Source organism: Pseudochaenichthys georgianus, chromosome 7 (genome assembly GCF_902827115.2).
Source record: "Pseudochaenichthys georgianus chromosome 7, fPseGeo1.2, whole genome shotgun sequence".
Classification (NCBI taxonomy): domain Eukaryota; kingdom Metazoa; phylum Chordata; class Actinopteri; order Perciformes; family Channichthyidae; genus Pseudochaenichthys; species Pseudochaenichthys georgianus.
In genome coordinates this window covers 21,612,077-21,684,165 of record NC_047509.1, presented here as the reverse complement: position 1 = coordinate 21,684,165, position 72,089 = coordinate 21,612,077, and the positions used below count along the sequence as shown (strand labels likewise).

General features: G+C 42.9%; 2 protein-coding genes and 3 long non-coding RNA genes across 6 annotated transcripts; 3 read left to right on the top strand and 2 right to left on the bottom strand.

The window, feature by feature from the left end:
- Window positions 1–21,143: 21,143 nt before the first annotated feature.
- Window positions 21,144–22,242, bottom strand: LOC117449774 (uncharacterized). Its single transcript, XR_004552500.2, has 3 exons — window positions 22,153–22,242; window positions 21,629–21,729; window positions 21,144–21,223 (listed from the first exon to the last, which is right to left on the bottom strand). It is a non-coding gene; the product is annotated as an uncharacterized lncRNA (long non-coding RNA).
- LOC117449772 (5' exonuclease Apollo-like) lies at window positions 21,737–27,150 on the top strand. 2 transcript variants are annotated; one of them, XR_004552498.2, is made up of 5 exons: window positions 21,737–22,393; window positions 22,643–22,808; window positions 22,982–23,164; window positions 23,512–25,279; window positions 25,365–27,150. XR_004552498.2 is itself a non-coding variant. In XM_034087646.2 (4 exons), the coding sequence occupies exons 1-4, from the start codon at window positions 22,196–22,198 to the stop codon at window positions 24,531–24,533; spliced, it is 1,569 nt and encodes a 522-aa protein (XP_033943537.1). In that variant the 5' UTR covers window positions 21,737–22,195; the 3' UTR covers window positions 24,534–27,150. The 2 variants fall into 2 exon arrangements, 1 of the variants encoding a protein (XP_033943537.1); XM_034087646.2 differs by having other exon boundaries at window positions 23,512–27,150.
- A 97-nt stretch (window positions 27,151–27,247) lies between these two features.
- Window positions 27,248–28,421, bottom strand: LOC117450165 (uncharacterized). Its single transcript, XR_004552555.2, has 3 exons — window positions 28,332–28,421; window positions 27,802–27,902; window positions 27,248–27,413 (listed from the first exon to the last, which is right to left on the bottom strand). It is a non-coding gene; the product is annotated as an uncharacterized lncRNA (long non-coding RNA).
- LOC117450164 (5' exonuclease Apollo-like) lies at window positions 27,929–31,016 on the top strand. The gene is made up of 4 exons (XM_034088240.2): window positions 27,929–28,572; window positions 28,826–28,991; window positions 29,165–29,347; window positions 29,701–31,016. Exons 1-4 carry the CDS (start codon window positions 28,375–28,377, stop codon window positions 30,840–30,842), a joined length of 1,689 nt encoding a protein of 562 aa, XP_033944131.1. The 5' UTR covers window positions 27,929–28,374; the 3' UTR covers window positions 30,843–31,016.
- Window positions 31,017–49,433: 18,417 nt separating this feature from the next.
- Window positions 49,434–50,113, top strand: LOC117449080 (uncharacterized). Its single transcript, XR_004552443.2, has 3 exons — window positions 49,434–49,691; window positions 49,785–49,864; window positions 50,078–50,113. It is a non-coding gene; the product is annotated as an uncharacterized lncRNA (long non-coding RNA).
- Window positions 50,114–72,089: the final 21,976 nt, after the last annotated feature.

Here is a 72,089-nt window from a genome sequence, read left to right as displayed (position 1 = left end):
GTTGGTTCAACCAATTTCCCAAAAAATTTAATTTCTCCTGAACATTTGGTTGTATCTAATTAGCATATTTGGGTTTTATTTTCCCATTTGAAATATTCAAATTTAAAATTGTTGTTAAGGATAATTATTTAAGAACAATACATGTTATATGATTGCCAAACAAGGTTGTAGGCACAATCAACCAACCGTGCAAAATGAATGACTTTCCCCATCAGCCTCAGCTGTACTTTGTGTTTAGTGCCAACTATCAAATATTAGAATGCTAATGGAATAGCTAAGATCTTAAACATGGCAAACCTTACCTGCTAAACATCAGCAGGTTAGCATTGTTACTTTGATACCGTTTTACATAGCTGCTAGTGTAACCATAATAACAGTCATTCCCAAACTAAGTTGTGTTGTTGCCTTTACACAACCCTCATCCAGAGCAGTGTCAGAAAACTGTCAGGGAACAGTCAGTTAAAGGCAGTAACAAATATATGAGATTGAAAAAAGCTTTTATGTGTCATCCTGAAGGGAAATTAAAAAACAATGTGTTTTGTCATTTCATTTGGAGGAGTTGTTGGATAAGTGGCAGTAGCCAGGGCAGAGCAGAGTTAATTGCTAATGAGCCAGATGTCAAGTCACTCTGCAGATAATAGGCTGTGTTCACCCTTCCACACCAACGCCAAGCATTTAACATCTAACCCTTGTTTAACTGCATCACACAGCTGTGAATCCAGGACTGTTAACCTGCATTGACCCATTTACATCTCAGGTGAGATTTATATTTGGTTGTTGCTTTAAAGTGCAAAGTGCAAAATATTTACCTGCCTCTTTAATTATTTATAAATTGCAGATAAACTTGTTTTTACTTCTGCCTTATGTTTGGAGCATTGCTTGAGAACGTCCGTAGAAATGTACATGATGGGTCTTGGACATTCTAAGACCCAAATGCTCGTCTGTTTAACATGGAAGTGTTACCTTTATACCCAAAGGTCAAATTGAGTTAATTAAACACAGCACCACAGAGCACTTGAGGGAACACCTGATGTAAAACCAAATCAACAGCAGGACCACTTATGGCTGTACTACAGACAAAGAGACCGGAAAAAGCACACAAATGCTTCAAGGTAAGCAACGCCACGGGACAAACCTGCTAAATTATGGATGACCTGGACAAGTGAGAGTGCAAGTTCTCTAAATGGAAAACTTTTTAAGGAACACTGTGAGTTACTGAGAGAGAGAGAGAGAGGAGGAAGGAGAGAGAGAGCTCTCTTTAAAAGAGGAATATCTGTTTCTCAGTTGAGGGCTATGGGTTCTGAATTAATATTTGATCCCTCTCAGGTCTCCATCTTCACCCATTCTATATTTCTCTATCACTGTGTTTCTGACAAGAAGAGTTCCGCTCTAACAGAGTCTCTGCCTCTAGCTGAGGCGTTTCACAGCCTTGGCCACAGCCTCAATCTCAGCCCCTCATTCCCAGCTAGACCAATCACAGGTCACACCTGCCTTTCCCATGGCAGCCCTGCGGCTGACAGCCAGCCAGTTGAATGTATGATGTAGCGTGTTGGGGATTTCTCCTGCCATCAAGATGTATACCAGGTATTTTTATCACACTATTGCATTCCCCATCCTCTTTCCTTTTCTCTCTGCCGTCTCTAACATCCACAGTACAACGTCTTTTACGTCTTAACCTGTCCATTTGTTTGATGTTCCTGCACCAGATCTCCACTTCACTGTCCCTTCTTTTTTCTATCTTCTCATCTCTGCACCAATACTACATACAGTTCTCCAACTCCCACACCAGCCACCCACAAACACACGTTTTCGCTCTCTTTTAATCCTGTTTTTTATTTCACCAGCTGCTGCCACGCAGTGTTAGCATTATGCTCACGCTGGCATAAGGGCATTGTCAATTAGAAGAGGGCTGTAATGTAAAATCTCCAAGGTGCTCACAACAGGAGGCTGAGCACAATCTCAATCAAAACACAATCTAGGATGACATTTAGCTAAACCAGGAATCTGACGGCTTATCCCTGACATGCCATCATAGAAATGCCAATTTAATGGTGACGGTGTAATTCATTTCCCACATCCTCTGGGATTTTACACTTCAAGTTGCCACATTATTAGTGTGAGCGAGAATGCTGTGTGTGAATGTGAATGTGTGCGTGTTTGTGTGCGTGTGTGTGTTTTAATTTCCTACTTGCCAATATATGCCAATCATGTCACTTGGTATAGCTGTTAAAGAGCACACAGTGACAGGGTGGCTGGTGAAACAGCCAGCACTATTCCTCAGAGAGCGTTCCCTGTCTCTGCCCCATCACTAACAGCTCTGAGCGCCACCTGGCCTGCCTCACTCACGGACGAAGCTTGTGTTACAAATCGCTATCGCTATGTATGAAGAGGGAGGGATACATCAGGGCTGACAGCATGTCATCACCTCGTTCTGTGGCTCTTTTCACCTGAACAGGTTGAGGTGATCAGCCGCTGCACAGAAGGTTTGACACGTTTCTTCTTAACAGTAGGTGAAACAAATTAAACATGTGCTGCAAGAGGACCAAAGTAAGAAGTGGTTCAAGTGTGAACACAAATACTCCAACACATGCTGCATAACTACAAACAGGAAACATCTATAAAATGCATACATACAGCAAGTGGTCATGATCACATGAATAATGAATGCCCACTCATGCTGCTCTCAAAATAGTTTGCAACATGGCAGCCTGGCATGACAGTGGGAGGATACTGAATATTGGATTGCATCTCACATTGCTGCGATCAATCGTTGGCAGCTCAACGATTCTTCAGTTTAAGAATCTGACGCACCATAATCAAAAGGAGATTCAAGGTTAGAGAGAGACTGGAGTGCACCTGTGGACTTTTCCCACCTCTGAGTTAAACTGTCAACTACGGGGTTATACATTTAAGTTTTCTAAATTTTGATGGAAGAAATCGCCGCTATAGTGAGAAAGGGAACACACAAAGGAATTTAAAGAAAACCCAGTTTAGTCAGTTTTTTGCAGACCTTAGTGTTTCTATCTAACTGCTGCCCTCCAGCTCTTACTCACAATGAGAACATCTGGCCTTAAGGGAAACATTAAAGCAAAGGCAGATTTTTGATTAAGTACAATCCCTTGTGGGCTAGCCTTTTTATGACATGGAATGCAAAAGCACTCCTTAATAAGTAAAATGGGGCAAGCGGAGGTATGAGAATACGGGGAGTTTAATAAAGAAAGTATCCTCTTTCAGGTGCTTTTCGATTACAATTCAGAGAACATGAGAGGAATATTTTGTCTGCGAGAGATTATGTTGGTCAAGATCTGCTCCACACTTGACATCAGGTCATATTTGAAAATGTTGGCTTGGCAGGACATTGCATTTCAACCTTTCTCCAAAAAAAATCTCATTTCCTATTACTCATGTTCACACACATCTCTGTCTGTCTGCATAATAACAGGTTCAGTGAATGTCAACAATCCACTGACATTCTTGAGCAGAGAGATAAGGTTAATAACCCTTTAAAAGTGCTGCAGTGCCGAGTTCTCCAGCAATAACCCCCCCCTCCCGGTCTTTCTCTCTCTGTTCAGTGGGCTTATCTTCCCTGCAAGATGAACAAGTACACCTCCCAGTAAATTATAGACTGAAAGCTTCAGATGATTTGTAAAGAATATCTTTGGCACGAGTTGTCTCATTGGTGTGAGTAATTCCTCAGAGTAAACATGATGATAAAGACTCCCAGCTACAACCCGATACTGAACAAGATTACATAAGCTGCATCATCACAACATACCAGGAGTTGTAAATGTTGCCTGATTTAGTTTAACAAAGAACACACGCTCAGCTGATGCATTTAAAAGGGCTCAGCTTCACACATAATTGATTTTTTACGGCTGCAATCAATACTAACTTTGAATGTCTTTTTGCGTTGATGATATCCTGCTAGCGAAACAGTTGTGAATGTAGAATTGGAAGGCTTGACTGATAAACCTGAGAGGAGAGAAGTGCAGTTAAGGTAAAGTCAAATGATCTACAGACCCCCACTTCTTGATCCCAAGCCTTTATCACCTCTGTAGAAAAGGTCGCAGCACAGATTTTGCCTTTACTGTCTGAGCTCTGAACATGCAGTCCCTGCAGTGGCAGCCTGAGAAGATACTACAAATATCTAGGGCAAATGTTTGAATTCTGCTTTAAGTTAATTCACTCCAACAGAGTTTGAGGCGTACAGCACTCTGCCAACATGGCCTCATAAAATGATAATGAGTACGTTGCTGTCTGCTGACAATAAGATAGATGTAGCTAACGCAGAATCATTTGCAGTAGATTGAGATTGGCTGCTTATTTCACAGTTTTAAAAACGTTCTAGATCATGGTAGATTTATTTTCTCTGAATCTCTGGCTCAGTGATTACACATGAAGAAAAACACATGAGCGGTTTCTTCTGCTGACACTCCACAGCCAGTCTGGAAAATGATAGAGTCGCATCCCCAACCTCGACAGTCATACTTGAAATGAGCAAAAATCAAAGCAGCAAATTCATGTATCATAACCTGTCTATTTGGGGATATCGCTTTGAAAACTCAAGAGCAAGTGCTCATAACTCCAATGAAGCGAGATCCAACGCGTGCTGGCTGCTATTTCTGTAATCTAGCAGCTCTTTGCTGCAGTCCCCAGTGAATAGCAAACACCTTTTGTTAACACTTTGAGCCCTGTGTAAGACCTCAACCCTCCGGGGGCTTCTGAAGGTATTATTATTTCACTCCCTGTACATAAGATGAATCTTAAAAGACCATCAAAATGACAGAGTGTGTTTATCTAAAGGGTCAGCTGACACAGCAAATGGAGAGAGATGAACGTGGATCCAAATTATTTTCTCAATCTCAGTGGAGGGGAATATGGAAATCTGCTTGTTTCCTTGTGAAGAAGAATGAGGTGCCTTCCACTGTGTAAAGGCTTATCAGGATGCCGGTCTGTCTGAGCAGAGGGTAGGTTAGAGCAGGGGTTCCCAAGGTGGGGGTTGCGAGATGATTACAAAATTAAAATTATTATTAATAATAACGTGTGCATAGACATTTTACTCCAAGTAGGGAATGAGTCCTTACCCCAAGTGAAGGAGTTCAAGTATCTCGGGGTCTTGTTCTCGAGTGAGGGAACAATGGAGCGTGAGATGGGCCGGAGAATCGGAGCAGCGGGAGCGGTACTGCAGTCGCTTTACCGCACCGTTGTGACGAAAAGGGAGCTGAGTCAGAAGGCAAAGCTCTCTGTCTACCGGGCCATTTTCGTTCCTACCCTCACCTATGGTCATGAAGGATGGGTCATGACCGAAAGAACGAGATCGCGGATACAAGCGGCCGAGATGGGTTTCCTCCGCCGGGTGGCTGGTGTCTCCCTTAGAGATAAGGTGAGAAGTTCGGTCATCAGGGAGGGACTCGGAGTTGAGCCGCTCCTCCTTCGCGTCGAAAGAAGCCAGTTGAGGTGGTTCGGGCACCTAGTTAGGATGCCACCTGGGCGCCTCCCTAGGGAGGTGTTCCAGGCACGTCCAGCTGGGAAGAGACCAAGGGGTAGACCTAGGACCAGGTGGAGGGATTATATCTCTTCACTGGCCTGGGAGCGCCTTGGGATCCCCCAGTCAGAGCTGGTTGATGTCGCCAGGGAAAAGAAAGTTTGGGGCTCTCTGCTGGAACTGCTACCCCCGCGACCCGACCATGGATAAGCGGGAGAAGATGGATGGATGGATAGACATTTTTCAGGGGCGGACTAGCTATCTGTATAATTTCCCCGAAGCGAGGCTCCCCCCGTTGACAATCCACTAGCGCAGTGTTTCTCAAACTTTTTCATACTAAGGACCACAAAAAAACACTCACAGATTTTACTCCACAAATATCCAAAAACAATAGGCCAAAATACAGTAAAACTATGGTCGCAGGCCCAAGTTTAATTCTCTGAGGCCTGCATGGTCTGCCTACAACTAATAAAAAAAACGTTTATGCAGCCCCAACAACAGCCTCTGATCATCAACAGACTTCATGCAATACTCTTTTGAATAATTATGTGGCCCTTCAGCTGAAATGCTCCTCTCGAGCTCTGTTCCTAAATATCTATAGACCACCCAAATACTGTGCAAGCTTTTTTGATGACTTTACTGAACTGCTGTATATAGTGTGTATTGACTTTGACCGTCTAGTCCAGTGACCACCAACTGGCGGCCCGCGGGCCACATCCGGCCCGCCAGACATTCTCATCCGGCCCGCACAACGGGGGTGACTGTGGCGTTGGCGGAGTGGTTACTGCGTTCGCCCCCCACCCATTTCTTTGTTTACAACGTCTCGTGAGTAAGGTGCAGTACCGGAGTCCAACAGAGAGGCAGCAGCTGCGGGACAGTAGACTGCGTACTGCGAAACCTTCCCTCCCCTGAAGAAGAAGTGGTCCTTCGTTGTGAAGAGTCTGGTTAATGCGCTCCGCACCACAGCAGTAGCCCCGCTGCGACAGAGTCCAACAGAGAGGCTGGAGCTGCGGGACAGTAGCCTAGAAGCAGGGTTGGGTTGTAACGGAATACATAACGGAGTTACGTAATCAGAATACAAAAATCAAGTAGACTAACTGTATTCAGCTGGCGTTACATTTGAAAAACGAGTAATCTGATTACAGTTACTTTCGTAAACCTGAAGTGAATACATTTTGGAATACTTATTGGAGAAAAAGTTTCCTCACAAAATGTAATATTCATTACCGGCAGAACTGTGTGCACACTGCACAAGCACAGCGCTGCAGCATGTCTGTGAGCGAGAGAGATGCAGCGTGTCTGTGAGGCCCCGCCCCCGCACGCAGATGAGAGAGAGAGATCTCTTTTAAAATATATTGAAAGTTAGAAACGGAGATGGTTGGATAAAATGTGCAAGATAACGTTTATGTAGCATTTCTTTATTGTCGAAATGATGACATTTCATAACGGGATGAAATCAAAGTGAAAGGCCTGCTGCTGCTGAATGCATGGGGCAAGTGACTTGAACACGTTTTAAAAGTTATTACATCGTTTCAGATAATAAATAATAATGATAATTCATTCAATTTAGGGGCGCCTTTCAAAGCACCCAAGGACACCTTACAATTCATAACATATTCCAAGGAAAGGTTTTAAGACAGTACAAAGAATGCAGTCCGGGTGATGTTTTTTATGTGTGGTGCAGATGAGAGAGCTGTCACCAAGATGTTGTGTTTGAGTTCTTGATAAGCCATGAAAACAGTAAAATACGTGTCTCCTGTTCACCAAAACATACCCATCTGTTATGGAAAAAGAAAGTATTCCAAAAGTATTCTAAAAGTAATCTGAATACTATTTATAAAATTATGGGCTATATAAAAATCGCTGGCCCGCGATAGTGTCTATTGGTTACATTTCGGCCCTTGGACAAATGTAGTTGGTGATCCCTGGTCTAGTCATTGTTGGTGATTTTAACATCCATGTTGACAACCCTCAGGACAGAGGGGCTAAAGAACTGTTTTGTGCTCTTGATAACTATGGACTGACTCAGCATGTGACGGAGCCCACGCACAATAAGGGGCACACTCTGGACTTAATCATCTCAAAGGGTCTGAATATCTCTGAGGTTGTGATGACTGATGTTGCACTCTCTGATCATTCCTGTGTTTTCTTTGAGAGCTCTATTTCTGTTCATAAAAATGTTCAAAAAGAGGTAACCACAAAGCAAACTGAAAATACTAGGGAAATGTTTACTCAGAATTTTTCTTCCACACTTGCCCCTACTAACATCTCAGTAAATGAGCTAGTAGATCATTTTAATTCAAAAATGAAAAATGTTATAGATGCCATTGCCCCAACTAAGATAAAGGAAGTGACTGGCAAGAAAATATATCCATGGAGAAAGGCCATGACCGTGAAAACAGAAAAAAGAGAGTGTCGAAAAGCTGAACGCAGGTGGCGAAAAACAAATCTCCAGGTTCATTTTGAAATCTGGCCTGCAATGACTTTGCCTCCTTCTTCACTGACACAATTCAGAAAATTAGACAAGCAGTCAGTGCCTCTGCATCAGGTACAGCAAATGTTTTGTCCCCGTGTCCACTTAAAATCAATTCAAACACCATGACACAATTCCATCAGATTAATGATAAAAACCTAGAGGACATTATTCAAGTTCTGAAATCCTCCTCCTGCTGCCTTGATATTATTCCAACAGGATTTTTCAAAAATGTTTTTTATTGCATGGCCTCAGATCTACTTCATATAGTAAACAAGTCTCTTCACTCAGGTCTTTTTCCACAGGCCCTAAAAACGGCAGTCATTAAACCACTCTTAAAAAAGAATAATCTAGATGCTTCAGTAATGAACAATTACAGGCCCATATCAAACCTGCCATTTCTAGGTAAAATCATTGAAAAAGTAGTTTTTCAACAGTTGAGTAATTTCTTGCATTTAAATAACTGTCCAAACCACAGCACTGAGACTGCTCTTGTAAAGGTCTTCAATGACATTCACTTAAACACAGACAGTGGCAGAACTTCAGTGTTAGTATTATTAGATCTCAGTGCTGCGTTTGACACTGTTGACCACAACATATTACTAGACCGACTGGAAAACTGGGTGGGACTTTCTGCAACAGTTCTAAATTGGTTTGAATCCTACTTAAAGGACAGAAACAACTTTGTTTCTATATGTAAATATACATCCAAGTTGACAAATATGACATGTGGGGTTCCTCAAGGCTCCATCTTGTGGCCTCTTCTCTTTAACATCTACATGCTACCACTGGCTCAGATAATGAAAAACTACAAAATAATTTCCATAGCTATGCGGATGACATCCACAGCTATGCGGATGACACCCACATTTACATAACCATTCCACCAGGAGACTATGCTCCGATTCAAACACTGAGTAAGTGCATTGAACGAATCAATGACTGGATGTGTCAGAACTTTCTCCAATTAAACAAAGATAAAACTGAGGTAATGGTTTTTGGAGCCAAGGCAGAACGTATAAAAGTTGGCGCTGAGCTTCAGTCTGCAATGTTCAAAACAACAGATAAAGCCAGAAATCTAGGTGTAGTCATGGACTCTGACCTGAGTTTCAACAGTCACATTAAAACAGTTACTAAATCAGCCTACTATCACCTAAAGAATATATCTAGGATTAAAAGACTAATGTCACAGCAGGATTTGGAAAAACTTGTCCATGCTTTTATCTTCAGTAGATTCGACTACTGCAATGGTGTCTTCACAGGTCTCACTAAACAATCAATTAGAAAGCTGCAGCTAATTCAGAACGCTGCTGCTCGAGTCCTCACTAACAATAAGAAAGTGGATCACATCACTCCTGTTCTGAAGTCTTTACACTGGCTTCCTGTGTGTCAAATAATTGATTTCAAAATACTGCTGCTGGTTTATAAAGCTGGTTTAGGCCCAAAATACATTTCTGACCTCCTGCTAAATTATGAACTATCCAGAACTCTCAGGTCTTCAGCTTTCTGTCCCTAGAATCAGTACTAAACATGGTAAAGCAGCGTTCAGTTATTATGCTCCAAATATCTGGAACAAACTCCCAGAAACCTGCAGGTCCGCTGCAACTCTTACTACTTTTAAATCCAGGCTGAAGACTTTTCTTTTTGCCGCTGCTTTTAATTGATATATTCATATCTTAAACTGCACTGTAACTTTTATTATCTTTGCTTTTAAATTAGTGTTTTTAAATGTCATTTATTTTATATCATTGCTTTTAAATTAGTGTTTCTAGATATCATTTTATAATGTCTTTCTTAATGCTCTTAATGTGTTTCATTTTTGTAAAGCACTTTGAATTGCCTTGTGTTGAAAGGAGCTATAAATAGTCTTGCAATGCTTCATCGGATGCATATATTACATAATATAATCTCTATCTCACTCCTAACACATCTAAATCTACTTTAAGTATGGATAAATGTTCATAAAATACATCCATTGTTTGTTTTATATATGCTTCTTGAAATCTGTTATTTTGGGGGTCGCGGGCTGAAAAGTTTGAGAACCCCTGGGTTAGAACAGTATTATAACACACCTTTTAATTAATTCCTGTATTTCTTAAATAATAAAGAGGCTGTAATCAATATTTTTTTAACCCCGATATAATGCATCACATGTGTGACGTGCGTCTACTGGATGTATAACTGCAAGCTAACAGGTTTGCCAATTTAAAGGTGACAACTCCAGATTTGTGTTTACAGCATGTTCCCACTGCCCGCAAGAGGCACAAAACAAACAGTTCTCATTCATAACACTCCGTTTGATGTCTCACTATGGGATGCGCCTCATCGCGGAGCAAACAGAAGCATCAATCTCATTACGCCAATCCTGATTGGCTGGTGATCTTGACGTCAGCGTCAGGGGAAATCACCCCCTATAAGTAGCTTGCGCCACGACGCATGCGTCATTCAAACACCTCTTCTCGCTTCAGAGCACATCTCTACAGTAGCCGGGCAAGCTTCACTGTCCACAGACTGAACTCAAATAGCCATTTCGGTCGACGGGCGCTCGCCGGCTACTCCTTCTGCTTCGCAGGAAGATGGTAGTACTAACACTGTTAGTATTTAAAATCGACCTCGCCCTTCTCTTACCCGAGAAAGTAAGGTAGGTCTGATTTTTCAAGCTAGCAGCACACCTGTTGCTAGCTCACTCCCTCTCTACCGACACCACGGTAGCGAGGACGTTTTTTCTTTTCTCTTCTCCACGGAGGAAGAAAGGATTAGAAGAGCATACTGCCACACCAGTCAGTATTCTCCGGGAATAAAAGACCCACACCGTCCTTTTCTCCGGATTAAGGACAAGGTGGTAATATATTTTCTCCCGTCCCACCTGTCGAGAGCGGGCCCTCTCCACGCCACGAGGCGAACAAGATGGACGCCCCTCTCCCTCACACCAGAGGAGTCAGGGACTCGGTGGCTCGACTCTGCGGCTGCGGGTTGAAGATCTCGGGCACAGACACACACCAGGTCTGTTCGTCCTGCCTCGGGCTGGAACACGCCCGAGGCACTATCGACAACCCCGGCTCATGCGGACATTGTGTCCGCTTCACTGTCAAGAGCCTCCGCCGACGGTTAGCACGACAAACTAGCCTGTCGGAACAGGACCCCCCCCATGTCCACGGACCCGAATGCCCGAATGCCCTGTTGAGACAACGGGGCATTCGCCTGGCGACCTACCTGGACGACTGGCTGCTTCTCGCACAGTCGGAGCAGGAGGCTGTTACACAGACAAATGTCCTCGTTAAGCACCTGCTCAACCTGGGTTTCATAATAAATACAGAGAAGAGCATGTTGTGCCCCGCGCAGACTATACTCTTCCTGGGTTTACGCCTGAACTCGGTATCCTTTACAGCCCGACTGTCAGCGGAAAGAGTGAAAGCTTTCAGAGCTTGTCTTGCTCTTTTCCAGCTGCGCAAACATGTTCTCTTCAGATCATGCTTGCGATTGCTGGGGCTCATGGCGTCAGCCATCCTGGTCGTACGACTGGGACGCTTACACATGAGGGAGTTTCAGCGCTGGGTGGCCGCCCTAAAACTAAACCCCGCGCGTCATTACTGTGAAATGCGTAATGGCACTGCGCCACTGGCTGCACCCGACTTTTCTAGTACGGGGTGTGCCCATGGGTGCTGTCCTTTCACGGAAAGTGGTCACCACGGACGCATGCCTGACAGGTTGGGGAGGTATTTATGAAGGTCGCCCGGTGAGGGGTCTCTGGAGCAGAGACCTCCAGCGGGCGCACATAAATTACCTGGAGCTTTTAGCGGTGTTTCTCACCCTAAGACGCTTTCTGCCTTTCCTCAGGGGACATCACGTCCTTGTGAGGACAGACAATACGACCACAATATCGTATATTAACCGCCAAGGGGGTTGGCGTTACGGCAGAGCCGCGGTGGATCTGTTCGCTTCGAAAGACAACGCTCAGTGTCAGCTGTTCTTTTGATGCGGGATCTGAATGCACCGTTAGGCGTGGATGCACTCGCGCACGATTGGCCCCCGGGCCTTCTGTACGCGTTTCCACCCCTGGCTCTGATACCTCCAACTCTGGCCAGAGTGAGAGAGCAATGCCACACACTTATTCTGATAGCTCCACACTGGCCAGCTATGTACTGGCTAGCGGAGATATATCAGCTGCTGTGCGGGCAGCCATGGCAGCTCCCACTACGCAGGGACATACTGTCCCAAGCGGGGGGGGCGATCTTTCACCCACACCCAGAGCGATTGGCTCTATGGGCCTGGCCCGTGAGTGTTACCATAATCGGGGGTGCTTTGTCATAATGACCAAGCCCCCTGTGTCCTGGGCTATCCCTTACAAGGGCAAGCCTGTTACTAAGCAACGGCTCTCCCACTGTTTGTGGAAGCAATTGCTGTGGGGCCCATACGAGTCAGAGCTCGCAGGCACCTTCGGGTTCGCGAGCTCTCTTGACTCAGGGTCTGGCTCCGTCCAGGTCCTCGCCGCTCACTTTTGTCCGCCTTTTAACAGTCTGGACGTTCTACTCCCAGTTTTGACTCAAGCAGTGCTGGGCACCTGGTTGAGTCGGAGCCCTACCTGTTAAAGTTTTGGTCGGTTTGGTGATTTTCGAGATAAGCTCGTCTGGCAATACGGGAGCTACAATTTCCCATAGTGAGACATCGAACGGAGTGTTATGAATGAGAACTATAGGTTACTTACGTAACCCCAGGCCTCAGAGTAACATGAAGTGAGATGTCTCACCAGACGGCCCTCCTTGCTATGGTGAAGCGAGAAGAGGTGCTTATTTTGAATGACGCATGCGTCGTGGCGCAAGCTATAGGGGGTGAATTCCCTGACGCTGACGTCAAGATCACCAGCCAATCAGGATTGGCGTAATGAGATTGATGCTTCCATTTGCTCCGCGATGAGGCGCATCCCATAGTGAGACATCTCACTTCATGTTACTCTATAGTTATTGCAGTTAGCAAATTGTTGTTGTTCTTAATTTTATTTTGTAAATTGTGCAACTTCTACTTATATCTTTAATATTTATATGCATGCTTCTCATTACTTGCTTTAACAATCTACATTTCCCCTCCGTGGGACAAATAAAGGTATTGTGATTCTGATTTGTTTGTTGGGTAGTTTATCTACAGTATACACAGTGTTTGTACACTAGGTGCAATAATCTGCCTTAAACTTAATTAACTGAGTACTTAAAGGTGGGGTAGGTAAGTTTGAGAAACCGGCTCGAGATACACTTTTTGTTATATTCCATGGAATGCTCTTAACATCCCGATAGCAATGAATATCTTAAGTGCTTTGACAAAAAAAAAACATATGCACAAATGTATCTTGTGCCCTCATTGGGCGTGCCGTCATTGGGCGTGCCGTCATTGGGCGTGCATTGCAGCAGTACTTCAATGACTCGCCAGCAACAGGCGGCCACTTTCACCAGTCTGCTGACGTCATGTGCGCGTTCATGTGTGTTGGAGGAGGTGCTCTGTAAGGAAGTCTGAAGGAAGGGGCAGATTCTTTTCGGCTGTGGACTGTGTACTTACTCAAATTTTAGTGCACTCGAGCCGGTTTCTGAAACTAACCTACCCCACCTTTAATTGTAAGTGGATATGACCTTTGATTTTCCATTTTAAAACCCGGAGTATAAAAGAGAGCCTTGGGAAAACATTGGCTTCTTATCCTTATAAATGCATTTACAAGTGTGTGAGGCTTCACCTTTTCTACAACCTGTGTAATCTGTTGCCGTTAGAAACCCACTGCCTCAGTGGATTTCTAACTCCGCTCAATCCTTGAAGTCTATTAAACCATACGGGCGATAATGGAGACAAATGAATGCTTGCTGTTATTGTCTCATTATTGGAAATCACTCTGCTGAATAAATGTGTGGTTCTGTGCATTTAAACTTCAGAGGGAACATCTGCCTGCTGTGTTCTTATTCTTCCAAGAAGCAATTTGCTTCACGATTGAGTCATATTGGTAATTTCACTCATCTGAATGGCACACTCAACGGCTTATAATTGACACAGTCCAATGTCATAATAAAAACAGTAAGACCTCATTTAGAAAATTGTGAGGTTTATAATACTCAGTTTGTGTTGACAACAGTCAGATGATTCACCATGTTGGGGTGTTTTATTGAACTGTATTATGTTCCATTCCTTATGTTTTGTCTACTTCTGTTTTCATTGGGCTGGATTAAGGCCACAGAGCAGCAGACAGGCGTTGCAAACCAGCTTAGCCTAGTAATGTTGTGGTACAGTATTTGGCATTGGTCAATGCCAATAAACATTTCATAAATTGGAAACACCTTTCCACTTTCCAATACAGTACAGTCCAGAACAACAGCAGCATACTGTATAGCATTATCAGGTGCAGCATCATGTTTTTGCACAGTGTCAGCACAGACTGAATATTAAAACCTACTCAATGATTGAACATAATGCAGAGCTATTGTATTGGATTGCATTTGTTATACTGATGCACCCCAGAAACGGGTCAGTATACATGTGATTCAGTAGGTTAAATGTAGAGCTGGGGGATCTGGCCAATATCTTCTATCATTATATATTGTATTTTCTGATAACTCAACAAATAAATAAACAGTCTATATGAAATAAATCACATGCTCCTGTGTAAATACAATTACAAGATTATGTTTTCTTCTGATTAAAACGTTAAACTTAAAAGTTTCAAGTTAAATTATATATGCAATATAGATGTACTGTTTGTTTATCCATGAAATGATACAGAGAGAGAGAGAGAGCTTTTCAGAGGTATTGGTTGTTAGTATGTGCTTGTGATGATCAATTTAGAGGACATAAAAGGTGAATCACAGTATATGATTTCATAACGATAGGATTCCACTAAGAAACAATACATTGTCATAATGAATTATTGCTTAGCCTTAATTTAAGGTGAACAGGATGCTGCAGTATCCTTCTACACATGAGCTACAGTCCTCTGTAATTGACCTTCCCTCAACTGATCTGTGTCAGATGCATACCCCTCTGCATGACCTTTAAAACTGTTGTGTCAGCTGTCTCAGTCCTTACATGTGCACTGATTCACTTCAGTATATACACTGGCTGTAATTGATGCTGAGCAGGCCATCCATAAGCATTACATATTGGCATCTGGGTGGGGGTGTAGGAACAGGGACAGAAATTAGATAAAAGATCATATTTCATTCACTTCCTTCTCTGTGGTGAAAGCACTCTCACATGTTTACCTGAACATTTCCCTTTTCCCCTTTAAACAAAAGTATGCAAAACTATGGGCAGCTCACTTTGAGTTTTACCAATGTCCGCCTAAACAGATTTGAAAGGCAATGCAACAATACAAATTCAACAGCTAATCAAATATGGAAAATAATTCAGCATGCTTAAATCTAATACTTGGAATAAGACATTGTATATTCATGCAGTTCTTCTGACTAAGTACTGAAATATACAAAGATGATTGCAGTTTTGCATATCTGGAACACAGAGGGCAAGACAACCTTTGAGCCATTAGGAAAATAAACAGTACATTACATTTTTTACATTACATGTCACTTGTTAGACGCTTTTATCCAAAGCGACTTACATACTCAATACTGTGGGCAATCCCCACAGGAGCAATTTGGGGTGAAGTGTCTTGCAGGGACACAACGACATGCTGACTGCAGTGGGGTTTGAACCTGTGACCCCCTGATCCCAACACCAACGCTCAACCCACTGCACCACACGCCGCCAGTATAATGATTTGCTTGTTTTATTCCTCTTATTAGGGCTACTATGATGATGAGATTCAAACGTATCACGATGTGGGGATAGAACTTGTGGTGAAAGAACCTAGAAAACTGTGAAGCTATATGAAAAGATTGCAGTTGGAAAAGACAACACAGGCATCTGAAAAATAACAAGAACAAGAATAGAGGCATCTTGGGGGAAAAAGACAGGGAGAGATGCCATAAAAGTCTTTTATGTAAGCCCAACTGGAGCTGCATGAATAATTTGGAACATTTTCTATCGCACTGTGTATATCCTCAGTTTTGCAAATGATAACTAAAGCATAACAAAAAGTGGGTTAGCCAGAAAGCCAACTAAGAGTAAATACTGAGGTATCATCTCGTTATTTTTGTGCTGAAAACCCTGCCATCACTCATTTTAGTTTGCCATCAGCCATCTTATATCACCACAAAAAACTCACTTATATGCAAAAAAGGCTGCAGCACTCATGGTGGAGGCAATTGCAACCTTACTTTGACTAAAGACACTATTCTTCAATTTACAAATTAATATTCAACAGAGACAGACCCTAAACTGACTTAAAAAAAAAGCTTCTTTCTCTGTCTCTCTTCAAATATACGCCGCAGCCTAATCCTGCTGGGATGAGAGAAGTTAAACTACGATCATAGTGAGTGGTACTGAGCTCACATTTGATATTACCTGGCTCTAAGTGATTGTAAACGCCACAGACAAAGCTCATGCTGATCGCTGCTGCAGGACATTTGGAATAAAAGGCTGTGAATCTCTAGAGCCTAAAAGGTCCAGTGAAAAGTCAAACAACCTGTTCCTTGACTGCTTTTTGTTGATGTTAAATATTATATAATTTATTATAGTTGTTATAGAACATAAATACATTTACATATCAGTAAATAAATACAAGATAGGCCGTGCATTGATTGTCTGCCACTCCCAAGAGGATACAACAACCATTTAATTTACTGCAAATCAATCCATATTACCAGGCACTTGGGAGCATCAGCTAGAATGGCTGTATTGCCAAACAGTGTTTTTAAATTAAGCCACTAATGAGGAGTTCTTGCCCACTGCATTAAACAGATTGAAACGCTGATACCTGGATTCGCACCAAACCTGCTGCTTTGTCCTGTTAATATAGCCTACTGAAGACACTAGTAATACACAGTACCTAAATACATTTGTGTGGGGGGGGCCTGTTGTCTCATTAACAGCGGTGAAAATAGTTTTTTTGTATACGTTTGTACGCTGTCCCAGTCAGACTGTAATAGGCCTAAACAAGGTTACCCCTATTTTTCTGCAGCTACTTAGTTCGAAGCACTTCAAGGATGCTGTCAGCAACTAAGCAACAAAACACATCACACCTCCACATTCCCTCACAACAACAGAGCATTTCCCATAACGATTCCCATCGGGCAGTATTACAGGCAATGTTTCAAACAAGAAGGGAAGCAGCTACAGTTGAGTTTTTCTTGCAGCCTAAAAGCACTGTTAGAGGAATTGGAAATGATCGCAGAATAGTTATTGTGTAGATAAAGCAGAACCAGTTTCATGTGTGCATTATGGACTAGGGAAGCACCTCGCTACATCATGAGTTAACGCAGAATTTGTCATGCACATTTATACACTAAAGCATATTGCCGCCCTGTGAGTACAGTTTCTCTGGGGCTTAAATCATCAATTATTTATTGTGTCTTTTATTACAGTTTAGTGTGCAGGGTACTACTGGCACGAATAAGAACATCTTTAGATCTGTGGTATCTATTAAGAGTAACATAAGTACATAAACTCTCAACAGAAGTCTTAAAACGTCCCTTAGATGTTGATGTCCTTTAACATATCTACCTCACAAGATTTGCCATAATCACATAGTGTTTTGCTCTCATAACGTTCACCCATGTTGTACTTTTAGTCGAGCCTCAGCGGGCAGACTTGAAGCTACTTTAAAACCCATTGTTCACGACTGAATGAGAGTCTCTCTTTTTCGAGAGAATTATGCTTTTACTGCAGACTTTCAGTTTTCTATCATCCAATCTTCGGTAATGCACCTACAACATTTTTGTTTTTTGTTGTAGTGAGAAAGCCGTAACTTCTTTACATCTATGAAAAAATGCAATCATAATGCGGAACCCCTTCTGCGGAATCCAGTCCTGATCGACATGAAAGAGTAATGGAAGATAGTACATTTTTAACTGATATGACGTTAAAAATCAGTAAGCTGTAACATGCACAGAGCGAAGCAATGTGTGTAAATCTGATCACTGAATCCTAACTCATGTGGAAAAACAAATAATACACAGCTGGGTGTCCTTTTCATGGTTGACAGTACCTTTGAGGAATTGTCAGCTCGTTGTCAGGGACTACAAGAGCTCTCTTTAATAATCAAATATATCTTCTTTGGCAAAACTGTAAAACAATCTTGGGACTCCACCAAAATCTGTTTTTGTATGAAAGCTCAAAAACTACAGCTCACATTTCAAAAATTCGATACAGCACTGGAAATATTTACAGTGTCAGTGTAGTAAATACTGCTTGAATCACCTTTTACACCTAACCTTCAACCACTCTTTATAGTTGTGTCCAGTGCACAACAGAATTACTGTGTAACATGTAGGTACCACCAGAGGATGAAGCAAAAAAGTACTACAGCATCTTACTCATGCAATATTCATTTGGTTCACACTGTTATTCTCTCCTGTACTGCAGAGGATGAATATACTTTTACTTTCGCCTTTAGTAGCAGCGGTAGCATCTGTTTTGATCAAAAATGGATATATTTGATTAATGACCCGGGCTCAGCTTCCCCTCATAGATAGAGAGAATTAATGACTTATGATGCTGATTAGGACTGCACGGTCTTTCAGAGCTTGCAGCCCTCGTCTGCAGTGATTTATCCTATGTCAACCTACCAAGAGAAATTAAAAAAGACGTGGAGCCCTCCAGGAGGACAATTAGAGTCACTTTCTCTCAGTATGCAGCGTTGCAATGACAGCAGGCTACGAGCACAATCCTTTGCATAATGCGGCCCCTAAAACGGCATCGTTCGCTGGTCGGTGGAGGATCTTCAGCAGGATGACTGCATGGCTCACCGTCCGCTCCTGAAACCCTAATGAACTGGGCTAATCAAATCAGATAAGTGCTGGAATCAGCGAGCTCTCATAACCCGCAGTATATTGTGGAGCGTTGCAGCCTGGCCCCACACAAAGCCCCTCCACCTCCAGTGGAAAGGAAATGAAGGGAATGAAGGCAGTCTCAAAACCTGTCTGTAAAGAGATTTAGACAGCAGTCCAATCCCAGCGTGTCAAAATAAAACAGCAAAAGCACAAACAAAAACCTCATGAAGCCCTATTGAGGATGACAGAGTGGAGGGGATCAAGTCAGGAAAACAAAACAAAAACATATCCGTACAGAGAGAGACTGCAAGAACAAGAGAGTGACAGAGTGATAAACAGAGAAAGGCAGATGGAATAAGTCAAAGTACATGCAAGGATGAGAATGTGTCTTCTCACCAGCTCGTTTTGGCTGGCATCTTTGGCTTCACACACATGACCATAAATATGTGTGTGTACAGAACCAGTGCATCTTCCCTGGGGGATGTAAGAAATAAAGCTGTCATTGCTTCTGACTGTATGTGTTGACTCAGATAAATGAGGGCAATGGAGATCACGCACGTTCCTCATTTTTCATGGAGGATCAATACATAGTGATGCATGACATATGAGAATCCACAAGAGGTCATGCATGGGACGTTTTTTATGGTTCAGGCCAGGGTAATTGAGGATATGATCATTTTTGCATCTTTATTCTCCATTTTTTTATTACAATTATTTGAAAACACATTTAAATTATAATGCTGTGATTTTTGTGAGGATCTGCACTAAACAAGTCTGTAGAGGATCATCTCTGCAGCACCACAATAATTTATTATTAAAATAGTGTTTTAAGACATATTTTGACGTTAACAAATGTTTCACCTCCTGTAATTTGGGCATTGAACTAGTACTAGTTATAGTATAGAGTTCCAGTTTAGTAAATAGACGAATGATTGGAAAAAATGACATTACTTACTGAGGTCAGTAAAAGTGTATGGTGGATTTAAAGCATTGCTGTTCAAACGGTAGTGGCAGATCACAGACTGTGCAGCCATCTGCTGTTGTAGCATCTGACACCACTTTTGTTTTCTCTGCATAACAACATGACAGAGAAGACAACTCATCCTTCTGAGCTCAGCAACCTTTGCCTTGATGAATGTAAACATTGTTGCTGCTTTTTCACTGTGCTTGCGTTTCTGTCATTCTGCACATTGGTTTTGTGTATATTATGTGCTGGTAAAATGAAACACATGATCTAGGAGTGAGATTTCCATTGTGAGTGAGGGTGCTCAATAGTTTGTGGAATTGTTGATGTCTTGCTGACGGATAAAAGATACAAGATGTGGTATACATAAAGTTATCCTGGGTGCTATACAAATTATCCCAAAGCCTTTCACTCTAGGCTCATTGATAAATAAAAGGACTTTTCAGATCAGCAGCGGCCTTTTTTTTTTACTGTATGTGTCAGGTATACTTGTACTCTCAATTATTCTATACAAGGTGAAATATGTACTATGTATTTACATAAAAAAAACTCAATTTGACATGGTGCAATTGAAGTGAATTGTAACCAATCACCTGCTGCCTTGTCTCTGTCTTGACTTTATGAAATCACACCACACAGTTCACACTAATCTAAAAAGGCACCCAGCTGTGTAACCTCTCTCAAAGCATAAGATGTGAATAGTAACAGGGACTTCCCTGACTGAGCTCGACCCACTCCTCTGCTCTTTACCACAATGTTGTCTGTAGAGTAAGCTGCATGTGTGAGTGTGTGTGTAGGAAAGATAGATAATTAACTACAAAGCAGAGCATGATTAATGTGCTTCTGAATATAAAGAGGGCACACGCTGTGCGATAACAGAGGAATATGCAGCAATCCCAGGTATAATCCTGAAAAGTGAGTAGTGTGCAAACATTGGGGGAGGGGGCTACAATGGGTCACTGTCACCATAGCAATACCCTCATTTTATAATAACTCCACCTAAGTATATTAAAAATGAAATACATGTAAAATATTACAGATAGTTGAACGTGATGGTGTTCAGGAAAATTACATTCAGGATATTCGGTATTTATAAAAACGTCATGCCAGATGAGCCAAATGTTCAGAAGAGGAAACAATCTATCATTGAATATCACAATTAGATAAATACTAGCACATATTGCACATTGTAGGGTTTGTTTATTTTCTGTAATAAAATGATTTACCTTTTATATTAGGAAAGGTTCAAAACATATTTTTATGTTATTATTTTTTGATGAAATAACGATAGTGTAATGTCAACGTTTACCATGTGTTTAAGAATATTTTTACATTTTATATTTTCTCAATTTGTGGGATATTTATAAATAGATGTCAATGGACACATTTTCTATTTCAACAAAAATCGAAACTGCTTCCTCTCTCTCTCTTGGCGCCATCTTCTGGAGAGTAAATCACAATTCAGTCATTTTCAGGAAGATGCTTCTTAATGTACATTTATTTTTGAACCACCTTATTGCAATATTGTTAATATTAATAAAGAGAAGGCGTGTGTTCACAGCTGGATTGCATTGTAATGAAAAGTTAGGAATTATATAAAAAAAAGTATTAGATTAGTCAACATATCTAGAATATATATTTGCATATTTTATAAATCTTAGTTTGTATTGCCTTTTGTAATTTCATCGTAAAATTCACTATATCAGTTCCGTTTCACTCTACGACACTCAATTTGACTGGTTTCTCAGATATATAAGTTGTGTGTCATTCTCAGTCTCATCTCATTTATTTCTAAGGGAAATGTGCTTCATATTAATGTTTTATTTGTTAAATATATATTTGTTTACCTTCTACATTTAGATGTTTTTTTACGGCAACGGAGTTCACCTATGGGTGCACCACGGTTCCTCCTCCAGGTGGCGATGTGGTTCAGAGATCAGGACGACAGCTACAGAATGAAGAATGAAACAGGAAGAGGCGTTTAGTGTTGAATTGAAAACAGAAATTGCGGGGATGTTGTTTTTGTTATTAGCACCGTCAACATGTAACGGAGCCTTCTGCTTGTGATGTGAAGTTGGACAGGGGATGTTCTGATAGCAAAAATAATGGCATCGCTTATCAACAATGAGCAAGTATGGTATTTAGCCGGCTAATGCTAACTACAGATAGCCACATTGTGTTCTGTTTAGCAACGTTCTGTTAGCTGCAATATTTTATCACCGAGATCAATTAATGCAATACTTGTGACGTGTAGATTCACTGAAGCAACCTTAGCTTTACCCACAATTTAGTACACACATGCCTGTCGAAAAATAACCGAATAGCAGTTACCATTTGGACACCGGTTATCGTCCGTGTCGTGTTGACTCACCTGTTGCACTGGTAGTTGTTGCATATCCAGCCAACTGTAGACAATGTCAGTCAACGGGAAAGTCATCCCGCACACCCCGCTGGCCGTGGACTTCTGGCAGGTGCGGAAGTGTCCAGGCACACGGCTGTTTTTCCTGTCCCACATGCACAGTGACCACACGGTGGGTCTGACTTCTACCTGGAGCAACCGGCCCATCTACTGCTCACCGACCACCGCCACTCTGCTGAGACTCAAGCTGCAGGTGAGGGCGGTCACATGACTTGTGCACTAGGACTCAAATGCCAACCCAAGCTATGCCGGCCCACTCTTTTATGGCTTTATACATCCAATCTATTTAAGTAAATGTATATTGACTGAACTATCCTTGGACTTTTTCAATTGGTGGGCCTCTTTCACTTAGTCAACATAAGACAATTGTTATTAGGGTGTAACAACAGTGGAAATAACTGAATGAAGTTATCTTTTACACGTTATTTCTGATTCTGCTCAGGTGAAAGAAAAGTGGATCCACCCATTAGAGCTGGATGAGCCATACCTGTTGCCAATGGATGACATCGGCAAGGAGAAGCTGACAGTCACACTGATAGAAGCCAACCACTGTCCAGGCTCTGTCATGTTTCTCTTCGAAGGCTACTTTGGCTCTATACTGTACACTGGTGAGTGTCTGGGCAGCATGTTTTACCTGATTCTTTTAGGATTTAGAAGGATTTCTTGAGCTGTTTTTTCCTCCTCTAATGATTTCTGCTTTAAAACGTCACATTTAGCATCATATGTGCAGTTAATTTATCGATAACAGAATCATGTGATGTAACGGTAACTGTCATTTCAGGTGACTTCAGATACACTCCCTCCATGTTGCGTGAGCCATGCTTGAGGACCCACACCACTATAGATGTCCTGTACCTGGACAACACCAACTGTGACCCCAACCGCACCCTTCCCTCCAGACAGCAAGCCACTCAACAAATCAAAGAGATCATCCGCAGACACCCAAACCACAATGTTGTCATAGGTATTTTAATTTAGATCTTTCTTTACATTATGTCTTGTTTTACTAGTCGCATTAGAAGTATGAACATATAGATGGTCACCACTAGACAATAAGATGACAACAAAGGGAATGTTTTCATGCACTAAAAGTACTTTCTCTTAATTAAAGGGTCATTATTATTTTCTTCTCTTGGCCAGGGCAAGTTATAATACAAAGTGATCAGCTGTTTAATACAAAACCTCTGACAAACAACTGCATGCTCATTTAGAAATATGTTATTTATTGGGTTTTTTCTTTTCAAATTGCTATTATTATTATTTTTGATTTCAATGTTTTTTTCCCTGATTCTCTCTTGCATTGCTTTGCAGGCCTGTATGCACTGGGCAAGGAGTCTTTGCTAGTGGAGCTGGCAAAGGAGTTTAAAACCTGGGTTGAGGTGAGCTTTGAGAGAATGCAGACCCTCAAAGCCCTTGAGCTGCCGGACGTCTTCACAACAGAACCAGGCGCCGGTCGTATCCGAGTTGTGGAGCAGTCGAAGATCTGCTCTGCCAATGTACACAAGTGGGACAAAGAACAACCCACTCTGGCCATCTTGCCCACCAGCAGGCCCCTGGTGCCCTTTCACCCAAATGTCCATGTGGTTCCCTACTCCGACCACTCCTCTTACCAAGAGCTGGAGGACTTTGTCTCTGCACTTAAACCTACCTCCCTTGTACCCATTGTAGGAAAACATGTACCTGCTAGCTTCTCTGCCTTACTGCCCCGCAGAAAGCGCCATGAAATCCTGGTGCCTGAGTGTGTCCGACACTACATGTTGAGTCAGCCTGAGAGCCAACTCAGCTCCTCCGCAAACACCAGCCCCCGCCGCAGACAAGAAGAAGAAGACGAAGAAGAGGAGGAGGAAGGAGCCAACTCCACGGTACAACAAGCATTTCCCAAGAATCAAACAATTAGAACAGAGGGTCCAGCTGTTGTTTACTGCCCGTGGACAATGAAAGACATGAAGGAAGTGTTGGAACATCTCCCTGAAATTCAACAAGACGGCGACAAATTTGCCAAAGCCCTACTCCTGTTCTGCCAACAGTTATCTCCGACCATGCCTGAGATAAAAAAATTACTGACATTAAAAATTGGGCTAACACATGCCAGCCATTTCACAGCACTGCTGGCTGGTCAAACCGGGTTGAAGAAACCACAATGGGACCATGCAGATAACGCCCCATACCTCACCGCCCTCACCGCACTCGGCGACGCCATCAAAGCCAAGTTTCCAGCCAAATTTGACCTGTCAAAGATCTCTGCCTGTAAACAAAATGCAGAAGAATCAGTAAATGACTTATCATCGTCTGCATCAAGTTTTCAACGAAAACAGCGGCATCGCCAAACCTGAAGGCTACCCCACCCCTGAGACAGGCGTGTGGGAGGCCCACCTCAGCCACACTTTCCTCAATGGTCTCGCAGCCCCCATCTCCAAATCTGTAAAACAAACCTGCATTGGAGTGATGGATGGCGCCAGACTTGAAGAATTGCGCAGACATGCCGTACACGCCCAACACCGCCTCAACGAAGACAAGGTCAACGACGACAAGAAAAGACGTGACAGGAAAGACAAAGCCCAACTGACCATGGTCCAAGCTGTAACAGGTTGGTCATACCAACCCCAAGGCGATAACCGTGGCCGAGGAGAGTACAGACGGTAGAGGTGGTTTCAGAGGCAGAGGACGCGGTGGCGAGGGACAACACACCCATGGAGGACGGGGCAGAGGCCGCCAAACCAACCAAGAAGCAAGGGAAGATGGAAGCTGTTTCATCTGCCGATCCAAAGACCACTGGGTCAATGACTGTCCAAAAGCCGTATGGAACCAGAACCGGGGAAATCAACAACAAGGGGGAACTTCAGACTGACGTGCGGAGGAGGAGGAGAGGAGGGTCCGGTCGAGCGAGACGGAACAGGAGCACCACCAACCAACCAGACGATTTTAGCTCCTAATGCTGGATTTCATCAAACTTAGCCTGGAGTCCTGGACACAAGCCCTGCCCATTGTGCTGATGTACATGAGGATGTGGAAACGAACACGGAGTCAACTCAGCCCTTTTGAGATCCTTTTTGCAGCCCCTCCACAGATTAGGACCAAGGTGCCAGGATGTCCCCTTCCTTCCACAAGCCTGTGTGAAGACTCAATGTTGTCATATTGTGTTAACCTGTCATCCAATTTAGCAGATATCAGACGCCAGGTAGCGGCAGCTCTACCTACCCCTGCTACTGGTCCACTCCACCGTATCCAACAAGGCGACTTCGTGCTGATCAAGGACTTCCGGAGAAAGAGCTGGAAATCCAACCGTTGGCAAGGTCCCTACCAGGTGCTTCTCGTCACCCAGACAGCGGTCAAGGTCGCCGAGAGAGCCACGTGGGTCCACGCCAGCCACTGCAAAGCTGTCATCTCCACCCCAGTCTAGCCGGTCCAGTAGAAACAGACGACGACAAGTGACGTGCCAAGTCACCACCAGCACCACACACACAGTACATACACCCTAGTACCACACACAAGAATCATGGGCGAGGGCCAGCTGTGCTGTTTCATATGCCTCTGGTTCCTTGTCTGTGCCGTCATTGTGTGGGGCTTAATTGATATGGTCATGAAGGCACGGCCTCAGTCAGACTAGACACATCCACTAAGGAGACGACAACACCAACATAAACTTTGTGCCTGAACATTTGCGAATAACTGAAGATGGAGCCCCTCCGACAAGAATTAGCTAACGCCCTAGAGATGCGCCAACACAATTGTGAGCTTAGAGAAAAGTGTAGAACCTGTTACAGAAGATGGACAGTAGTCGAATGGATATGTTGCATATTCACCATGGCGTTTGTTTTTGCATTATTCCTATACCTCATACACCCATGGCTAGGGATAAAAGTTAATGACAGCCTAACAGACGTACAGGTAGAAAACCCATGGTCAGATGACCCAGACTCAGACACTGGAGTCCAGAGGTTGCGCTAGACGTTTTCACTGCCCGTCATTTTGACGGACAGGATCGTAAAATTTCCGTCAAAATTCAGTATTACCCGTCGGCCTTTACACTCTTGGGGGGGGAGGGGAGGGGGGAGCACGGTCGTGAACTGTCAACGGGGGGCGCACGCTTGTGAACCGTTAGCGCCGTGTTATGCATGCCCACTGCACCTCGCGGGAGTGCGCACAGCGTAAAGCCAAAACTCACAGGCATTTCAATGATTTGTACGGCAAAGTTGGGTTTGGAAACGGTATCATTTCCTTTTTGGCAGGCATGCTTAACACCGGAGCCTCGCTGCGGGGAAACTTTGGCGCTGTTCCGAGTTTGTTCTAATCCGTCAAAATGACGGACTGCTTTCAGATTTTTCCGTCATTTGTAAAGAAAATCCGTCATAGACGGAAAATATTCGGTTAACGCGACCTCTGCTGGAGTCTAACTTTTCCCTTTACAGAAATAAATTGTATATACATTGTAACATAGCTTAAACCCTCCTCTTATGCTTACAATACGGCGGAGTCTGTCCTCCACAAAAACAGCCACTTTCCATGATATGTTTGTGATGTGTTTACTTAAACCAGCGATGGGGTGTATTCATTGATGTGTTATATCAGTCTATCCTGTCATTTGTTTTATTTTCATGATTGATCAAAGTATGATCAAAAGGGGGGAATGTAGTGGCAATTTCTTATATTACTTTATATGGTAAATCCAAATGATGATATTATACTGAGAAATTGTTTGGTCAACTCGACCTGTTGTATCCCACAGTAGCTTCCTGCCAAGGTCGTACTTGAACAATGCGGCTCTTGTTCCTTATGAGAGCATTGCAAGATAACAGTCAGGAGAAAGTGTTATCTCTTTTTGCCTGCACAGCAACAGTCCTCTATAAATCACACGCACACATTTGCCTATGTGTCCACTCCTGCAGACTACTCTGTACTCTGCATGACCTGTACCTTCAAGCTCGAATAAAGAACTACTAAGACAACTTTGATTTGCATCGAACCAACTTTATTATTTGTATTACATCTCCAGATTGTTGACGAGTGAAAGTTTCCACAACAGGTTAAAAACATATTTTTACGTTATTATTTGGATGAAATAACCATAGTGTAATGTCAACGTTTACCATGCGTTTAAGAATATTTTTATATTTTCTCAATTTGTGGGATATTTATAAATAAATGTCAATGGACACATTTTCTATTTCAACAAAAATCGAAACTGCTTCCTCTCTCTCTCTTGGCGCCATCTTCTGGAGAGTAAATCACAATTCAGTCATTTTCAGGAAGATGCTTCTTAATGTACATTTATTTTTGAACCACCTTATTGCAATATTGTTAATATTAATAAAGAGAATGGATGTGTTCACAGCTGGATTGCATTGTAATGAAAAGTTTGGAATTATTAAAAAAAGTATTAGATTAGTCAACATATCTAGAATATATATTTGAATATTTTATAAATCTTAGTATTGCCTTTTGTAATTTCATAGTAAAATTCACTATATCAGATCCGTTTCACTCTACGACACTCAATTTGACTGGTTTCTCAGATAAGTTGTGTCATTCTCAGTCTCATCTCTTTCTAAGGGAAATGTGCTTCATATTAATGTTTTATTTGGTAAATATATATTTGTTTACCTTCTACATTTAGATGTTTTTGTACGGCAACGGGGTTCACCTATGGGTGCACCACGGTTCCTCCTCCAGGTGGCGATGTGGTTCAGAGATCAGGACGACAGCTACAGAATGAAGAATGAAACAGGAAGAGGCGTTTAGTGTTGAATTGAAAACAGAAATGGCGGGGATGTTGTTTTTGTTATTAGCACCGTCAACATGTAAAGGAGCCTTCTGCTTGTGAAGTTGGACAGGGGATGTTCTGATAGCAAAAAGAATGGCGTCGCTTATCAACAATGAGCAAGTATGGTATTTAGCCGGCTAATAGTAACTACAGATAACCACATTGTGTTCTGTTTAGCAACGTCAGGGGTCCCTTCTGTTAGCTGCGATATTTTATCACCGAGATCAATTAATGCAATACTTGTGACGTGTAGATTCACTGAAGCAACCTTAGCTTTACCCACAATTTAGTACACACATGCCTGTCGAAAAATAACCGAATAGCAGTTACCATTTGGACACCGGTTATCGTCCGTGTCGTGTTGACTCACCTGTTGCACTGGTAGTTGTTGCATATCCAGCCAACTGTAGACAATGTCAGTCAACGGGAAAGTCATCCCGCACACCCCGCTGGCCGTGGACTTCTGGCAGGTGCGGAAGTGTCCAGGCACACGGCTGTTTTTCCTGTCCCACATGCACAGTGACCACACGGTGGGTCTGACTTCTACCTGGAGCAACCGGCCCATCTACTGCTCACCGACCACCGCCACTCTGCTGAGACTCAAGCTGCAGGTGAGGGCGGTCACATGACTTGTGCACTAGGACTCAAATGCCAACCCAAGCTATGCCGGCCCACTCTTTTATGGCTTTATACATCCAATCTATTTTAGTAAATGTATATTGACTGAACTATCCTTGGACTTTTTCAATTGGTGGGCAGTCCTCTTTCACTTAGTCAACATAAGACAATTGTCATTTGGGTGTAACAACAGTGGAAATAACTGAATGAAGTTATCTTTTACACGTTATTTCTGATTCTGCTCAGGTGAAAGAAAAGTGGATCCACCCATTAGAGCTGGATGAGCCATACCTGTTGCCAATGGATGACATCGGCAAGGAGAAGCTGACAGTCACACTGATAGAAGCCAACCACTGTCCAGGCTCTGTCATGTTTCTCTTCGAAGGCTACTTTGGCTCTATACTGTACACTGGTGAGTGTCTGGGCAGCATGTTTTACCTGATTCTTTTAGGATTTAGAAGGATTTCTTGAGCTGTTCTTTCCTCCTCTAATGATTTCTGCTTTAAAACGTCACATTTAGCATTATATGTGCAGTTAATTTATCGATAACAGAATCATGTGATGTAACGGTAACTGTCATTTCAGGTGACTTCAGATACACTCCCTCCATGTTGCGTGAGCCATGCTTGAGGACCCACACCACTATAGATGTCCTGTACCTGGACAACACCAACTGTGACCCCAACCGCACCCTTCCCTCCAGACAGCAAGCCACTCAACAAATCAAAGAGATCATCCGCAGACACCCAAACCACAATGTTGTCATAGGTATTTTAATTTTTCTTTACATTATGTCTTGTTTTACTAGTCGCATTAGAAGTATGAACATATAGATGGTCACCACTAGACAATAAGATGACAACAAAGGGAATGTTGTCATGCACTAAAAGTATTTTCTCTTAATTAAAGGATCATTATTATTTTCTTCTCTTGGCCAGGGCAAGTTATAATACAAAGTGATCAGCTGTTTAATACAAAACCTCTGACAAACAACTGCATGCTCATTTAGAAATATGTTATTTATTGGATTTTGTCTTTTCAAATTGCTATTATTATTATTTTTGATTTCAATGTTTTTTTTCTTCTACTTTCCCCTGATTCTCTCTTGCATTGCTTTGCAGGCCTGTATGCACTGGGCAAGGAGTCTTTGCTAGTGGAGCTGGCAAAGGAGTTTAAAACCTGGGTTGAGGTGAGCTTTGAGAGAATGCAGACCCTCAAAGCCCTTGAGCTGCCTGACGTCTTCACAACAGAACCAGGCGCCGGTCGTATCCGAGTTGTGGAGCAGTCGAAGATCTGCTCTGCCAATGTACACAAGTGGGACAAAGAACAACCCACTCTGGCCATCTTGCCCACCAGCAGGCCCCTGGTGCCCTTTCACCCAAATGTCCATGTGGTTCCCTACTCCGACCACTCCTCTTACCAAGAGCTGGAGGACTTTGTCTCTGCACTTAAACCTACCTCCCTTGTACCCATTGTAGGAAAACATGTACCTGCTAGCTTCTCTGCCTTACTGCCCCGCAGAAAGCGCCATGAAATCCTGGTGCCTGAGTGTGTCCGACACTACATGTTGAGTCAGCCTGAGAGCCAACTCAGCTACTCCGCAAACACCAGCCCCCGCCGCAGACATTTCCAGCCTCTTTTACCCAAAGGGGTGTTGTTTGATTCCCCTATACGTGGAGCTGGGAAGTCAGGCGAAGAAGCCACGGAGCCAGAGGCTTCTGAGGAAGAAGTTAGTGAAAATGACTCTAACTGCATTCTTGTTGACCTGAGCAAGTACCACACCCCTAAGAAAAACAGAGGAGGGACTGGAGACATGTGCCTCAACATCGCCAAGACTACAAGAATGCCTTTTGAGACTAATGCCAAAATAATCAGTGAGACTGTATCAAATGACATACACAGTAGTCCACATATGAGACATAGCAACGTTCAGAACAACGACACACTTTCAGCAGATGAGAGCATGAGTCTGCTCAGTGGACAAGGAATTGAACAGGACTGCGACAATGTGTCAGATGACCAAATGAACAACAGCGTGGCAACATTGCAAAGCCGCCTGGGTAAAGATTGCTGCTCATCGTCTAGCTCCTCGGCTGTGCTGAAGCAGAACTATATTGAAGAGATTGAAAACAGTCTATTAAAGAATCTCCCTTTCACAGAGGGAGACTTTAAGATGTGTGGCCTCTTGCAGCAGAGCTTTGTGAAAAAGTATTCTCTCTTGCCCTTATGTCATGTTAGTGATGATGACCTTTCAGACAAATAATGTGACATGACATATTAGTGCTGCTTTAGAGATGGTTGTCTTGTGTGTATGTAAAGGTAAGCACTTTAAAGCCAACATAGTATAAATCATTGGTACCTTTTAATGTATGTAATATCTCTTGTGGTACCTCATTTTTGTTTGTGCAGCCTGAAGTTATAAAACCTGTGAAGTGAATGACTGACTTTTGCCTTAAACTTGTATTGCAGTACTTTGGCCTCCTGTCCATGTATGCAAGTGCAGCTTCCTAAAAATCTAATTTCTCATTGAAAGCCCCTATTACTCTTGTACTGAAACATCAAATTGGTGGCTGATCCACAGCTCAGAATAGTCTGTAATTTATATTATGAAACTCGTGTTTTTACAGCTAGAGTAATTCAATTCAATTCAAAACCTTTATTTATCCAGGTAAAATTGCATTGAGATCAATGATATCTTTTTCAAGGGAGACCTGCAGCAGTAGGTTCCACAAGAAGACATAAAAACATAAACAACAGAATAACAAAAGGACATCATACAGGAAAATGTACAGGGATTACAATTTACATATGTAACCACATGTACAGGTACCAACAGCATCTGATTTTGTAGCATCCAACCGAGCTTTAAAAACATGTAGTGGTACTAGCTTGGTAATTTTCCATTCTTTTTGCAGACTGTTCCATGTTAGTGGAGCTGCACATCTAAAAGCTTTCTTCCCTAAGACAGTCCTAGCACTTGGCACATTTAATAAAACCACAGCATGCGATCTCAGGCAATAAGTACTTTCAATTCGCAGAGAGATCAGGGAGCAGATATAAGATAGTAGTTTATCCAACATGGCTTTGTAAATGAAAAAGTACCAGTGACTGAGCCTTACTCAGGTTTGCCTGAGTAAGTGAAGGCAAACCAGCCCTTGCATACAGGGTACAGTGATGCGTAAGTGCTTTACAATTTGTCAAAAATCTCAGTGCACTGTGATACGCAGCATCTAACTTGCTCAGGTAATTGGCAGGTGCATTCATATCAAATCACCATAGTCCAGCACAGGTAAAAAGGTCACAGTGACTAGCCTTTTCCTGGCCTCAAGCGAGAAACGACTTATTTCTGTAAAAGAAACCTAGCCTAACCCTCAGCTTTTTAAGCAGGTTATTTACATGAAATTTAAAAGTGAGACAATCATCAAGCCAGATACCTAGGTATTTGTAACCGGTAACCACTTCAAGTTGTATTCCTTGCGTAGTTACAATATCCAAAGCAGTCTCCGGTGTATTTTTAGCTTTAGCTTTAGAAAAGAGCATTACCTTGGTTTTATCCACATTTAAAAGAAGCTTAAGCTCAGAGAGCTGAGTCTGAATAATGTTAAAAACAGCCTGTAATTTAACAACAGCCTCGTTAATCGAGGGACCTGCACAGTACATAACGGTATCGTCCGCATAAAAATGTAAGATTGCTCCTTCGACATTTTCACCTAAACTATTAATATAGATAGAGAATAATAGCGGACCTAAAACTGAACCTTGTGGTACACCATTAGTGATGTTTAACCACTCAGAAGACAGCCCATCAAAGTGAACACATTGGGACCTTTCAGAGAGGTAGTTCACAAACCACCCCACTGCATGGCTGGATAGGCCAATACTGACCAGCCTCTGCTTCAAAATGCGATGATCGACGGTATCAAAAGCTTTGGATAGGTCAACAAATAGAGCTGCACAACTCTGCTTATTATCTAAAATACTCGTAATGTCATTCACTACTTTCATTGTGGCAGTGATGGTGCTGTGCTGCTTTCTGAAGCCTGACTGATGTTTAGACAGGATGTCATTTGTACATAAAAACTCCTTTACTTGTTCACTCACTAGGCGTTCAAGAACCTTAGCCAGAACTGACAATTTAGAGATGGGTCTATAATTGTTTAATAAGGTGGCCTCCCCTCCTTTTAGTAGTGGCAGGACATAGGCTGACTTCCATACCTTTAGGATTTTGTTCGTGCTGAGAGAGAGGCTAAAAAGAGTAGTAAGAGGTGGAGCAATAAAATATGCAGCTATCTTTAAAAAGAAAGGTTCTACGTTGTCCGGACCAGCCGGCTTTTTAGGATCTAGCTTGGTTAAGACTTCACGAACAACATCAACAGTAAAAGGAGTAAAACTGAGTCACCGACTGTGGTGTTCACAGAAGCAGAATTAGAAACAGAATGAAACAGAGAGTCACAGGACATAAAATGCTCATTAAAACAATTGAACATGGTAGCCCTATCCGATATAGTGCCAGATGCTGTGGTAAGGCACGGAGGTAGCTCATTACGGATATCACCGGTGGATATCGATTTTATGGCTTTCCAGAATTTTCTAGGGTTGTTCAGGTTCTTTGTGGTAACTGACAGATAATACTTAGATTTAGCACTTTTGACATGTGATGTGAAGCTATTTCTTAGCTGCCTAAAACGCAGCCATTCTACCTCTGAGCCTTTGCCCAGGCCTTGTTTCTCTCATGTAGGAGACTAGATAATTCAGCAGAAAACCAAGGATTGTCTCGTCCCTTCACTCTAAATGTACGCAGGGGTGCATGTCTATAATTTCCATAAAACCAAGATAAAAATAATTACTTTTCAGCCTTAAAAATCAACTGTATTGGAACATTGGTTGCTAACAAAAACAAAAGAGGAGCTAAAGACATACACATACAGCAGGGTTGTCAACTTTGGGTACCTGGCTGGAGTGAGATTTTGATATCATGGGTTAAATTACACATATGCGCACTAAATGACTGCTATCGTGTCAGTAGCGGGACCTTAGCATATATATATATATATATATATATGATATATATACAATATATACAAATACACAATATTGGACACTGACTATAAAGGGCACAACGTTTCATTCACTACTGAAAGTCTAACACATGTTTGTTTCCACTGTTTTATTGTGTGCATAGGCCTGTCGCGATAAGCAATTAATTGACTTATCGTACGATAAATAAAAATGAACGCCATAACTTTTCTGACCTCGATAAATTGCCATTTATATGAGGATGTGAGTAGCAGTTTGAAAGGATGTACTTGAATTATTATTATATATTATCATTATGTCAGTGGTCTAAAATGGTCATACAACGGTGCCAACAATATTATCGTTTATCGCAATAATTTCCGGGAAAATGTATCCAACAAAATTAATTATCGTGAGAGGCCTATACATGAAACACACGCACACACACACAAACAAATCTACAGACTTACTACAAACTGCCAAATATATTAATTAACGCACTCTCACTCTCATATACTCTGAATCTATTTTGGCCTAGTAGAACAATAAGCAGCAGACTTTTACTTTTTATCATTTCTACTGGATCTTAGATCTGCGCATGCGCAACACGGGTCGGGGATTGACCAACCGGCTCCCACTGCTCTGCTGTCTGTTAACGTTGTTAAGAGTGGTGGGGGCGTGGAGGGAGCGGATCGACAGCTTGAGCAGCTGTCAACTCAACATTGTAAATAACCAACCAAAAACGATCGCCGTTCATGTTCTTTTTGGCGTGAGAATAGTTTGGGCAGCGTGAGAGCGTGACATTGAGAGTGAAAGCGTGTGTCACACGCCAGATGCGTGAGAGTTGGCAACCCTGATACAGTGCCACTTAGAGCCACTTTGTTCCAGTGGAGATCCAGACATGATGTAGACCAAACGATGGCCTTCTGAAACTAATGCCAAAATAAAGAAGGAGACTGCTTCATGAATGTTGCAGCAGCCTTTGAACCATTGTCTATCTGATACAGGGCTGTGACACAGTGTTAGATAGATAAGTGAACAACAGCATGACAACATTGCATTAGCCTCGGTAAATCCAACATTCTTTTTTCCATTGTTTCTTTTCTTATTATAATGAAATCATATCATTACATTACATTACATTGCATTTAGCTGACGCTTTTATCCAAAGCGACTTACAATAAGTACATTCGACCAGGAAGACACAACCTTGAAGAAAACAGAATCATATAAGTACATCAGGTTTCATAGAGCCAAGTATTTCAAGTGCTACTCAACTGGCTATAGATAAGCCAGTCCTTTATTAGTATATAAGTGCTCTGTTAGCAGTTATTTGTTAGTAATTCTATCGCTCGAGGTGGAGTCGAAAGAGATGAGTTTTCAGTCTGCGCCGGAAGGTGTGTAAGCTTTCTGCTGTCCTGATGTCAATGGGGAGCTCATTCCACCATTTTGGAGCCAGGATAGCAAACCCACGTGTTTTTGCTGATGGGAACTTGGGTCCCCCTCGCAGCGAGGGTGCAGCGAGTCGTTTGGCTGATGCAGAGCGTAGAGCACGCGCTGGGGTGTACGGTTTAACCATGTCCTGGATGTAGGAAGGGCCAGATCCATTCGCAGCATGGTACGCAAGTACCAGTGTCTTGAAGTGAATTCTAGCAGTTACCGGGAGCCAATGAAGGGAGCGGAGGAGCGGAGTGGTGTGGGAAAATTTAGGAAGGTTGAAGACCAGACGAGCCGCTGCATTCTGGATGAGCTGCAGAGGTCGGATGGCACATGCAGGTAGACCAACCAGGAGGGAGTTGCAGTAGTCTAGGCGTGAGGTGACGAAAGCCTGGACCAGAAGCTGGGTCGCTTTCTGGGTCAGCTGGGGACGTATCTTCCTGATGTTGTAGAGCGTGTATCTGCAGCAACGGGTTGTAGCAGCGATGTTTGCAGTGAAGGACAGGTTGTTATCTAGGATCACACCCAGATATCATTGTTGTTCTTCCATTTCGTATGGGTTGCCTTGAGTTCTGTGGTTAAAGTCTCATTGGAAGCCTATCCCTCATGTTGTATTTCAATAAAAACTAATAGATGGATAGCGCACAGTTCCTTAATGGATGTTTGTATTTCTTGTCTGCAGACGCTGGTCACTTTTTCTTTGTGCATGAATCTTGTGCAATTGAAAAATGGCATATGTTATCGTTCTGCTGTGTGTGAGTAATAGCCCTTTGTTATTTAAAGTCCAGGACTGGTGTCGTGTCTTTCTCTAAGAATCAATGGTTAAACATCCGCAATGATTATGGTATCCTCTGTATTTTGGGGGCAGTTTTGACTCCAAAGGAACCTAATGATGAATAAACGGTCTGCCTTTGTTTATAATTGTCTGAATATTTGAAGTGTGAAAAGATCAAAATAAAGTAATGGTTTCCTAAATATCTTCAAGCAGATGTGGTACTGTCCTTTCTTTATTGTACTACTGCTTACGTTACTTGTCATATTTATAACAATCCAGGTATAATTGGTAGGGGATTAAATACTTGTTGTTTTACATTTCTCAGTATTTGAGTATTAAATGAATACTCATATACTTTTGCAACAAAGCTTTTAACAGCATCTATCTATTGTATATGTAGGCTGAGTGTTCACAGCTGCCTCTTGTTGCTATGCTGTTTTCCTCCCTTAAGATGGCAGTAGCTTGTTAACATTTTCAACTGAATCGTTTACTTGGTCTTGCTTTTCAGTCGTAGCTTTCTTCAGCATGTCTTATCCGGGCAAAAATAAATATGCATATTGGATTGGGAATAGTGAGCTTAGTACTAATAACTAAGCTTTAAAGAAAAAAAAACCTATGTTGTTTGTATATGAATATTATATCACAAATTAAGATAATACACATGTTATATGACAGCATTACCACATACAGAAACAGACTTGTTCAGTCAGAAAAATGACCAAAGACTGCAATACTCTCGATGTAAAAGGTATACTAATTGTTCAAAGAAATTTGTATTTATGTGAAGCATGCCTGCTGCGCTACCTGAATACAGAGCGAGACCGGCTGTCTCTTATTTTAGCCACTGCAGAATGATATTTTGAAGGTATGCATGCTTTCTGGTGCCCAGAGTAACGACCAAATAACTACATCCACCGTCCACAAATAAAAAAAAGTTATTAACTCTCACAGCACATTGTAGCACACTACAATACTGAAGATAAGAAGGACAAAAACACAGTATGTTGTCAAAGCTCTAACAGGCTTGTTAGGGACTCACTCATCTTCTGTTCAGTAAACATCCCCCTCATTACTTCCCACAACAACAGTTCCAAACAAACAGTACAATAGAACCAACTTCATACACATTTTTAGAGCGCCTTCATTGTAACGCGTCCCGTTAGGCTTTGAGAAAGATGTCTCTCTGTGAAGAGGCGTCATGCTGAGACATCATAAAGTCACCATCAGCGGGTTGTCAGATTGGCATAAGCTGCCAACAGGAGCCTCCTGATGTGCTCATAGTGGATGAATGGCCAGCTGTTGCATGGGGTTTCCCTGTATGGAGGAGGAGGGGTAGGACATCTGGCACTAACTACCAGCCACAAGCTGCAGAGTCAGAATACTAATGATGACCAGCGGTGGAGGAAGCATTCAGATATTTCCTTAAAGGGGACCTATCATGCAAAATGCACTTTTGTAAGTCTTTTATACATGAATATGTTTCCCCGGTGTGTCAGGGAACTCACCAAGTGTCAGAAAACACAACCCTCTCTCGTTTCCTCCATACCCAAATCTCTAAAAACGGGGCTGCAACGAAGCTGATTATTATTTGAATTTGTCTGATGTCAGAAAAGGGGTGCTCCGCCTATATGGGCAACTCTCCACCTATCAGGGGAATGAGAGACCGCTCGAAAGCGCTGGAGACGCTGTAGTACATATGCCAGGCCTGTAAGTGGCGCTGTAGTCTGCCACAAAAGCAGAATCAGCCCTTGCAAAAAAAAGGAAAAGAGCAGATAGAGCGAAATGAGGCATGGCTAAAATGCATGATCTGTTTGGTATTTTGAAAAAAAAACTTCACAGACATGTTTTATATAGATATGGCCCTACAATATATGTTTCAAATATAGCATGATAGGTCCACTTTAAGTAAAAGTACCAATGCCACACTCATGAAATACTTTATTAGAAGTCCTTTATTTAAATATTGGATAGGTTGTTATTACTAATGACTAAATGTGTATCTTATACAGAGGTGGAATAAGTACTCCGATCTTGTACCTAAGTAAAAGTACCGGATTGTAGGAATACTCTGTTACAAGTACAAAAGGTTACTCTTAACTAGTAAAAGTACATGAGTATGAGTTTATAAAAACACTTAAAGTACCAAAAGTGAAAGTAATAATTATGCAAATTAGCCAATTTCAGAATAATATACATCATATGTTTTGATTATAATTATTGATGCATTTATGTGTGAATGAAAGTTGGTAAATATGCAGATCGTTTCAATGACCTTTTATGCTGCAGGGTAGCTGTTGAATTTTTACTCCAAGTGTTAACCAAGTGTTGATTATATTTCACATCATTAATCCAAATCTGCAAAGTAACAAACGTACAGTACTTGGGATGATCTACTTGGTTACTTTATACCAGTAAAGTACAAATACCCCCAAATTGTGATGCAATATAGTATAGTAAATGTACAGTTGTTGCCACCATTAATGATGACCGTGGTGAGATGCTCCATCTTCCTACACATAAACATAACAGTCTCTACGGGGACTCCAGGATTAAAGGAGAACAAGAATAGATTGTTTTTTTAATATAGTCAGTTGTAATCTTCCTTGACAGCAAAGAGGGGCGGACTCATGTACTCCTGAGATTGGTTGAATTGTAATCAAGAATAGACAACACCAGAGACTGGATCTGTATAAAGATTCCTGCATATTTTATACAAGTCTTCTTTTCCCCTGCAGTCCCAGATACTATTGTAAGGCAGTGCACTCAAAAACAGAAAACATGTTTGTGACTTTAAAAAAGGAGTGGTAAAATGCATTTTATTTGACACTATGAGAGAATATGATGGCAGTGAGGGCAGGAAATGAGACGGAATTGAGTGTCATATACCCCACAAGCATCACAGCAGGGTAATAGGGCTAAAGTAATGGATTTCTCACACACACCATTACTTCAAAGTGGAAATCGCGAGGATGCTGCTACCTGCAAGGCCAAGCCCTTTTACTGGAAGTAAAACTGCTTTTGGGATGAGGTTATGGCAATTCACTCAACTTCTCAACCCTTAAATGCATAAGTGGGTATTTTTGGACCCGGTGACGTGGTTTTCTTGAAGTATCTTTGTAATTAGATGTTTTTATCATTTCATATTCCAGCTATTCCTCGAAAAATATGTTTTGGATATCATGCCATTCACATTTTAAATTTACATTTTAAGAAATTGTAGTTTTTGTATTACTACCCCAAGCTTCCATAAGTGGGTCAAAAATGACCCGCATGCATTTTCTATGGGAACCTTTGATTCTTATCACCTGTGTCTGTCAGGAATACATTCACTAGACCACACAGACTACATCACAAGTGACACCTCTCAGGAAGATTATTTTACACAGCAAGATCTGATACCTGTCAGTATAATAATAATAATTATTATTATTATTACAGAAATAATAATAATAATACATTATATTTCTATAGGGCTTTTCAAGGACTCAATATCGCTTTACAATATAAGGGAAGGTTAGGGTGGGGGGTATAGGACTATCAAACTTGATCAACCGGCATGGATTAATGGGGGGGGGGGGGCTACTAGTGGAAAAGAGGAGAAGAGATGAGTTTTGAAAAGGGACTGGAATCCCAGCTAGCGGGGAACGTTCTCACAACTTTGGTTAACGTTACCTATTGGTTCTAATAAGGTTTTAAAGAAACGTTTTAATCAGATGTTCAAAGAACCTTTTTAGGATGTTTATTTTTTCAAATAATGTTCCTATAAGGTTTAAGGTTAACTAAGACATAACGTTAACTGCAACATTCAGAGGATGTTTTGAGGATGTTATTGAGGCCTGAGCAGTGGCGAACCGTGTCTATCACAACGGGACCTTCTGTAGACACACACACCCCGCCGCCACCCCGGGCACCCCCCCCCCCCCACCGTTATAATGTCCGTCTTGTCACTGAATTGTCGTCTTGAAAAGGGTACTCACAACAATTGCGCAACAACTTCATCTTCACCTGTTGCACTGGTCATTTCAACGTTAAAAACAATAAAACGGCATGAATTGCTTCGTCACATTCATCTAGCTCCTCTGTCTCGAGCCAGTTAACTAGCGGGCCTTCTAGAATACCCTGAACCGAGGGGAACTCTGAAAGAATACGCTCATTGGCTACAAATCAATATATGATTGGTTGATCAAACTGTCAGTCCAAACGTACGCTCTCATTCAGTGCAACGGCCAGGGCATTCGATCAAGGAAGTAGAATACCTACACAAAACCACTGAATTTCGTAGTGCATGGTCCGAGAAGGACAAACAAATCAACGTAACACTAATATTACAGATCAACAACACAGATACGATTCTCATTTATTAATTTTATATACATTTTATTACATTTTATTTATATAATTAAATCGATGTTGTGTTTGTTTTATCTGAGTGTTCCAGGGTATTCTCTGAATACCTTGAAGGCCCTGACGGTTCGCCACTGGGCCTGAGATGACAGAAAGTTTATTTATAAAACGTTCCTTTAATGTGATATGTTAAAAAAGGTGGAACGTTTTCCTTGCAACATTCTAAGGATGTGTTTTGGATGTTGTTGGGTAACACATTAAAGATGTTCTTTATAAAACGTTCCCTCAATGTTACATGATAACAAATGAAGGACATTTTCAATGCAACATTCTGAAAATGTTTTCAGGATGTTATTGAGGCCCGAGATGACAGAAGGGTTTTATAAAATGTTCCTTTAATATTACATGATAACAAATGAAGAACATTCTCCAAGCAACATTCTGCAAATGTTTTCAGGATATTATTGAGGCCTGAGATGACAGAAAGTGTTTTATAACATGTTCCTTTAATGTGATATGTTAACAAAGGTGGAACGTTCTGCCTCCAACATTCTAAGGATGTGTTTTGGACGTTGTTGGGTAACACATTAAAGATGTTCTTTATAAAACGGTCCCTCAATGTTACATGATAACCGAAGAAGAACATTTTGAAAGAAACATTTGGATAATGTTTTCAGGAGGTTATTATTTTTTTATAAAATGTTCCTGTGATGCGAAATATTAACAGGGTCATGGTCAACGTCAGATTTATTTGTAGTGCGCTTTAAAAAACAAACTTGCTGCATTTGTTTGAAAAGGATGTTTAAAAGAAATCTGATGTCACTCAACCACACCTGCAACCCGCTCATCAGCCACACTATGAAAACCTGCAGCCTGCACTCATTCCCTGCCGGATTGTTGCCGTGAACGGTTTGTTGCCGTGAACGGTTTGTTGCCGTGAACGGTTTGTTGCGTGCCGCTCTACCTTTTTACCAGCATATTCTTTGACAACTTTGCCTTCTTTTGCCTCACACTCATTTTTGTGTCTCTCCCTGTCACAATGCACATGTTATGTCACGTTTGTAGTTTTGTCTGTGTTGGTGTTTTTCTTGTCTTTGGGTTTCCTGTCTTATTGTGTTAAGTGTTCACCCCCGTTTCCTGCCTGTCTGCTTTCTGTCTGTTTCCCTCCCTGATTACCCGATTGTGTTCACCTGTTGTCCTTGTGTTTCTCCTCCCCTGCCCGGCTGTTTCTCGTTGTCATGATTACCCCTTCTTGTATTTAGTCTTGTCTCTGTCTGTGTTCAGTGTTGGGTCATTGTTTGTTGGTGACGGAGTTCACCGGAGAGTGTTCTGTTCTGTGTTTGTCTGTATCCTTGGAATAAAGGGTTTCTCAAGAGTTATCTGCATTTGGGTCCTGCTTCCTTCACTCATCCGTGACAGAATGACCCAACCTGAAATGGACCCAGCAGATGACCCTTTTGAGGTGGAGCTGCAACAGTTTTCTTTTCCTTTGGAATGTTGCCACGATTGGTGGAAGGAAGCGTCCAGTGTTCGGCTGAAGGAGGCCGCCTTGGTAGAGGCGCACCGGTTGGCGATGGAGAAGCCCGACTTGGTGGAATTCTTACCTGACTGGATGTTGGACTTCCTCTGGAGGTGTGAGTTCCAGCCTGCTGACTACAGACGTCTCGGAGTGTTCCGTCTGGAGTCAACCTCTGCTTCTTCCCCAGTTTCTGCTCCTATTCATGAGTCTTATGCTGGAACTCGTCAGGCTTATGGAGGCCCACGGAGCATTCAGGCGGCTGCTAAGAGGAGTCGTCGCAAGACCAGACAGGGAGCCCGGGCCCCAGCAGCCATGGTCCCAGTACAGGCGCCAGCAGCCATGGTTCCAGCCTCAGTACGGGCCCCAGCAGCCATGGTTCCAGTCCCAGTACGGGCCCCAGCAGCCATGGTCCCAGTCCCAGTACGGGCCCCAGCAGCCATGGTCCCAGTCCCAGTACGGGCCCCAGCAGCCATGGTCCCAGTCCCAGTACGGGCCCCAGCAGCCATGGTCCCAGTCCCAGTACGGGCCCCAGCAGCCATGGTTCCAGTCCCGGTCCCAGCAGCCATGGTTCCTGCCCCAGTGCAGGCTCCCGCAGCCATGTTTCCGGCTCCGAGGCCGGCCCCAGCGGCTATGGTTCCGGCTCCGGGAGCGCCCTATACGGCCGTGTTTCTGGCGTCGAAGCTGGAGCTTATAGACAGGATTCTGGCTTCAACAGCCATGATTCTGGCTTCAATTCCGGTCCCTGCAGCCATGGTTTCAGCCCCAGTTCTGGCCCCAGCAGCCATGGTTCCGACCCCAGCTGCCTTGGTTCCAGACCCAGAGCTGGTCCCAGCTGCCACAGTCCCATCTCGAGTTCCCTCCTTTAGTCCCTCCTTTAGGCCCTCCTCTAGTTCTCCTCTAGTCCCCTCTGTAGTCCCCTCTGTAGTCCCTTCTCGAGTCCCCTCTCTGTTTCCATCTCCAGTTCCCTCTCGAGTTCCCTCCTTTAGTCCCTCCTCGAGTCCCCTCTCGAGTTCCCTTCTCTAGTTACTCATCTAGTCCCTCCTCTAGTCTCTCCTCTAGTCCCCTCTTTAGTCTCTGTTCGAGTCCCCTCTCTGTTTCCATCTCAAGTTCCCTCTCCAGTTCCCCTCTCTAGTTCCCCTCTAGAGTTCCCTTCCCTAGTTACTCCTCTAGTCCCCTCTGTAGTCCCTTCTCGAGTTCCCTCTCTGTTTCCATATCGAGTCCCCTCTCCAGTTCCCCCTCGAGTCCCCTCTCGAGTTCCCTCTCGAGTTCCCTCCTCTGGCCCCTCCTCTGGTCCCTCCTCGAGTCCCCTCTCTAGTTCCCCTCTCAAATCCCCTCTCGTGTTCCCTTCTCTAGTCCCCTCTGGAGTCCCCTCTCCAGTCTCCTCTCGAGTCCCCTCTCAAGTCTCCGCTCGAGTTCCCTCTCCATTCCCTATTCAAGCCCCTACGCAAGTGTCGTTGGAGGTCCCGCCGTCTACTCCCCTGCCGGGGGTCCTGCCAACCCTTTCTCCTGTCCCATTGGAGGTCCCGCCGTCTACTCCCCTGCCGGGGGTCCTGCCAACCCTGTGTCCTGTGTCGTTGGAGGTCCCGCCATCTACTCCCCTGCCGGGGGTCCTGCCAATCCTGTGTCCTGTGTCGTTGGAGGTCCCGCCGTCTACTCCCCTGCCGGGGGTCCTGCCAACCCTTTCTCCTGTCCCGTTGGACGTCCCGCCGTCTACTCCCCTGCCGGGGGTCCTGCCAGCTCTGTGTCCTGTGCCGTTGGAGGTCCCGCCGTCTACTCCCCTGCCGGGGGTCCTGCCAACCCTGTGTCCTGTGCCGTTGGAGGTCCCGCAGAATACTCCCCTGCTGGGGGTCCTGCCAACCCTGTGTCCTGTGCCGTTGGAGGTCCCGCCGTCTACTCCCCTGCCGGGGGTCCTGCCAACCCTGTGTCCTGTGTCGTTGGAGGTCCAGCCGTCTACTCCCCTGCCGGGGGTCCTGCCAGCTCTGTGTCCTGTGCCGTTGGAGGTCCCGCCGTCTACTCCCCTGCCGGGGGTCCTGCCAACCCTGTGTCCTGTGTCGTTGGAGGTCCCGCCGTCTACTCCCCTGCCGGAGGTCCTGCCAGCTCTGTGTCCTGTGCCGTTGGAGGTCCCGCCGTCTACTCCTCTGCCGGGGGTCCTGCCAACCCTGTGTCCTGTGTCGTTGGAGGTCCCGCCGTCTACTCCCCTGCCGGGGGTCCTGCCAACCCTTTCTCCTGTCCCGTTGGAGGTCCCGCCGTCTACTCCCCTGCCGGGGGTCCTGCCAGCTCTGTGTCCTGTGCCGTTGGAGGTCCCGCCGTCTACTCCCCTGCCGGGGGTCCTGCCAACCCTGTGTCCTGTGCCGTTGGAGGTCCCGCAGAATACTCCCCTGCTGGGGGTCCTGCCAACCCTGTGTCCTGTGCCGTTGGAGGTCCCGCCGTCTACTCCCCTGCCGGGGGTCCTGCCAACATTTTCTCCTGTCCCGTTGGAGGTCCCGCAGAAGACTCTTCTGCCGGGGGTCCTGCCAACCCTATATCCCGTGCCGTTGGAGGTGCTACCGGGGGCCCTGCCAGCCCCATGTCCATCACCGGTCTCGCCGGGGTTCCTGCCAACTCCTGGTCCTTTTCCGTGGGGGATCCTGCCGAAGCCTGTCCGACCGGCTCCGGTTTCTGTCCGGCCGACACCGGGTCCTGCCCGATCTCCGGAACGGGCCCATCAGCGCTTTCCTGTCCGGCCTCCTGATCCTGTCCGGTCGACACCGGCTCGAGCCCGGCCCCCTGAGAGCCGCGGTCTTCGCCCTCGAGCCCGGCCCCCTGAGAGCCGCGGTCTTCGCCCTCGGGCCCGGCTCCCTGACTCTTCCTGCCGCTGCCTTCGGTCCTCCATGGTCCCCACCTTGGACTCTGTTTTGACCCCGGGCCGTCCGCCCGAATCCCCCTTTTTGGACTGTACCTTGCCCCCCGGGCCGTCCGCCCGAGACCCCTTCCTGGTCCTCCGCTGTGTTCCTGGGCTGTCAGCCCAAGACCCGTCCTCCGGACCCCCTCCGCCCACCCTGCTTGGGGTTTTGGACTTTTTTGTTTTGTTTTTTTAGGGACGTCTGGAATCCGTCCCTTGAGGGGGGGGTTCTGTCACAATGCACATGTTATGTCACGTTTGTAGTTTTGTCTGTGTTGGTGTTTTTCTTGTCTTTGGGTTTCCTGTCTTATTGTGTTAAGTGTTCACCCCCGTTTCCTGCCTGTCTGCTTTCTGTCTGTTTCCCTCCCTGATTACCCGATTGTGTTCACCTGTTGTCCTTGTGTTTCTCCTCCCCTGCCCGGCTGTTTCTCGTTGTCATGATTACCCCTTCTTGTATTTAGTCTTGTCTCTGTCTGTGTTCAGTGTTGGGTCATTGTTTGTTGGTGACGGAGTTCACCGGAGAGTGTTCTGTTCTGTGTTTGTCTGTATCCTTGGAATAAAGGGTTTCTCAAGAGTTATCTGCATTTGGGTCCTGCTTCCTTCACTCATCCGTGACACTCCCAGGAGGAATCCAAGGCCTTCCACACTCCCAAGACTAGCCAGGCCTCTCTACCCTGGAACAACTGTTTCCCACTGCCGCCATAACCAACCTCCACTCCCAGCTCCCCTTTTCTAATAAACAAATGTTACTTTCACCAGCTGATTCCGAGTCATCCTTTTACATGTGTTAATAGTCAAATTCCAATAGTTAAGTACACTATCAAAATCATCCTAATGACCACAGTGGTCAGTCCACTTACCCAGGAATTTTGAGTTGAACAATTACAGGAATATTATGTCTTTATGTTCTAATAATGTAAATATATTTTTGTAAATTGTTACCACAGAACATTTGCATACTTTTTTTAACATAAACATGTTATCCTTCTCTAAAATAATAACATTCTGGCAACATAAAAAATCTAACTTGCAGCTGAAAACATTTTAAGAACAGTAGGGCATAATGTTCTAACAATGTTATCACCAAACATTTTAAGAATGTTTTTAGAGAATGTTATCCTACCTTTCAGAAGAACGTTCTGGGAACCAAACAAAAACTTCCCGCTGAAAACGTTTTAAGAATAGGAGGGCATAATGTTCTAACACTGTTATCACCAAACATTTTAAGAATGTTTTTAGAGAATGTTATCCTACCTTTCAGAAGAACGTTCTGGGAACCAAACAAAAACTTCCCGCTGAAAACCTTCCTAGAACAATGACTGTAACATTCTCAGAATGTTTTAAGAACCAAACATTTCTAGCTGGGATACTGTGAGGGTCTCAAAATAGCGGAGATCTTTGGGACAATATGTTCAAAACATTTTTTTTCAAAATGTAAAAAAAAATTCTAAGATTATGAATTGTGAAAAATTAAATATAAAATATTTCTAATTTGAACCAAAATATAATACTAAATATTATACAAGTGATTTTTCTTAACCAAAATGACAAAAATGGCATAAAAACACATATTATTCTAATACGGGTCCTTTTAGACCCACTTATGGAAGAGTGTAGGGTCCAGTCACTCTTGCATATGAGGGTTAAGGACAGTGATTGGGTTAACACAGACTCTGCTCACCTCATCGTGTATCTGATTGATTATAGAGATAAGTGCTGGGGAAACCGAAACAAACTGCACCCAGGATCACAATAAGATGTTGGGTGTTTTTCTGTTCTATGGTAAAGAAATGGAGAATCATCCTGCTGTGCAGCTCTGTTACGGCAAAAGTTGTAAAAACATTCTTCAACTGTCACAAGGGCCTCAAATCTGCTTCCCCTCATGACCCACAAATCAAAAAGGGAATGCACACGACAGGCTAGCACATCAAGCTTATGTTCGTGGCGCTGAAGCACTTCATCACTGAGTCTCCTACTGCAGTCTGACACAGAAAGCTCCCTGGCTCTTTTAGCAGAATATCAACAGGATCTGTTCATAAGTCTTTTGTGTTGACTGACAAACTGAATGTGTCCAGCCTAAATCCTCCCTGGCTCCCTGCATGTGTCCTTTAACCATATAAAGGTAATATGTGTGGGATTAAGGGGGATCTATCTGAAATCATATATAATATCAAAACTATGGTTTTAGGAGTGTATCATTTCCCAAAACATTTATGAAGTAAAATAATACATTTTTCTTTACCTTAGAAATGGTCCTACATATCGACATAGGTAGGCAGTCCTCTACTATTACATTACATGCCATTTGTTAGATGCTTTTATCCAAAGTAACTTACATACATTGAGTACAGAGGACAATCCCCAGAGGAGCAATTTGGGGTGAAGTGTCTTGCCCAGGGACAGAACTTGCATGTTTTAACAGTGGTTGGTAGCCCAGGAAGGACAAAGCCACTAGATGTCACTAAATCCTACACACTGGATATTTAAACATCACCAAACCCTTTGAAGGTTTAATTGTCAAAGATGTTGTTGTTTTGCCTTTATGTATTTCAGTGCATCAGTAAGAAGATTCAGCTTTGAGTTAACTGGACAGGATCACAAAGAAAACACGGTAACACTTTATATTAAGGTACACAAATTAACCATCAACTACTTGTTAATTAACATGCATATTAGCAGTATTTGGCTTTTATTAGTCATTATAAAACACTTATTAATGCCTTATTCTACATGACCATATTCTACAAGTAATAGGCCATTAGTTGAGAGTCTTTCCTCAATAACCCTTAGTGCTTATTTATTGCAAGTAAGGAAGTTGTTGTACATGAGTTTTGGTCTTAATATGCGCTGCTCAATATGGGCCTAATAAGGCAGTAGTACCACAAGAATAGTAATTCTCCCATATTAACACTTAACAAATATGATCTATTCTTATGTAACAATACTTGAAACTATAAGTGTTAATTAAAGGGGACCTATCATGCAAAATGCACCTTTGTACGTCTTTTATACATGAATATGTGTCCCCGGTGTTCCAGGGAACTCACCAAGTGTCAGAAAACACAACCCTCTCTATTTTCCTCCTTCGCCAAATCTCTAAAAAAGGGGCTGCAACGGATCTGAAAAAAACGGATCCAGATTCCAATACTTTTCTACGTCACAAAGAAGTGCTCCGCTTATTGGTCAACTCTCCACCTATCAGGGGAATGAGCCACGGCCACGTGCATTGCCAAACCTCTCATTCGCATATAGGCTATCGGCAGGCTAAATAATCAACACCCCAGTCACATCTGTGTTTTTGCCTGCTCTTGCCAGGATGTCTAAGCCAGTTAAACGTTGTGCTGTTGTTGGCTGCAAGACTCGGGACAGGGGACTGCATGCAATGCCATCAGTGGAAAAAGAAATGAATCTGTGGCTAGACTTCATTTACAAGGGACATGTACCAGAAGACCACGGCAGATTTCTGTTTGTGTGTTCCAAACATTTGACCACGGACATGTTTATGAACTTGTCTCAAGTCCAACACGGATATGCCTCCAAACTAATGCTAAACCCGGGATCAATACCAACCATCCGGGACCAGGCCAGTGAGGAGTGGACACATCCAATTTTGAAGCTGTACGTTTTTATTTAGCGGTGTTTTTCCTGATAAAGCTATCTCTAGCTTGTAGCATGTAGCATGTAGCTTCGCCGTATCAATGTCGCCTCAAACCCAAATAGTAATCGGTTAGGTGTTTATATATTTTTGTAGCATTTTATTTTGTACGCTCCGCAGTCTTTGCTTTGTCATTTGAATTATCAGGCATTTGCTAACATGTTCAGACATACTGCCGTAATGGCGATCTGTGTGAAGGCTGTAAAGCCACGCCCTAGGCGAAACACAAGTATTTATTCTCCTATTTATTAGTATTTTGTATCCTCTACAATCATATTGAGTAAGTTATAATAACAAACGTAATCTTCTGTAGGCAAGTGCCGTTTTTTCCAGCGTTATATGTAAAAGCTTTTGTGTGTTTACTTGTTTGCGCACATGAATATAAATGGGGGTGTGTTAGGATACAACACTGTGTATGTATGCGAGGGGACACACACACCACGAGTAAAACTGAGCTAAAGCCCCGTCGGTCTGTTGTTGTTGACTAGGCCTTACCTCTAGCAACAGGCTAATTAGTGGCTAGCACTCATCACAGTCAGTCTACTGAGCTCAGCCCCTCTCCAACACATCACCTGCATTGAGTCAGAAACACAGCATGCACGTTACGGTTCAAAACTAACTCAGATTGGAAAAGGCTAAGCAAAGAGCTTTGCTAAATAGAGAGCTTTGCTAAATAGAGTTTTGCTAAATAGAGAGTTTTAGCCCCATCTTTTGGGATTTCAGACTATATTTATCCAAATAGTATTTTCTCATCCTGAATACTAAGTTGAGATGATTTTGTTCTAACTATGTGTTCTTCTTTACAGGCCAGCACCTCACATACTTACTAATTAGTGACAATTTGTACATCCTTTGCTATTATTTACATTTTTTTTTATCATGGCTGAAATGAAAGACTGTACCTGGCAGCCATGCACTACAATGAAAACGCTGAGCGTGCACAAGCCACTATATCCACTATTGGAACTATTCATACCAGCAGAACAACCAGGCCCATCCTATAAACTTTTCATGGTGTACAGAAACTCAAAGTCAAAAGAGAAACAGTCTTTTAACTGTGGGAAAGGAAGACTTAAACAAGAAAAGAGACGAGTCCAGGTAAGCTGCATTATCCGTTTCATACAAATCTCAGTGTCTCTGTGTGTGTCATTACTTATATCTCTCTGCTATTTTACTAGATAAACATAGGAATGATGTCGCCACAAGGAGTTGATTTAAAGCCTCGGAGAGGGAAAACACTCCCGTTGTTTACAGACCCGGAGGTAGCAGCACCTGCTATACTGGAACGAGCTGTCCAGAAAATGAAAGCCTTTAACAAGGACATGGATGAAGGACCGTACGTCCTTTTGTATCCAGACTGCTCAGAGGTTGTCAATGTGCCTGGTTCAGAAAAGCCATTCACATTGGCAGAATATAAAAAGGACTTAGGAAAGGCATATGCCAGGATCACCCTTTTCATTTGCCTTGAGAAACATTTTAGAGGAGGTTTGTGGATGTTATTATTCAATATTTTTACATGTTAACATCCTCTACTGCAGCATACATAATAATGTGTTGAACGTTTTGCTTTTATTACAGGGGATGATACCTCAGACTCTGATTCGGATATTGTCATCACATCTAGGAGCACAGCTGAATTCAATCAGGCTGACACTGTGGTGCGTAAATGATTTTATTTTAATGTTCATTTATTTTTTTGATATACATTTGATTTTAAGCAGGAAATCTATATTCTGGTCAATATTTTAGAAGAACCAACTTGGCAGTTACAATTACTATCAGAAACACTGACAACGTTTCACTGTTGATAGACATATGTGGTAAGGGAATAATAATGGAAGCTGTTGATAATTGTACACTTTTACTCTCAGGTATTTGAATTTGAACCACGAAACAAAAGTACTCCAAAACGACAAACCTGAAAATGAAGGGTAAGTTTGTACTTATTTTTACAAAATAAGTAATTTATCTTTAAGTGGATGATAAGAATAGGCCACAGCATTTTCTCTGGTGAACATGGATACAAAAATACTATACATGTCATCTAATTTCAAACAAAAATAATCTGTTATTTATAAATCTTATGGTTCCCCCTACCTCTAAATGTTACTTAAAACTTAACTATACCCTGTATAATGAAGTTAATAATTTTATCAATTTTATCATGTTTCAGGAAGGCACTTGGACATTCATCCACAACTCAGCCTGGACAGGTATTGAGGCAGATTGTGGAAGCCTGATGTTTCTAACGTTCAGTGTGGTTTTGTTACAGACATTTGTATTTGTATTTGTATTTCAGATAGTAATATCTGATACTGTCCACCCAAAACAAATACAGACAAGACTACTTGCTACAGGTAAGTACAAATGTTAGTGACTCACTTACACGAGAAAAACATTTTTGTTTGTAAGATGTTTTAACATGGGAATTATCATTTCCTAACAGTACATACACAGACCTGTATGCACCATGTGTTGAAGAAGAGGACGAGGAGCTGGTTGCAGTCAACATGACGAGTTTATTAGACACTGAAATGTAAACGGACAGCTATTACAGTGGCATTAAAAAATATTTCTCTGTACAATATTTCTGGTACAAAAATAATTTTTTTAAACTGTTTTTGCACCCTCTGGAATATCCACTAATAAGGTCACTTTTCGTCCTTTACAGTGAGGAGATGAACGTTACATTACCTGCCATTATTGCTAACCTGTCACAGCCTATTGATCATGGAAGAGTCAGCCGGTTCAACATTTCAAGGGCTAATGTTTGGGATGGAGCAGTCAGAGGTTTCAAGCGTACATCGTATTCAGAAAACTGTGACATGCTGGTAAAATTCACTGATGATGCTGGTGTTTTCGAAGAAGGAATTGACTCAGGTGGTCCCAGGAGAGAGTTGTTATCTCTACTGATGAAGAACCTGAAAGACCGGCCCATTTTTGATGGACCAGACGGACGCCGCTTCTTGGTCTACAATGCAAATGGTATGCATACGGTTAGAAGTGTACTAATACAATTGTTAATGATCATTAACCATATATATCACATGACATGATTTGTTGCTTGAACAATTTTCCAAAACTTTGAGTGTCATTACAGTACATTAAAGTATATAATAAATAATGTTTCAATTTTGCAATATGAATACATTTTAATCACAGCTGTTAGGGAGGATGAATACTACTTGGCAGGAAAGATGATTGCGGTGTCAGTTGTGCATGGAGGTCCAGGGCCACATTTCCTGTCAGAAGATCTTGTACATTATCTTGCAGGCCAGCCTTCATTCAAAGCAACAGTTGATTTAATAACTGATGAAGAAGTAGGGAAAGCTTTACAAGATGTGAGAATTGCATACAGCAACAGTGTGGTAGGGTGGATTATTATGTAGTTCCTGCAGTGTTTTGAGACATCTTTACTTTACCTTTATCACATACACCGAATTGGCTTCATTTTTTGTTTTGTGATCAGAATCAGAATACCCTTTTTAGTCCCACAGAGGGAACATTTACATTGCTGGAGCAGAAAAGAGCCAAAGACAGCTTAATGTTACCTAAGAAGAATGATTAAAAACTATTAAAGAAACACAAACACAATTTACAAAAAACACATCCTGTAGTAGAGGATTTAGCAGCCAGGTATATATTGCACAAGGATAGTAGTAATAGTAATATATAAAACTTGTAATGGAACAAAAATGGCAAGAATATACAGTACATGCAGTTATTGACTGGATTGTTTGTCCATTTTATGATCTTCAGATTGAGAATGCTGCCTCAGTGGATGCCTTGCGAGAAATGACCATGAGACACAGCACAATGTTACAGACAGCAGGTTGTCTGAGACATGTGGCTTCTGTTGAAGGAAAGAAAGGAATTGTGTCAGACTACCTCTAGTGGTACATTATTGGCCGAAACTCATCTGTAATTGACAGGTAAGATCATATTTGTATTCATGTGATTTTTTTTAAATGTATGTAAGAATTTTTTGTTTAAAATGCCTCATGGTCCCCCTCTTTGGTTTATTCTATGTTTATCTGTTAGAAATTAGTCAGTGTCAAAATGTGTGCCTGTGTAGTATAACTGATATGGGATGTCCGTCTCTCCTTTCCCTGCCTGTCTTGGTGCCAATCTTTAAGTGCTCATGCCACCCCCCCCCCCCCCCCCCCTTGTTTTAGGAATTGGTTATTTAAATGTAACTTTGTGATGCATTTTTTTTTTGCTCACTCTTCAGATTCAAGGAGGGTCTTTCAGCCCTTCAGTTTTTCTTTTCAAAATATTTTTATTAATTTCTTGTTCAAGACAGAAATGCCACAAATTGGCCAAAATAGTGTTACAATACAGTGAGTTGTGCAAACATGTAGCATTACATAGAAAACGTGAAGACATTTTATAGTAAAACAAAAACAAAAATACACCATCAGCAAAGAATTGTGAACAAATAATTATGCCGGAGATGGCCCATCCCTCCCCATCCCTCCCCATCCCTCCCCGTTCCAGTGGATGATCAAACTAATTATATAGCACATTGTCCAGAGTAGAGAATATAATTACTATATGTTGTTATATATTAAAATGGAGTCACACTGTTTTCATGTCAAGGGCCAAGTAACCACATCAAGCTACTTTGGTCTTATTAAAGTAAGCCAAGAAGGGACCCCAGGTCTTATAGAATTTCTCATCAGAGCCTCTGATTGAGAAGCGCAGCTTCTCTAAGTTAAGGCAGGACATTATGTCCCGAAGCCATTGATTGCATGTGGGCGGGGCAGCGTCCTTCCATTTAAGTAGAATTGCACGTCTGGCCAGAAGCAAGGAAAAGGCAATCATGCGGCGTTCCGAGGGTGTCAAGTGCAGCACACCTACAGTGGTTGTACCAAACATAGCCATCAGGGGGTCCGGGTCTAGTTTTTGATTTAGGATGTTGGACAAGGTAAGGAAAACGTCTACCCAGAATTCCTGTAGGCGGGGGCATAGCCAGTACATATGAAAGAGAGTAGCAACATTGTTTTTACATTTATCGCAAGTAGGGTTCACATCTGGGAAGAAGCTGGACAATTTAGCCTTTGAAAAATGCGCCCTGTGTACTATCTTAAACTGTATAAGGCAGTGTCTTGCACAGAGTGAAGATTTATGAATTGATGTGAGGATCGTGTCCCATAGGTCATCCTCCAGGGACTGCCCCAGGTCATGTTCCCAAGCCAGCTTAATACTGACCAAGGGTGCCTGAATCAACATGGAGATGTTTCTGTATAAGTTTGACATAGCCTTTTGAGACATTGGGTTAAAGGAGAGGAACATATCAACAGGGTTACTATCCGGTTCCTTAGGAAAACACGGCAAGACAGAACGCACATAGTGCCTAGCCTGTAGATATCGAAAGAAATGTGTCTTAGGTAGATTGTATTTCTCTGAAAGTTGGTCGAAAGACATGAAATTACCATTTGTAAACATATCCTTAAATTGCCTGATACCCTTCCTGTGCCAGTCCTGAAAGGTGGAGTCATGTCTCGATGGAACGAAAAGATGGTTGGAAGCCACAGGGCTCAGAAGTGAGAAATCTTTGTGACCAAAAGACCTCCTAAACTGGACCCACACTTTCAGGGTATGCCGAACAACTGGATTAGCTATCGACTTAGACGAAAATTGACTGAGTGGTGACCCAAGGAGTGCTGGAAGTGAGACATCACCACATGACTCCAGTTCCAAGGATGTCCACGCTGGCCTGTTGAGTTGAAGGTAGAAGTGGCGCCAGAAGGTGAGGCAGCGAATATTAGCAGCCCAGTAATAGTGGCGAGTGTTGGGGAGGCCCATGCCCCCATCGCTCTTGAGTCGTTGCAGTAGTAGTTTATTAACTCGCGGTTTCTTGTTTTGCCATATATATGAGGAGAAAACGGAATCTAAGGAAACAAAGAAGGATTTGGGGATGAACACTGGCACCATTTGGAATAGATAAGTGAATTTCGGGAGTATAGTCATTTTGATGGAGTTTATACGTCCGGCAAGGGACATTGTGAGAGGAGACCACTGCTGTAGCAACGTTTTCACCTGGCCGAATAAGGTCATGAAGTTTTCTTTAAACAAATCTTTAAATTTCCGTGTAACTGTCACTCCAAGGTAAATAAACTGCTCACGTTCAAGTTTAAATGGCGAGTCTTTGTAGTCCAAATGGAGGGCTTCACTATTGATTGGAAACAGAGTACTTTTGTTTAAATTTAGCTTGTAACCAGATATGGAACCGAACTGCTCTAGCAGAGATAATGCTGCTGGCAGAGAGGTTGTTGGGTTTGAAATATATAGCAAAAGGTCATCTGCATACAAAGACACCTCATGCACCGAGCCCCCCCTTGAGATACAACAACAAATCATTGAGTGTCTATTTAATCATTTATTTGCTTCACAACCTATAGTGCCTAGGTCCCCTCAGGGGCCGCTGTTCAATCCAAAACCCACACTTAGATGTTCACAGTTTCTAACTTTATTTCGACCAAAAATAAGTTCTAAAGAAAGGCCTTGTATAGTCTGGGTCATAGACTACAGGCTATATATTATATCTATTATAATAAAAACTGATACACTTTAGCTAAGCAAATGTTGTTTGTCTGACAGTGTTGGCAAGTAATAGATAATCATGATAGACACTTACCTTCCCTTTCTTAATATGGACCACCAGGACTCAATACGCTGATTAGTCATGGATGTGCCATACATGTGGCTGGACGCTCCAGAGTAGTAGTCATGGTGATGGTGACGTAGGGTGCACTGAATTGCAGCCATAATTCCGTTCTCCGTGCCACAATCAGTCCGCAGCCTCATGGGGATGACACCGAGGTTTCGCACACATTTGAGGAAATATTGAGCGATAACTCTTGGGTTATTGTTTGTTGGACCACATTCAAGCCATACTACTTTAGGTGAAAATCCATCTATGCATCCTGAAAGGGCCACACCGAATGGCTTAAGTTTGTCATAACCGTCAGCATGCCACATATAGTTCGGTCCCATTGAGTGGTAGGTTCTCCTTATAAACCTTCTGCGAGATCTCCTCTCGCAGCCTCGAGGGTTAAGCTCCCGGAGCAAATTCATAACATCATCTCTCTTCACTCGAAGACTGTACTTTTGTTTTAGTACCTGCCACATTGTTCGGTATCCAAACAATTGTCCAGGTCCACGAAGTTCCAACCTGATGGCGTTAATTACAGCGATTTGAGAGGAATAACCCTTTCTGCGGTAAAACCCGGCTTGATTCAGTTTGCTTTTAAGAGTCCGCAAACTGATTTTTACACCTTGAAAGGTAGACAATATGTCCACGATTACAGCATACGAGTGACCTTCATTCAAATATTTCCCGCAATGATGCAAGATATCTGGTCCTTCTGTCTGGTCCGTGTCCTTTAAACACTCCAGAGATTGTCCACAAGATGAGCAAAACGGTGTCACTTGTCCCAGGTTGTTTCTACAAAACGGACAAAACATGTTTACCGAACGTAAACACACTCGTACCTATGGTCTTTCCGCCAAAACAAATTAAATTTGAGCCGTCACGTCACTTCCGGTATGGACATTCCCTTTCCGCTTTGATTCTGGTTTGTAAAAGTGTTTCGTCAAATGTTAATGTGTTTCGGGAAATGTTAAAGTGTTTCGGGAAATGTTAAAGTGTTTCGCATTTTGTTAATTTGTTTTCGTTAATGTTAAAATAGTTTTCCTTGGTAAAAGTGTTTTTGCTAATGTAATTTTGTTTTATAAAATGTAAATTTGTCTCAAGCTTTGTTAAAGTGTTTCACACTTTGTAATTGTCCATTGTACTTCCCAGCCACCGTATGTATGAGATCATTAAGTGTAACTTCTTTTTTATAGTTTCACTCTGTTTGAATGTAAGTGGACTGCAAATAAGTCAATAAAGGAGCATGGCTGCTCATTCCCTGGCTCTCAAAAGAGTTTGGCTGGCTGTTTAATCTATGTTCACACTGAGACACTACAACACATAGAGAGAACAGTACACCTATTGTGTAAGAACATACAAGAAAGTCACACAGTATGATCACAAATACATAAACTCTGTTAAAAATCAGTTTTTATTAAAAAAGTACAGGCTGCATATGTGTTCTCAGCCTTGTAGAAACTTGACATGTTTTGGTACATGTATGTGTCTGAACCTCTCTTTAGTGGTTCATTAATAAAACCTATATTTCAGCGTGTGCCTACTTTGTTCATGTATGTTACATTCCCTTGTAGAGCTAGGGGTACCAAGGGAAGTAGCGACACACCAGATAGCCGGACGGGAGAAAAAGGAGCGGAAACGGAAGGCTGAAGGAGTTTAAGTGAGGTTTTAATCCGTCAATACGTAAGGCGGCTCACCAGCCAAATTACAACACAAACGTACAATCAACAACACAACTAGGCTGGGTTGTACACAGAGACAGGCTGCACACATGCAGCCAGCCGAGAAGGAGAGAAAGAAGGGGCCCTCACTGCCGTCCTCCTCCGGTCCTATATGGAATCCTTGATTGTAAAGTAGGAGCACCTGGGAAGAGGCTGCACCTGGGAAGAGGCTGCACCTGGGACAATCAGAGGGAGAGAGAGGAAAACACACACGCACACCCACACTACGGCACGTAACACTTCCCCCCCATAAAACCAAACCAGTGTTTGGCCACAGTTACCAACAACACTCCAACGGTTGGACAGATCGTGAAGTCTCACCCGCGGGACAGTACATCGGCCACAACATTATCTGCTCCTTTCTTGTAGTTGATGACGATGTTGAAGTCTTGTGCCAACAGGGCCCAGCGCATCAACCGCTGGTTGTGGTTGAACATCTGGGACAAAAATACGAGTGGGTTGTGGTCGGTGTACACCACCACTGGCGTTGAACTGGACCCAACATACACTTGAAAATGCTGCAGGGCAAGGAGCATGGCCAGAGTTTCCTTCTCAATGGTGGAATAATTCAGCTGATGTCGCTTGAACTTGGTCGAGAAGTAGCATACAGGATGGCTCACACCCCCATCACCCTCCTGCAGCAGAACAGCACCAGCCCCAGAACCACTAGCATCCACCTCGAGTTGGAAGGGAAGGATGAAGTTAGGCGCACACAACACTGGAGCACTACAGAGGAGAGACTTGGCAGAGCTAAAGGAGCGGCAACACTCCTCAGTCCATAGAAATGGAACATTAGGGCTACACAGTTGAGTTAGCGGTGCCACAACTACCGAAAAGTTCTTGCAAAAACATCGGTAGTACCCAGCCATACCGAGGAACCGCCGGAGTTCACGTCGGGTGGCTGGAGCTGGGTAGGAAAGGATGGCTTCCACTTTAGCATCCATGGGCCTCACATGCCCATGACCCACCAGTTTACCTAGATAGGTGACAGTGGCCTTGCCAAACTCACACTTTGCCAGATTCACTGTAAGCGAGGCTCCTGCGAGTCGCTGGAACACACATGCGAGAATAGCCATATGGTCAGTCCAGTTATCGGAAAAAACCACCACATCATCAAGATACACATTACAGTTGGGCACATCCCCCAACACTAATTGCATTAACCGCTGACATGTGGCTGGGGCATTCCTCATGCCAAAAGCCATCACAGTGTATTGCATAAAGTGGTCAGGCGTTACGAATGCAGAGATGTCTGAGGCCCTAGAAGTGAGAGGGACCTGCCAATATCCTTTAAGGAGATCCAACTTCGTGATAAACACACTAGGACCAATACTATCGATGCAATCGTCCATACGGGGTAAAGGAAAAGAGTCTGGAACAGTTAGGGGCGTTCACCTTGCGAAAATCGGTGCAGAAACGCGGTGTTCCGTCAGATTTAGGAGCAAGCAAACATGGACTGCTCCAGGGGCTGCAGCTAGGCTTGGCTAAGCCATTTTCCAGCAGATAACACACTTCCTTTTTCATGTTCTCCCTCTTCTCTATGTGGCAACGATACGCATGCTGCTTAACTGGATGAGCATTTCCAACATCAATGTCATGCTTTAACACATTAGTGCCCGATGGCACATCACCAAATAGGGTCGGGTGAGCATGAACCAAACCGACTACGTCGCCTCGCTGGCTTTCTGGAAGATACGCCAGGTTAGACTCTAAGCTCAGCATAAACTCAGAGTTCGATAACCTACCACACTGCTGACCACCAGAGGGCACTATCAAGTCATCCTCAACCACCGACATTGCACAGGCCAGGGAAGTGGCCACGCTGGGAACAGCAGTCACCACAGTACCTTGCTGGTCTCCCTGGGAAGCTTCCCTGGCATGATAGGACTTAAGCATGTTAACATGGCACAACCTTGTTTTTCTCCTACGCTCAGGTGTGTCAATGATATAGTTGGTGTCAGACTCTTGCCTTACAACCACATACGGACCTGAGAAACGCGCGTTCAGAGCAGATCCGGGTGTAGGCAGCAACACCAACACCTGCTCACCAGGCTGAAACTGCCGCTTAACTGCTCTCCTATCGTACCTGCCCTTCATGTTTTCCTGCGAAGAGGCAAGAGCTTCCCTTGCTAGCTTCGTCGCCTGTCGTAAATGCTCACGACACTGGGACACAAACTTCTTCACATCAGTTTTCGGAAGGGACTCAGACACCAATTTATCCTTCAGCATCTTTAATGGGCCACGCACATTGTGCCCAAACACTAGTTCAGCTGGGCTAAACCCAGTAGACTCCTGCTTTGCGTCACGAATAGCAAATAACACGAAAGGAACACCCTCATCCCAGTCCCTGCCTGTGTCATGGCAGTATTTACCAAGCATCGATTTCAATGTCTGATGCCAAACGCTCAAGTGCCCCTTGTGACTCTGGGTGGTAGGCACTAGACACTGAATGGGAAACACCCAATGACTGCAAGGTTTTTCTAAAAATCTTGGAAAGGAAATTAGTTCCCTGATCAGTCTGCACAACCTTCGGCAACCCAAAGGTGGTAAAAAACTTGGTCAGTGCTTTAATGATGGCGGGTGCAGTGATTTTACGCAAAGGGATGGCCTCAGGGAAACGTGTCGATACACACATCACAGTCAACAGAAACTGGTTACCTGCCTTGGTCTTCGGCAACGGACCGACACAGTCAGCAATGATATGGTCAAAAGGCTCACCAATAGCCGGAACAGGACACAACGGCGCTGGAGGAACTACTTGATTTGGTTTACCCACTACCTGGCATGTGCTACAAGTTCTACAGAAACACACTACGTCATCTTTCAATCCTGGCCAAAAAAAATGTTGAAGGATCCGGTCATAAGTCTTAGTCACACCTAAGTGGCCAGACCACAGGTGCTCATGGGCTAACACCAGAACCTGCTGCCGACAACTCACAGGAACCACTACTTGATAAATGCTGTTCCAATCACCACCTGAACCAACATCTGCATCACTTGATTGGTCAGCCCACCGGCGCATCAGCACCCCGTCATCCACAAAAAACAATTGTTTCTTATTGCCTTCGTTAGGGTTCTCAGCAGCGTTAAAACACTTGATCAAGGTAGGATCATCCCTTTGTGCCGTGATGAGCGCCTCACGGGTCAAAGGCATAGCCACCTCTGGAGCAATAGCGACAGGTTCTATTTCACCATCACACACCGTTGGAGGGCCCTCCACTAATCCATCAACAGAGGTCAACCTGTCGTTAGATAGGGCAGAGACAAGCCAAGAATCAGACAAATCCACATCCTGAGCCTGCTTACGGGCCTGAGCTCTGGTCAAAACACTAATTGCAAATACCTCCGGATGAGTCAGAGCTAGATTATCATCTACAGCACCAGGAACTGGAATGTCAACAACCTCTGGAGTAGGGTACACTTTACCTCCAGCTATATCGTTTCCCATTATGAAATCCACACCGTCGATTGGAAACCTGGGGAGTACGGCAACCGTGAAGAAACCAGTAGCCAGTTTGGACTGGACATGGACATTGTGGAGCGGTGCAGGCACAAAACCCATTTCAATACCTCTTACCACGGCACTTACATCACAGGCGGACTCATTACTCAAGGGCAGGGCACTCGCAAGAATGAACGACTGTGAGCCGCCACTGTCTCGTAACATAGTAACCTGTCGCTGATCCTCCACCTTCCCTGACAGAGAGACAAAAGCAGTAGAGATGAATGGCTTAAAACACTCATCAGGGCCCATTTTAACAGTGACCTGCCTACTAAGACACACTGTTTTAATCAAGCCCACCCCTTTTGGGTGCTTGCCACCTGCTGCCCGCTCTCGCTTCCAAGCTGCACAATCTGCTATCATGTGACCTGGGTCAAGACAAAAATAACACGCTCTGTCTATCCTGGGACCTAACAATGGAACACTGGCACAGGGAACATAATTATCAGGAGCTCTCCGATAAGTGTCCCGCTGAGGAGGATCCCGCTGAAAAAAACCGCTCCTGTGTATCAGCGCAAACTCGTCTGCCAGAGTGGCAGCCTGCTGAAGAGTAGTCACTTTCTGCTCATTCAGGTAGACTACCGTACGCTCCGGTACACAGTTTTTGAACTCCTCCAACAGCATCAGCTCACATACGGAAGCGATGTCATCCGCTTTACACGCTCTACACCACCTGTCAAAGAGGACTTTCTTCTCCCTCGCGAAGTCCACGTATGTTTGGCCAGCAGCTTTCTTCAGGCCGCGAAACCGCTGCCTGTAGGCCTCAGGCACAAGCTCATATGCCCTGAGAATAGCACCTTTCACCTTGTCATACTCCAAACTATCCTCGACAGAAAGAGAAGAGCAAGCCGCTTGAGCCTTGCCGACTAGCTTGCACTGTAATAGAATAGCCCACACGTCTTCTGGCCAGTGCAGGGCCGCAGCAATGCGCTCAAATGCACCAAAATAGACTTCCACCTCTGATTCCCGAAACACAGGGACCAAATTAATATGCCTGCTCACATCAAATGAGGCACCAGGACCAGAAGGTGTAACTGCAGAATCACCCACCACAGCTGCTTGGAGCTCTAGCTGACGCATCCGGACAGCAGTGTCTGCCTCCAGCTTCCTGATCTCCAGCTCATGCTTCCTGATCTCCAGCTCCTGCTTCCTGCTCTCCAGCTCCCTCCTGAGCTGAAACTCTCGCTCACGCTCCTCCCTCTCACACTGGAGACGAGCCATACGTACTTTTACCCTGGCATCTACTTTAGACCCCGTAGGTGAGGATCCTGCCGAAAACGAGTCAAACTGAGGTGTGGTGAAAATGTTTGCCTGTTTCGTAGCACCACCACCGTGCCAGGAGATTCCACTAAAACAGGCCGCCTCAAAACCCCCTGTTCAACTAGTCCAGTTATCAAAGTAGCCTTGAGTTCACTTTTTACCAGAGCCGAGGAGACAGAAACATGATAATGGTCAGCAACTAACCGCAAATCAACCTTCCTGCACCCGTCTAGCTGACCCACAGTAGGACTGGCCACAAACTGCTCCAACACAAAAGCCATCTTTAGCAACGGCTACTTACAAATATTATTATTTATTTACAAACTTCACCAGATCCTGCCTACCAAACTTTACCTAACTATCATCTGTAGCGTGCCGGGCTCGAGGCGACTTTAAAAGGCAAACATCAGCGGCCGAAACCCTGAATCGCCTGCCCCCAACAGGGAATAAATCCCCACCCAGGATTATCCCGAAAATAAAAAAGGCAAAATAAAAAATGAGTACCCGAAGGAAGGACTGATTCAGTCCAGCTAGACACTCCCCTGTCTAAACTGAGGAAGCTGTTCAACAGTAAATAATATCACAGCCAATTCTATACCTATATACACTACTGCTCACCACCACACACAATAACACTAACCAACAACCACATACTCACTCTTTGTCTCAAAGATTGGACGAGCCCCCATGTTACATTCCCTTGTAGAGCTAGGGGTACCAAGGGAAGTAGCGACACACCAGATAGCCGGACGAGAGAAAAAGGAGAGGAAACGGAAGGCTGAAGGAGTTTAAGTGAGGTTTTAATCCGTCAATACGTAAGGCGGCTCACCAGCCAAATTACAACACAAACGTACAATCAACAACACAACTAGGCTGTGTTGTACACAGAGACAGGCTGCACACATGCAGCCAGCCGAGAAGGAGAGAAAGAAGGGGCCCTCACTGCCGTCCTCCTCCGGTCCTATATGGAATCCTTGATTGTAAAGTAGGAGCACCTGGGAAGAGACTGCACCTGGGAAGAGGCTGCACCTGGGGACAATCAGAGGGAGAGAGAGGAAAACACACACACACACACACACACACACACACACTACGGCACGTAACAATGTACTGTTGAGGTTAATTTCAGTAGTTGTGTGCTATAATGTATTTACAAAGTGTGAAGAGGAGGCAACTTTAGAATAGGGAACCTGTTCAGGTCAATTAGAGTCAAACTACTAGCTTATTGGTTATGAACAATACTTCACTTTAAAATAGTGTTGAGATCTTCATAGTATGTTGAATACTTAACACGAAAGTTAATTATAGTCAAGTATAATCAATTATATTCTTGTATAACTCACACTGAAACATTTTCTTATGTTATGTTTCTTATGTTATTCCCCTGGTATGCTCTCTCGGTAAGCTCTGTCCCTCAGAGCTGGGTTTTTGCTCTCGGTAAGATTCTCTCAAAACTTGGTAAATATCTCTCTTGGTTCTTGGTTGAATGCTGAGTGAATTACTTTGTTGAATGAGTGGAATGAATAGGTTTGTGAGTATTAGGCCCGCCACCTGTGAGGAATCTCCAAATTCATGCGGATAGGAATGGGTTTTTGAATGTTATTCCCGCCATCTGTGTCGGAAAAACGTGTATGAATATTAGGCCCGCCACCTGTGAGGAATCTTCCTCCAAATTCATGCGGATAGGTATGGGTTTTTGAATGTTATTCCCGCCGTCTGTGTCGGAAAAAAGTTATGAAATTGATGTGAATTGATTGGGTGAAAATGAAAGTTTGAATGTGCTTTTTATTAACACCGGTCTTTTAAGAGGAAATGCCTCTAAATTCTATCAGGAGATTTAAAAATCACAACTGAATTGGGCAGTTGAAATTACAATTTTGGTAATAAATGTAAAACTGTGAATTAAAGTTTCATATTAGAACATGATCACAGCATGATAGGTTTAGTATGATTATAATGTTGTAGAGAGAAGGTAAAAACCCTGTATTAGTTTGGACCTATTTTTCTTCAAATAAACTGATCCCACCTTTTGGACTGGGACAACTTAAAAGACATCTGCTGCTTCAAAGGTAAGATTGCACCCTGCCACACTCACACGTAGGCAGGGCCACACCTCATTTACTGATATCAAAATCCTTCGGGATCGCTTAAACAGATTTAAGAGAGTTGTCTGAATTGAAAAAGCTGTTAATTGAACCTGGTTCTTCGGGGAGTTAATAGAGGTGAGATCTTGCTGACGTTGGTGGATCTGAGCCAAGCAGTAAACTTACAGAGCCTCAATAACTTCGGTTAGGTCAATTAATAGGTCTGAGTAATTTCCCGGAATAAATTATCAGGACCTGACCGACTCTTACAATAGGGAACATGTTCTTAGATATATGTTACAAGCTGGCTCTGCTTGCAACATAAGGACAACAGTTCCACAAAGGAGTTGCCCAAAACAAATATGTATTTTAACCAACACAGTGGTTACAACCAACAATAAAACAAACACAGGACCGGTGTCCTGGTTGCGTCTATTGTTATTCCAACCCAGATTTAACCACTTCCACATTACGCAAGAACGTAGCTCTACGCGATAGCGTCATAGACTTCTTCTTCGGCAGTTATAGCGGTCGCGGTAAAGCAGGATGAGCAGGATATTGAATAGTTGTTTTTTGTCTTTCCAAACGATTTGTTGACTGAAAGTAAACGATCCTGTAATCAAAGCCATATCGAAGAGTCCTGAGATTGTATTACTGGTGTTTTATCATCTATAAATAGCCTGTGTGTATTCTCAAATGTCGTTTTCAGGACAAACAAAAGACGTTTTAAATATCTTATCAGCTGGTGTAAGTGCAGAATATTGAATATAACCTTGACTATTACTGTGTACTTCATTTATCTGACAGCATTATTTAATGATACTATTTTATATATATATTTATTTAATGATACTATTTTATATACATTTATTCATATACACACACACACTTATATGTACTCACACATGTATTTATTCATAAATATACACAGATGTATTCATTAATTTATACACACACAGCATTATTTAATGATACTGTTTTATATATATATATATATATATATATATATATATATACACACACACATCTATTCATTTATAAACATATAAACACACACTTATATGTACTCACACATGTATTTATTCATGTATACACACAGATGTACAGATTCAGATTTCGCGGGTGTGCGGCAGCGGCGTAGCTGTGGGTGGGCCCTGGCCCACCCACAGCCAATCAGCGCTTCATAGCGCAGAACCGGGAAGCCCAGAAGGAAGTGCCACAAACTGCAGTTCATCTAGTGGCCGACAGGGGATGGATGCAAAAAGGAGCAATTCCCATAGACCCCCATGTTAAAATGCCCAACTTTACAGCAGAAATAAACATGTTTCTAGCCTGGATCCAATAAAACTTATTCTGGATATAGTTAGATTCCACCTTCATGACAATGGAATAGGGAGTGCATTTGTTTACCGTGAGTTTTTATAGTAAGTAAAGTAACTTTTGCCGTGAGTGAATGAAAGTATTATTTCTTCTTGAGGTCTGCAGTTTAGCATGTACACATTTGCTGAATATCAAAACACTCAGTGTGTGCCCACTGTGCGACTGTCAAGGATAAACAACATGTCACCCCGATATATGTTGTATGTATTATTGCTACACAAACATTACATTGCAGTTTAAGTGTCGCCAACTCCGTTTAAGAGATCTATCCCCCGTCTGTGTGCGAGGGGGCGGGGCAGTTTACACACACGCAGCTGCTACATGCAACACACACACACACACACACACACACACACACAGAGGAGATGGCGGAGAGAACGCGCTCCGAGGTGTGGTTAAACTATAGCCGTGTCGATGGGGACAATACTCGTTACCAAAAGTGGAATAAGAGTTTAGCATTTAAGGGCGGTAACACGAGCAATGTGTCTAAACATTTAGCAAAAGTGCTCCACATCCAGACGGAGGAATGCACCGGGTTCGACTGTCTTTCTAGCAGCTCTGTAGCCCCATCCACGAGTAACGTTTCCACGTCAGGTGTTATGTATGCTAGCAGCAACACACGCAGTTAACAACATTATACAAACATGGGTTATGATTAGAGGTAACTGAGTTATTTATTTTGTTAAAGTTTCAGCTATTCTGTTTACAGTTCTGTCATCACATTATTTAATACGATTTGTTAAAACATTGTTGTTTCTTTTGATGTGAAATATTATGTATTTAATTTAAATAAAAAGCAATGTTAGTTTTGTTCACAATTTGTTAAGTTAGTTTACCTTATTTTTTTCTCCAAAAGAACCGATAAAAGTAATGTTAAAGGACCGGATCGATAAGACAGACATACTTTATTGTCATTTCAACAAGACACAGAGTGTACTATTACAACGAAATTTCGTTGTACTGGCTGGAGGAACAGGACAATATAAAAACTTGCTAAAATTGTACATATAAATAAATAATAGTGACGTGGTGCTGATAAAATTAAAGATAAAGTGTGCATTTAAAATATAAAGACTTACTACATATAAATAAAATAGACATACTATAACAAATATGTGCTCTTTACATAATAATGTAATCTTTATGTTACTGGTCTACTTGCTGTTCAGCAGTCTGATGGCTTGGGGGAAAAAGCTATTGCAGAATCTGGCTGTTCTGCTCTTAACCTCTTGCCGGAGGGTAGCAGGGAGAACAGAGCATGGTGAGGATGAGGGTCTTTAAAAATGTTCTGGGCTTTTGTCAGGCAGCGTTTCTGAGCGGTGTCTCTGATGGGAGGGAGAGAAACTCCGATGATCTTCTCTGCTGTCCTAACCACTCATGCAGAGACTTCCAGTCTTTGGCGTTGCAGTCTCTCGACCAGATGGAGATGCCGCTGGTCAGCACACTCTCTATGGTTCCTCTGTAGAACGTGGTGAGGATGGGAAGGGGGAGCTGTGCTCTTCTCAACCTGCGCAGGAAGTGTAGGCGCTGCTGTGCCTTCTTAAATAGTGATGTAGTGTGAGTGGAGGGTTGGAGTGGACCAGGTCAGACTGCTTGTGATATGCACCCCCAGGAACTTGGTGCTGTCTGTGGTCTTCACTGCTGTGCCGTTGATGTGGAGTGGTGGGTGACAGTGCTTTTTGTTCCTGAAGTCGACAATAATCTCTTTTGTTTTATCGACATTCAGGATCAGGTTGTTGGTGTTACACCAGTCCGTCAGATGTTTCACCTCCTCCCTGTAGGCCTGTTTGTTGTTGTCCCTGATGAGTCCCACCACTGTTGTATCGTACGCGTACTTTATGATGTGGTTGGTACTGAACCTGGAGCATAAGCATAAGCGCTATCGATAAAAGTAGTCGTACCGTTAAAGCCTTAACGATACCCATCCCTATGTGGATGTCAGTTTTACACACATTCTGAGGCCGCCGTGCCTATGTTTTTTGTTTTCACTGCTAATTTATGCTTATGTTCTATTAGTGCATTAAAAAAATCATTAATGAAGTTTCAGCTCAGACCCCACGCTTAATATGTCTCCCCCTGGCCCACCTACATTTCTCCAGGCCCACCCACACAATAATTCCTGGCTACGCCACTGGTGTGCCGCAGATTCAGATTTCGCGGGTGTGCCGCAGATTCAGATTTCGCAGGTGTGCCACGTGAGGCAGTGATGTAACCATAGGGATGTAACGCCAGGTTGATGCTGTGACGTAACCCCGTGTCGATGCTTGCGTAATGCGGAAGTGGGATCTAAACTGGGTTGGAATAACGATAGACGCGTCCTGGTTAGGGTTGGGTACCGAGCAGTGGCGGCGCTAGGGGGTGGCTACTTGGGCTCAAGCCCCGGATGTTTCACTTAAAAAAAAAATATATATATATATATTTTTTAAATGTCTCGGGAGTAATGTGCAGTACCGGAGTCCACCAGAGAGGCAGCCGCTGCGGGACATTAGCCTGCGTACTGCGTAGCCTTCCCTGCCCTAAAGAAGAAGTGATCCTTCCTAGTGCCTGACGAGTTTTAAGCTAATAGCCTATAAAGTTATGGATATTAGAAAGTTATTTTCATCGAAGCAGGTGCCACAAGCTGCAGCAGCAGCAGTATCAGCAGCTGACAACAATGTCATCACCAGCAGTGAAGAAATGGATGATGTTTCAGGTTTGTGAATCTAATGGTGATTTCTGCACTCTGGCTGACTGAGTAAGAAGTGAAAAAGAGTGATGTACTGTAACGTTAATCTTATAGCTAGTAAACATGGAGTAACCAAGGCAAGGCAAGTTTATTTATATAGCACCTTTCAACACAAGGCAATTCAAGGTGCTTTACAAAAATGAAAGACATTCAGACAAAGGCATTTAAAAATAGTATAAGATAAAAGAAACATTAAAAGAAAAAATACATGAATAAAAAGTTACAGTGCAGTTTAAGATATGAATAGTTCACACAGAAGTTCCACTTTACTGATGAACACAACGGCTCAGTTTCAATTAAAAGCAGCGACAAAAAGATAAACCACACTAAGTCAATACCCTTATATGTTAGTATGTATACAGAACATGACTAAAAATTATTCTAAGATGTAACGTTAACCCTTCATACCTCAGTCTACTTTTAAGACACTAAAATAACGTATTCCAATTTTTATTTTGTTTTCGCGCGTGGAATTATACCGGCTCTCGTTTCAGTACACATAACAACGGAACCATAGCAACGGAACTGACAGGCAACACTCTGAATCCGATTGGCTGTGACTGCATCCACTCAGAGTGCCCGATTCAGAAACGTGACTCTTACACTCTTTACGTCACAAACAAAGATGGTGGATGAGAATAGATCTATAAAACGATAAGCAATGCGCAGTGGATCGGATGAGGACGGTGTGTTGGCGTTGTTCGATAGCGGTGCGGTATGCTAATAGGAACACACGCCAAACATGCTAAATCACATCAGAAGGCATTACCCAGATTTGCCAATCACGGAGCCCGGCAAAAGACAACAGCAGTTCAACAGCTTATCCCCGCTGTTTTTAATAAACCAATAGACATGAAAGCCAGAGACCAAAATAAATAACGGAAGCTTTTGGCATATTTTTTCAACGACTTTGCGCTCTTGAAACACTTTTTGTAATATTTTCAAGACATTCTTTTTAGTTTTACAGCTTGATGAAACCTTTTTGTTTGACATCAGCCATTATAGATACTATGGCCATCTGAGTGTGTGTGGTACTGTTTGTGGTTTGTTTTTAACTGTTTAATACAGTTAATTATTCAAAATGTCAGAGTTCCTTATTTGTATACTGAAACTTGCACTACTGTTCAAAAATAAATAACAACAAACATGGAATTATGCATTTGGGACTTTTTTTTGCTTTTTTTGTTGTACCGAACCGTGACCCCCAAACCGAGGTACGAACCGAACCGTGACTTCTGTGAACCGTTACACCCCTAGTCCCTGGTGTTCCAGGGAACTCACCAAGTGTCAGAAAACACAACCCTCTCTCTTTTCCTCCATACCCATATCTCTAAAAACGGGGCTGCAACGGATCTACAGACTGATCTTTAATTCTTTTCTACGTCACAGAAGTGGTGCTCCGATTATTGGTCAATTATCAGGGGAATGTGGGGTTGGGCCACGGCCGGCCATTGCGCAGGAGACGCTGTAGTAGGCCAGGCCTGTAAGTGGCGCTGTAGTCTGCCACAAAAGCAGCGAAGAAGACTTCCCGCGCATGGTTGCCCTTCTGTTTATTCTCCGCTCTGGCTCTTTTTCTCCCTCCCCGAGGCAAGCGTTTGCTCCCGCTGCTGTAATTCAATGCAATCCCTCCCTCGCTGTAATTCTCTCCGGTTAGTCCACCAGCAGATGACAAACACCCTCCTCTCCGGCTCTTCCAAGGAACGAGGGGACCGTGCGGCAGAGTTTCAGTTCGATTTTCTTTCACCGGTCAACATGTCCGTTAAAGTTTAAATCTTCCGGACAAAATTAGAAAAGTGCCGGTCAAAGGTCTTCTTTGTTATTTATTGAGCTTTAAAACAAATGAATAACGACTCTATATAATAATATAAGAATAAAACACGGAGGACGGAGATCTCTTTTTCTCCCCCTCTTCTCCCCGCTGCAGCTGATCTCAAAGCACGCTCCCCTCTCCTGCAGGGGGGCGTGGTGCAGCTCACAGAATCAGCCCCCTGCAAAAACAGCGCTGGAAAGAGCAAATAGAGCGAAATGAGGCATGGCTAAAATGCAGGATCTGTTTGGTATTTTGAAAGAAAAAATATTTATATACTTTATATAGGTATGGCCCTACAATATATTGTTCAAATATAGCATGATATGTCCCCTTTAAGGTATTATTAAGGTAGGGTTAATGTTGCTCTCAAAGTGCACCAGATTGATGCTTTTCATGCCTTGAAAATGGAGTCACAGGTGAAAATATTTTATTTATTACAACTATATAATTATTTTGTGTGCCTTTGTCACTGATAACTTTGACATGTTTACTCAGATTTAGCATGTTATGTTTCTGTTTATCTCTGCTGCCTTCAGTCCACATATACATTGTACTGTGAATTAAATAGTCATTTTATATTTTAGCAGAGTTTCACAGGATAACAAACCTCAACCTGAAGAACCACTTCTATGCGGAGTTGGATAGACATGTCCTCCATCTTAGGAGCCTGTTCAGGAAGAAGGCGGCAAGCAAGGAAAGGAAACTGAAGTTCTGGATCAGCTATTTGCCTCCTATGACCTCCAGGTGAGTCGGTTATGCCTCTTGGTGTTTTATTCTCATACTAGAGTGGATTATCTTTGTCAAAATGTTAATCTCTTCAGTCATGGAAGAACACTTTCTTGTGATATCAATTGTTGTGTGGTTATACTGTTTAGCATCCAAAGTAAAACAAAGATATGTTCTCACACTCAAGGAGCAAGGTGACGTCCATGTCCGACGTGCTGCTGTCCTCCGTGCTCTGCCTGCATATCTGCATGAAGATGACTCCACGTTTCTGAGGCTGTAGCATGTAAGTCAGCATAATAACTGTTTTCAATGTATGTGACAGATCATCCAAAAATATAGTTTATCTTGTTACATTGTTTCAGGAGCTCTATCGCAGGTAGACAATTATTTGAATTTTTATAGTGAAAAAATTATAATAAATGATAGATTGAGTTTGAAAAAGTATGAACTGTCCTGGTGTCATCAAAGCTTGATTCTGTCACTGAGGTGTTAATCAAACATTATCTCTCGTGTTGCTCACATCCCATTCAGGTTGTAGTTCCAAGATTTGAATATTGCCATAAGAATTGTAATTATTGTAAGGTACACAATGGACATGTTGAATATAATCTCCCTTTACTTCAACACTTCAGAAGTGTTGAATATGATTTCTACTTTAGGATTTATTTGAAATTAAGCTCTTTAGGTTTCAGTGTAAAAAATGAGCTCACGTGATTTAATAAAATACACAATCATGAGGGCTTTTTTTCCTGCAGCATCAGTGTTCAATACAAAATAATTTCTAGTGTTCCCCATATTTTTTTGTATGTGTAGTAGGGAGAGATTATACTGTAAATACATATTCAGTTGCCAGTTTATTAGGTACAACTAGCTAATAGTAACAGTCTAATACAGTGATAAAATGAATCCTACCCTTATGAAGGTTATAAATGTTTTTTTGTTGAAAGCATTTATGACAACCGATTGGTTATTTTGGAGGCTGACGTTTCTGGTGCTGTAACATTATGTTGTGCAATGCTAATAGGCGTTTCCTTAAACCCACATTATGCACAAAACATACGGTTATTTGATGTGATATGTCACTGATGTATTTTTCAGAAAACACATTTCTGAGAGGCAATTTGCAGTCTGATGATCCAGACGACATCGCGGTCGGACTTCTCATGATCAGTGCCAGGTCAACAGACACCACACTCTTCTGCCCAGAGAGCATCACTGTTGTCATTGAGGGTAACGGAGTTATCCAACTCCCCACACTGGCTGACGCATTCATCCTGCTTTTTGCACTGACCTATCCAAAAGACTTGGTCAACACTTTCGACTTCACCCAGAAAGTGTTGATGGGCCTGGATGAGGGGAACTTGAAGCCCAGGGTGTTGAGCCTGAGAAAACACACACACACACACACACACACACACACACACACACACACACACACACACACACACCTGCTTTACATCTGTGTTCTGTTGTGTTCATTGACAGATTTGTTACGGTTCAGCTTCAAGTTGAAGATCTGTTCGTAGATGTTGTTTTATACTTTTATATGTATTGGGTCTTTATGGTCCATGTGTTAAATTAATACGCAGAACTGTTCCTGAAAATTGTGTTCACTCATAAGTGATGGTTAAAATACACAGATATTTCTCAAGTCCCTAGCACTTTTTTTAAGGTGTTTTTTAATTTATTTAAGAGTTAAATATATTGAATTTGTATTGTGCTAAAGTGCATTGTTCTTTTGTAGTGGAAATGGAATGTTGGCGATTTGCCAAAGCTGTTCAAATTATCAATAAATGCATTTTTATATATATACGGTGTGTTTGGAGATAATTCATTACATTATTATTATATTCTATTTAGTCCAACGATATAGTTAATTTCAATCACTAGCTTGGGTCAAATGAACAACCCCGCACATGGGTTAAAATGATCCAGCCCAGCGTATGGGTTAAGAAAACCCGGCGCGTGTTCTGTCCTATAGTGACTCAGCAGCTGGGTTATGATTGGGTTATTTTTTAAC

Excerpts from the sequence above, each read along its gene's own strand:
- LOC117449772 (XM_034087646.2), top strand. The coding sequence starts at position 22,196 with ATGTCAGTCAACGGGAAAGTCATCCCGCACACCCCGCTGGCCGTGGAC. Across the intron at positions 22,809-22,981 it reads TGGCTCTATACTGTACACTG|GTGACTTCAGATACACTCCC; the intron begins GTGAGTGTCTGG and ends CTGTCATTTCAG. Across the intron at positions 23,165-23,511 it reads AAACCACAATGTTGTCATAG|GCCTGTATGCACTGGGCAAG; the intron begins GTATTTTAATTT and ends ATTGCTTTGCAG.
- LOC117450164 (XM_034088240.2), top strand. The coding sequence starts at position 28,375 with ATGTCAGTCAACGGGAAAGTCATCCCGCACACCCCGCTGGCCGTGGAC. Across the intron at positions 28,573-28,825 it reads TGCTGAGACTCAAGCTGCAG|GTGAAAGAAAAGTGGATCCA; the intron begins GTGAGGGCGGTC and ends GATTCTGCTCAG. Across the intron at positions 29,348-29,700 it reads AAACCACAATGTTGTCATAG|GCCTGTATGCACTGGGCAAG; the intron begins GTATTTTAATTT and ends ATTGCTTTGCAG.